Genomic DNA, 72,089 nt, shown 5'->3' with positions numbered 1-72,089 from the left:
ACTTTGTGACTATCACTTATTAAATTCTAATATAGTTTATGGAGTTTAAATCCTTTACATCCAAAATAAAACAAATTTTAATTTATGCTTAATAGTATAAAGAAAAATAAAGTATTCAATATTTAATAATGATGGATAACTAAAATAAATTTATCAAATTCCTATTTCAATGTAAACTAACTTGTCAAGATAATTAAAAATAATAAATATAGATTTATTGTAAACCTAACTAATATATATTTTTATCTAATGAAGAAAGACCTTTTAATACATTAATATTTTTATTTTATAATTATTAAGTTATTAATACAACTCTCTATAAATAAAGATGATTAAAATAGGTTCACATCATTACTTTATTTATATGTGCATCCATCATGGTAGATGGATCATCGGACGTAGATTGTTTATCATCAATTTGGATTAATGTTTTGAGAAATTTATGCAAACCATCACATTGTAAGTTTCACTTTTTACCAATTCAACCATTTTTGTAGTTAGAAAGAAATAAATTATTTTGGCGTCCACGAGGCTAAAGATAGCCTATGGGATAGATTGCTTCTTCATTTTCTTTGATGTATTCGATCCTTATTCTGTGAAGCTTCAAAATAAATGCTCCCAGCTTCTCGACAAACCCATTGTTAAATATCTTATCCAAAGAGCTAGCTACCAGCATATCTACATAGCTTTCCTTGTTGTCTTTGAAGGCCTCACATTCTAAAATGAAATGTTTTTTCTGTTTCCACTTTTCCGGAAGAACAAAAAATGCATACTCTTTCCAGTGTCTTGTTTCACAACGAAGTTGATGAGAATTAGTCCTTAACTGAGCAATAAGAATTTTGACTCTCCAAGAGATATGGGCCCCTATGTATGCTTTTGGTTGATGACTATGAGTGGGATTAAACACTTCAATATAGTAATTTTTCTTTCTTCCTAGCTCCTTATCCCAAGTACACTTGTGGAACTTTTCCATAACAAAAACTTTTATCTCTTTGGTGTTTATGGGACACACATTCAAGCAAATACCCCATTTATTAAACCATATGTTATTTTGTTGCATCCAAGTGTTTTTGCTCTTGCACAATCTATCATTAAAGACAAATTTAGGCCATCTACTCTCTTCCATTTGCTCAATTTTTTTAAAATACCTTATGACTCGCACCATAGCAATTGCTTCAATAGGAGTATTCTCTATTTCACTTAACAAGATATCATAAGGAACTGCACTTTTAATCTTAAATTCGTTTATAATCAAATGCTTCTGAATTTTCTCAATTTGTCTCCACTGCATGTCGAATGTATTGTTGGCCCATAGTTCACAACCATAGAGAATCACCACAATCACTAGAAGCCCAAAAAGAGTTTGAGTGTTTTCCAGTCCCATAACTCTACCTCTCTACACCTGTTTTGAAAAGCATAAAATGCTTTCCAACCCGCCAACGTTATTTTCTTTCTACAATAATTCCAACTTAGATTTTTGTTGAAGTCAATTCCGAGGTATTTGTAATCGCAACTTCTTCCAGAATGTTGCCTTCAAAGTAGAACTTATGTTTGTTATGTTTTCTTTTCTTAGAGAAGACCACTACTTCCGTTTTGCTGATATTGACTTGCATCCCCACACTTCTACAAAAAATGCTGAAGGGATTGTAAGTGCCCATGCAAACTAATATCCAATTTAGCAATCAAAATAAGGTCATATTCGTACAAAAGAAGCCTTATAACAAACTTTCCCAAATAGAGACCATCACCCTCTTGCGAATTTAACCACTTCTCAAGCTTGTCGATATATAAACCAAAAAGGGTAGGAGACAATGGGCAACCTTGCTTGACCCTGATATCGCTTCTAAAACTTTCAAAAATGCCTGCTATAGTTCTAATTTTGACATTCACCTCTTCATACAGCCTATGCATAACTGCTCTCAAATGTTTAGGAAACCCGAGTTCGTCCATTATGTGCCGAAGCTTATCCCTAGGAATCGAGTCAAACACTTTTCTGAAATAAAAAAAATACTTCTTCCTTTTTCTCCCAAACATTTTCAATGATGTGCCTTAAAGTTATACAATGATCAACTGTGCACTGTTTAGGTCTAAAACTTGCTTTCCCTTTAGCACGCTTATATCTTTCTTCTTCCCTCTTGGTAATTTTGTTTTCTAGCATGCTTCCAAATAGCTATGCAAACAAAGGGTTTATCATGATGGTCCTATAATTGGAGGGATTATTGACGTCACTGATCTTGAAAAGAGGTATTTCTAGACTATTTGTCCAATCTCTGGGGAGCCCTTGTTGTATGATGTTGTTGAAGATTTTTGTAATGTGAGGTGCAAGAATCTTTGAGCCCCACTTTAGATATTCTGCTTGGAGTTCGGCTAAGTCTTTTGCTTTTCCAATACCCAACTACTTGATACCCATCTCTACCTCTCGTACCATGAAGAGTTCAGTATCAATGTTGAGCAAGGGGGGAGGGTCAAACTTGGGAACTTGCTCATCGAGTTGTCTTTCATATTCAAACCATTTAGAAGTTGTAATATTATTTCCAATTTTTATATTTTTCAGTTGGAGCTCCTTCCAAAATAATTTGGTATTATTTTTCCCAAAGAAGATTAGTTCTTCCCTTCTTCAAACCATGGAATCTGTGTTTTTCTTTATTAATAAATGCTTGTAAGATTTGAGCTTTATGTTATCCTTGTTTGAATCTTTCCACATTCTCCTTGCCTTTTGCATTCCCCATCAAACCAAGCATTAACCATAAAGAAATTTGTTTCAGACATTTTAATTTTTTCTCTTTTGCACTTTGCAAGTGCGCATTGAATTAAATATTTTAATTAATGACTATGAAGGCTGTGAATTGTAATTTTCTCCTTATCGAAGATCCTCTCTAGCGTCATTTTGAAGGTATTACAACTTTCTGAGGTCAAAAAAAATCTACCCTGTGGGGGATTTTATTGGGCATGCTGAACTTTTTACTCTAATTATCTCTTTCCAATCTAAGAGAAACGTAAATGATTTGTCTTGTGATATGATTTCAAGTCCCACAACTGATCTCCAATCAAAACTTCCTCCATTTTCTCACACAAACCATGCAAGAAAATTACATAATCTACCACACTTGCTCCATTGTAAGTATTGCAAGTGAAATTACCGGACATTGCCCATGTAGTCAAGCCATTACAAATGACTAAATCAAAAGCCCCACATAGAGTAAGAAATTTTTCACCAAAGAGATTATAGCCCTTGTCCTTTGAAATTCTTTCCCACTGATGATTACTTTCTTTTATAAGCCAAATAGGCTCACAATCATCTTTACAACAAAGAATGCTAGCTTGCTCACTTGCAGTCCTAGCATTGAAATCACCCACTATAAGGACTTCACCTATCTACGAATATGTTGCAATATCTGCTTTTAATGTTGCAAATGGATCTTTGTGGTCAATCCCTCTACCTTTGTAGATTTTTGAAACCTGCGGCGCAAAATAGCATGTTGCAATTCCGATGTGGTTTCCATTTTCTAATATTTTAAATCAAATGAATTGCTTATTTGAGTCTTCTTTTTCCCTTACTAAAACCATGATACCCCCATGCCCTTTTCCATCCCCTGCTGCCTTGTTCCACACTTCCATCTTCCAGTATCCTTAAAATAGAGGTGTCTTTCACCCTTCATGCTCATATGTTTCTCTGAGACAAATTATGTCTCTATCTTCTGCAATAGGCCCTAACCTAGGTCCTCGTCTCCATGGGTAACCTCTACAGTTCCAACAAACTAATCTTAAGTAAACCTGGATATGACTTGATTGTTATTTATTTTGACATGCAAGACTCACATTTGAGTCTTTGTCCCTGCTTTCCAATACTGACCTTACTTTTTGATTTCCTGTTGAAGAGTTTTTTGCCTCTTCTTTATTACCATCTTGCTGCTTTGTTTTCGAAGGAGGTCCAAATCACGCTATCAAAACTTTGCCTTTATAAATCCATGCTCTCTTGCCTTCATCTCTTTCTTCCCTAACCTATAAAATTTCCTCTCTTCTTTCCTCCTGTTGTTTTATATATAAATATTCTTGTAAGACGAAAAGAGAACCCCTCAAGAGATGTTTATTGCTTAGAGTTATATATTTATCACGCAAGCTAGGCATAATGACTTTTATGGGCTTGGCCCTCTCCACGTTAAACTTACCCACCCTCTATGCTTGGCATATTTGTCCTTGCCATAGCATCTTGTCTTTCAAGAAGTCTCTTGCAAGGTCAAGAGTACATTCATTTTTCCCATAGTCTTTCACCCATTTAATAATTATGTTTGCTGCCCTATTTTGTCTTTCCTTTCCTTCATTATCTTGCATGTTGTTAACCTTAATATTTGTTTCTCCTTCATTATTAGTAGAATTGCTAATAACTTCGCCCAAATTTTCGAAACTTTGGTATTAGTAATCGTCTACCCATCCCTTCATTCCTTTTTCATCGTGGGTACTCCATTGGTCGCCTTCCAAAATTTAGCCCTCTTTGTCATTATTAGCCATTTAGACATCATTCATGCTTGTCGGGAAAATCTCACAGCCACCATGTTTTACCTTCGATATCTTTATTAGAGTATAAGGCTCGAATATATCGTAGTATAAGGCCTGAATATATCACATCATTTCTCGAGAGGGGCAGGGTAGTGTTTCTTTAGGGTATATGGAGTCGTGCCCCGTATGACAATTCAACCCTCTACCGACCTTCTAGAAATCACTGCACCATTCATGATGATACCTTGTAGGGTTAAAATTTCATGGGTAAATTGTTTGTAACATTATTGTACTTCTGGTTGGTTTTAAATCTCCTATGTCGTTGGTTTTTAATTACCTACTTGGTGCCTTTTCTTTCAATTTTGGTCATTAATGGTTTGTCTGGTTCAAGATTGTACTACAAAACTAAAAAAAAAAAGATTGTACCACAAAACTTTAAAAAAAAATATTGTACTACCTGGTCTGTGAAACTAAACATCCCACCTAAAAATTAGACCATACCATATCTTCTCTACCTAATGGTTAGACCACCTCCTCCACTAAAAACAGCTCTAACTCTAATTCCACTTATAATCTTATAAATACCTCTCACTCTAATTCCATTTATAATATTATAAATAAGTGTTACATTATGCAATCTTAGAAGCTATCCTTCACATGCTGTATTTCTCTTGCCTCAAAGCGTCTAACACCGTTGTGCTATTTCTTTCGGCTTTGGCTGAGTATCAAAAATTTGATCTTTCATGGCATCTCTACACTTCAAAGTCACAAGAAAGTTGATCGTCCTCGTCGTTCCTTTCCAGCCTACTCTAGAAGAGTTTCTGTACCTCTCCAATATCGATGATCAACTGACCCTGAGATTTCATTGCCCCGCTGTTCAACTCTATCGGTTCGAACCATCGAAGAAGGGTGAGGATCCCGCCGGATTTATTAGAAAAGGGTTTGCCAACGTTTTAGTGATATACTACCCTTTTGCTGGAAGAGTCAGAGATGTTTCCTCTGGATGTTAGAAAAATTTTACAAGGGAAAGAAACTCAGAAATTGGTTGCGGTAAAGTAGGCAAGGTCAACTTCAGTTGTAGAAAGGTAAATCTTTGGTTGCGGCGAGGATATCGCAACCACACAGAGACTTTAATTAAAACACAGAGTTCATGACAAAACAGAGTAAAGTAAAAAATGGTTGCGGAAATTTACTTGTGTAAAATTAAAACCATAACGCAACTGACCACACTTTATATTATATGTAAAAACATAAATAAATTACATTCACTGTTCACGAAAAAACAGAGTAAAATAAAAATGGTTGCGGAAATTTACTTGTGTAAAATTAAAACCATAACTTAACTGACCACACTTTATATTATATGTAAAAACATAAATAAATTACATTCGCGTGATAAATGGAGGTTGCAGCTCCAAGTGAAAAACAAAAAAAACTTACTGTGATTTACGCATCACTGGGTTGCGGAGTAAACTTCTATAAAACTTCGTAAAACTGGTTTTCACGTGCCCACCAATATTTCCTCTACTATTTTCTCCTCACTACCTCACAAACTCTCGCTCCCTAACTTGCCCAACATGCCCAACATTACAAATGACATTTTCATCCATATTTATCGCAACATACAAATTTGACATTAATTACATGACAGAAAATATTTAATACGCAACATGGGCGATTTTACATAGTAAATGATGTTGTGGAGTGTGGGCAATAGTCATGGAATGAATGTTTTCCCATATCTAATTAATAAACTTCATTAAATGCCTTAACTCCTCTGCTATGTTGCGGAATGGTCTGCTCTGAACTTTTGTTTTGACTTTTGTCCTTCTGCCTACAAACAAAATCGCAACCATGCAGTGGTTGACTGGGCAAGCATGGTGTTTGTCAGTGTGTTAAGGCGGTGGTTGGGATTATTATTTCCAACACTCCCCCTTAATAACAATTGCCACCATTGACAATTCCCAAACAATCTCTGAGATAAATAAAATTTTCACGTGCCAATGGCTTTGTGAAAATATCAGCAAATTGTTCCTGTGACCTACACTGCTGCAACACAATTTCATCATTGTTAATCAACTCTATGATAAAATGATATTTAGCATCAATATGCTTGGTCCTCTTGTGAAACACAGAATTCTTTGACAATTCAAATGCTGAGGTGTTGTCACAGAAAATAGTTGTCGCTTCCTCTTGGTCACGGCAAAGATCCCTCAACATCCTTCTCATCCAAACTGCCTGATACGCTGCTACTCTTGCGGCGACATATTCAGCTTCTGTTGTTGACAATGAAACTATTGGCTGCTTTTTGGAAGCCCACGAAATGGCTCCGGAACCCAAATGAAAAACATATCCTGATGTGCTCTTTCTGTTATCGACACTTCCTTCCCAATCACTATGGATGTAACCAACCTAAAATCATCTGTTGCGGTGCACAAAACGCCACACTGCTTTGTCCCATTGACATATCTTAGAATCTTTTTCGTTGCTTGCCAATGTGTCTCCTTGGGTGTCTCCATGAACCTTGACACCAAATTAACTGCATACATTATATCTAGCCTAGTGGCGGTCAAATACATCAAGCTTCCTGTCATACTTTTGTAGAACGCCAGATTGACATTGTTGCTGCAATCTTCTTTGCTCAACTTCAACCCCATGAAAGTTGGAGTTGGTGCAGGCTTGCTGTTCAACATTTTAAACCTCTCCAAAATGTCTGCTACATACTTTTCTAAAATGCCATTTTTTGTTTGCTTCACTTCTATGTCCAAAAAATATCTTAACAACCCAAGTCAGTCATTTCAAATTCATTCTTCACGACTTGTTTGAAATCAGTGATGAGGAAATCATCACTGCCCATAAAAATTAAATCTACATATAATACAATAATGAGAATCTTACCATCATTCTCTTTGATGTAGAGAGTAGACTCATCGTCACATTTGTTGAAACCATTGTCCAAAAAGTAGGCATCTATCCTACTGTACCATGCATGCGGTGCTTTCTTCAGCCCATAAAGAGATTTCCTCAACTGATACACTTTGTCTTCTTGGCCTTCTACCTCATAACCAGGTGGTTGCGCAACATACACTTCGCCTTTCAGCACTCCATTCAAGAACACTAACTTTACGTCCATTTGATACACTTTCCATTTATGTTGCGTGACAATCACCACAACTGTACGCACTATCTCCATCCTCGCAACTGGCGCAAACGTTTGTGAATAATCTCTTCCATGTTGCTGCTTGTATCCTTTGACAACTAGCCTTGCTTTGTGCCTTTCAATCTTGCCGCCGACATTGCTCTTGGTCTTATAGACCCACTTCACTCCAATGACCTGTTTTCCTTGCGGAAGGTTCACTAACTCCCATGTGTCATTCCTTTCTATTGCTTCTATTTCTTCATCCATTGTTGCCACCCATTTTTCTTCTTTCACTGCATCTTCAAAATGGATTTGGTCATCTACATGACAAAACAAAGAAAATAATGAATTCAGACCAGCGTTGCTATCAACCTCATCTTGCTCATAAATTTCATTTAGATTTATGAATTTTGGTCTTCTTGTGCTTGTTGAAGATGGGCTTCATATGTCACTTGGTGTTGCGCTTTGGGGCGTGCTTGGAGAAGCACTTGCTTGACTCCGCAACGTTGTCCTATTATTTGTTGATTGTGTTCCTTACTGCCTTCTTTGTTGTGCTTGAATAGGAGTAAAGGGAGTCACTGTTGAGGAATTATTTGCCGCTGTCAATTCCCCTTTGTCCTCATGTGGTATACATGCTTTCACATTGACTGTCTTCTCTAAACTTCCATCTCATTCTTTCTCTTCTATCAACTGCACATCTCTGTTGATTATAACTTTCTTGGTTGATGGATTGTAGAGCTTGTATGCCTTGGATTCGTCACTGTATCCAACAAATATGCATTTCTCCCCTTTACTGTCCAACTTCTTCTTGAACTCGTCCGGGACATGTGCATATGCCACACAACCAAAATCTCTCATGTGAGTGACACTATGCTTTCTTCTACTCCATGCCTCTTCAGCAACTACATTTTGGACGCTTTTGGTTGGACATCTATTGAAGATATATGTTGCACAAGCGACAACATAATCATTTGGCAAATGCCTTTCCTTCAACATACTCCTTTCCATTTCCATAATGGTTCTATTGTTCCTTTCTGCCACACCATTTTGCTGAGGTGTATATCTTGTTGTAAATTTCTTGTGAATTCATACTCCCTACAAAAACGTAGGAATCATTTGAAATGTATTCGCCACCTCTGCCAGTCCTGAGGACTTTGATGTAGTGTCCACTTTGCTTCTCAACAAGAGCCTTGTATTGGCGAAACCGATCAAACACCTCACTTTTCTATTTTAGGAGATAAACCCATGTCTTCTTTGTGTAGTCATCTATGAATGTCAATATATAGTGGCTGCCACCAATTGATGGTGTCTGCATTGGTCCACATAAATTTGAATGGACAATCTCCAAAGGTGTCTTTTCCCTTACTAACTTTCGTGCAGGAAATGTCTCCCTATGTTTCTTTCCCAAGATACATCCTTCACATAGGCTATTCGGTTTTTCTATGAGTGACAAAGCCTTCACCATGCCTTTCCTATGCAGCAAATTCAAACCTCCAAACTTGAGATATCCAAATCTCAAATGCCATAACCAGTTTTTATCTTTGACCTCTATTTGATAGTTCACTTGTGTGACAACTGCCTCTTTTCTTCCATCCTCTTGTGAGTTCATTGATAGTTGTGCTTGTGCACCTTCTTTCAAATCTAATCTTATCTTTAGGGGAAACATTCTATTGTTTGTCATCTGAACCTTTGCAATCAGCTGTCTTCTTGGAGGCCTATCCAAAATTGTGCACTCATCATTTTTGAAAAAGACATTGTAGCCCTTTTGCATGAGTTGTCCAATGATTATGAGGTTATGTTTTAGACCGGGGACAAAGTAAACATCTAAGATGTACTTCTTCTCCCCCTTATTTGTTAGGATATTAGCTCTTCCTTTTCCCATGACAGAGACTTTTCTATCAATCCCTAATGTCACTTCAGATTTCACACTTTCATCTAGATTGGAAAACATTTCTATGTTCCCTGACATATGGTTTCTACACCCTGAATCTAGATACCATATATCACTTTCTTTTTCTTGTGCTACATTACAAGCTAAAAACATGCTATCATGGTTCTGATTTTCTTTTGTGAAATTTACGCTTGGTTTGTTACTAATGTCATATTGCTTCTTTCTACATTCATTTGCATAATGATCATACTTCTTACAGTAATGACATTGGACTTGAGATTTATCATGCCTCTCACCTTGTGCTTGACTTTGGCTTGGGCCTTGACATGGATTTTGATTGTTGCCCCTTCCACTTGAGCTTGAAGGGCTACTTCTTCCACCTCTATATGGGCTTCTTCCTCTTCCTCTAGTATATGATCTTCCTCTGCCTCAACCTTGACCAAATGATACTTTTTTTTTGAAGGCATGCTCCAATGAGGAGCTTGCTGCTCTATTCAGTCTATGTTCATGAGAAATCAGTGATGCATTAAGCTCATCCACTGAGAACTATGAGATATCCTTTGTCTCTTCTATGGCCACAACAATCGCCTCAAACCTTACTGGCAAACTTTTCAAAACTTTCTCAACTATTCTTCTTTTCTCAAGTGTCTTACCATGAGACCTGATTTGAGTAACCAACCCACTTACATGTGTAAAAACCGAGTCTATATTATTAGACTCTTTCATACAAAGTGTTTCAAAATCTCTCCTTAGCATTTGTATCTTTGTTTTCTTGACTTTTTCCATTCCTTGGTAGGTTGTATGGAGGGTGTCCCATGCTTTCTTGGACTTCGTTGTTGCTGCAACCCTTGGGAAAATACTTTCATGAACTGCTTGGAAAATATAGAATAGGTCTTTAGAATCATTTTTCCTATTTTCCCTTAACAAATCTCTTGCTTGTTGAGATAAGGCATTATATGTTGATGCATCTGCTGGTTCTTGAAAACCATTATCCACCAAATCCAAAATGTCTTGAGACGAGAACACGACCTTCATTGTAATAGCCCAATAATCATTATTTTTTCCATTAAATTGAGGTATCTGAGGATTACCCAAGCTTGTGCTTGATGTTTCCATTTCTGAGTATAAATAAAAATTTCTACCCGCTGGTAAATTCGCTCCAAAGGAAAAAAAATCTGTTCTCAAAACAATTTTAAATTGCTAGTAAAAACACTTGTTTTTACACTAACAATATTTAACCCACCATGTTAGAAAAATTTTATGAGGGCAAAAGCACTCAGAAATCGGTTGTGGCAAAGTAGGCAAGGTCAACTTCAGTTGCATAAACGTATATCTTTGGTTGCGGAAAGGATATCACAACAAAGTGAAAAATACAACAAACTTACTATGATTTACACATTACTCGGTTGCAGAGTAAACTTCTGTAAAACTCATTTTCACCTGCCCACCAATATTTTCTCCACGATTTTCTCCTCACTATCTCACAGACTCTCGCTCCCTAACTTGCCCAACATGCCCAACATTACAAATGACATTTTCATCCATATTTATGGCAACATAAAAATTTCACATTAATTACATGACAAAGAAAATATTTAATACACAACATGGACGATTTTACATAGTAAATGATGTTGTGGAGTGTGGGAAACAGTCTTGCAATGAATGTTTGCCCATATCTAATTAATAAACTTTATTAAATGCCTTAACTCCTATGCTGTGTTGCAGAATGGTCCGCTCTGAACATTTGTTCTGACTTTCGTTTTCTGCCTGCAAACAAAATCACAACTGTGCAGTGGTTGACGGTTCACTAGGCAAGCATGGTGTTTGTTAGTGTGTTAAGGCCGTAGTTGAGATTATTATTTCCAACACCGGAAAGCTTGTGCTGGAATGCATGGGAGAAGGTGTGCTATTTGTGGAGAAGGTGTGTTGTTTGTGGAAGCCGATGCAGATGTTTCTTTGGAAGAGTTAGGAGACCTCCTTCCATCCTTTCCCCATTGGCAAGATCTGTTGTACGACGTGCCATCCTTTCAGGTTCGTTTAATCATGTTTTGAGTAGATTTTTTTTTATGTTTTCACTTTGTTATGGCGCACGGTGGCATTGAATGCTCTTTCTTCCAATCGAAGTTGTGACTTGTAAACGTACCATGGCGTCTCAAACTTTCGGGTAACGCGTTTGAAATGTGGAGGGTTCATATTCGCCATGACTTTTAGTCGTGAAATGGTGAAGGGGTCTACAAGGCCTTCGGTTCTCCCTGTTTGGAAAAGAGAAAACCTCCGACCCCAGGTGAATCTCGTTGTCAAACTTCCTCACTACCAATACGATCAAATAGAAGGCAGAGATGGGAAGATGGTGCCACCTAACGAGTTGATCCACAATTCATTTTTCTTCGGACACAAGGTGATCGAGTCGCTCAGGAGGCAAGAAATAGGGAAATGCAAGTACTCAATGTTTGAAATTCTATCGGCCTTTTTTTGGCATCTGAGAACGAAGGCTTTCCAACTACACGTGGAGTAGGAAGTTAGGTTCATATTCGCCACGAATGTTCGTACGAAATCGCACCCGCTGCTTCCTGGAGGGTTCTACGGGAATGCCATAAGTCTTGCATGCGTGAGGACGACCGCAGAAGAGCTGACAAACAAACCGCTGTCTTTGGCTGTGAAATTGATAAACGAAGCAAAAACGGCTGTGAACAACGAGTACTCCGATCGGTGATAGATTTGATGGAACTGAAGGGGTGCCCTCACTGCACAGTGGTGGGCTCCTTTTTTGTTGCAAACGTTACCAAAATCGGCTTCAGAAATGTGGATTTCGGGTGGGGAAGAGCAGCCTATGGAGATCCTGCAAGAGGCGGGGTAGGACCAGTGCCAGGTCTGTTCAACTTCTTAATCTCCCATCGCAATAAAAGTGGCATGGAGGGAATAGTGGTTCCCATTTGCTTGGCCTCTGCTGCCATGGGAAGATTTGAAGCAGAAATCAGTCATGTTATCCATCACACTCCTTTTGCGTGCTCTTATATTTGAAATGTTGTCGGGTGTTAAACAAAATCTCACATCAGGTTGGCTTATATGGGTTTAGAATTGAATTGTTTTCGTATACTTTGTTATCTTGTGTAATTCTGTTGCTATTTAGGAATTGGCATGTTGTATTTGCATTGGTATGTAATGATTATCGACTATGAAATCAATTGCTCGTTTTAACCTCATATATAATGTATATAAGGTGTCCTGATGTTGGGAAAACATGTTTATATGGAAACATCTAAATTAGAAATCGTATAACATTAGTTTTTTACAACAAGAATTTAACATGGGAAAACTTGAGGAAGAGGTCTTGGCACGGTCCCAACAGATGTGTGTTATGCAATGCAGAGGAGGAGACAAACTATCACATGTTCTTCAAATGCGCGACCTCCCAACAAATCTGGTATGAATTGGCTTCTTCCTTTTCTTTTCCTCACCTCAATTTCATTTCTGTCAATGCAGCTTTTGCTTGGTGGGGAAGACAAGAAGCATCTAAGCGTCCAATCCTTCCCATCACATTATGGTGTGTTTGGAAGTGGAGGAATTCAAAAATTTTTGAAGATTCAAACATCTCCTTCAAGTCTGTTCTGTTTAGGTTCTTTGCTTTCTATCAATCCATCTGAAGATAGGTCAAAGGATGGAGTTAAGTCTGCCGCAAAGAGCTTCGTTTTTGTGGGTATCCAGGATCTTTCTCTGTGAGTTCCAAGTGGTTGTTCCAGCCGGAGGCTATGGGTTCCTCTCCTTTTGTTCTTTTTGGTTTCATTTTGTCATCTATCCATATCAGTAGCACATTATGGCAAAATTGTTGATATACGTTTCATCATATGATTCTATATGATGCTCAATGTTCTCATTTTATATGTCTCTCAGCTATATGTCATATCTGTTCTCAGCTGTGGTCACCAATGTTATGAGATCTTCTTTCTGTTATCCACAGAACATGATGTATATATTGCCTCAATATAATATATTGCTTTTCTTTCTGAAAAAAAATAAAATAAATAAATAAATAAATAAAATAAAATACATTTAATATTAAATTACATTTAATATTTATAGGTTAATCATAGAAATTAATGGGAAAGTTGGGTATTATATTAGGTTTAAATGATAAAAAATGTATATGTATAAGTTAAATTGTGATTTAGAATTGTTGAAATAAAGTTTAGAAGTATATGGAAAAATATTTATGTTTGAATTATTTGCAAATCAATTTAAATTTTCTTTTAATCTCATGTTCTTTATCTTTTTTAAACTTAAGGTAATTGAAATTAAGATAAAATTAGATTAATTGATATTAAATTATAAATGGTTCTAACATTTTTGAAGATTAATTTTTTTTTTAATTTTTTTTTTTGAATTATAAATTATAAATATTATTTTTTTTTAGGGTTGGGCACTTTAATCATTTTACTAATTAAAAAAATTAATCTGACGGTTTAAATTTAAAAATCCAAGCATATTCTGGTCGCTGCCACATTATCAATGGATTGAATTCACACCACTAAGTTCCCTGCATATCTAAATCTCATGTTTAAACCTTGTTTAAATTAATTTTTTACAAAGCTTCATTAAAAATTTACCATGCCATTTGTTAATTAACACCTATCAGGATTCACCATAATGGGAAGACTACAAAATGTAACACACACCTTATAGATACACTTGTCATAGTAGTGGAAGGGTGTATTTCCTAATAACATGATCCTCTATTTCAAACCATTGGTAACCTGTATCCAATTCCAAATAACAAGTGTCGGTAGTTTCATTAACATGTCTATCAATTTCACCCTTTCATGCTCTTAATAATAACTCCGCCACTCCATCTAGGATTGTAACGAGAAGGAATAAAGCAACTTGAGCGTTTCAAATTGTGATTAAATATTTATTGTAAGTGTTATTCATCACCATTCCATCTATTATAAGCAAAGCAATGCTCCGTGGATGCATGTATTTCTTAGTGATTGGGTTGTTGGAATTGAAGGATCCCTGGAAGGATTATTAGAACTATTTGAAAGGGCTTCTCTTGGCTTCTATATATTAATATTACTACTCTATATATTAATATTGTTTTCAATGGCTACTGTTACTTTTAAAGTGGAATAGCTTTGTTCATTTTTATTGAAATCTAGTTGAAATTAAATTTAAATTGTAAATGAAAAGAACACTTACATGATGCTAATCTTCATTATATAATCCATGGAATATGTATTGGGATTAGTGGGGCAAAATCAAATTGGAACAAGTGGATTTATGTGTTGAACTAGGCTATGCAACTAGCTACATAAGATTCTGCTACAAGCAAATCAAGGTAGTATGCCTTCTGAAACTTCAAATTTAGATATCTCTGTAACTTCTAACATCAGAGGAAAAGCATTCACCTAATACCCACAAATAGAGACACAACATGAGAGGGGCACTCACCAGGTCTCTGACGTGCATAAATGCCTTGGACTGTGGGTGTCATTCGAATTTGTACAGAGGCGTTGGTTCGGCTCTCAACAGATTCTTCGCACAGTACCTCAGTGGGATTTCCGGAAATACCACATAGGTTTCCGCTATAGAAAATGAATGTACCCACCCGGGAGAGGGCCCGCCTCTGTAATTCACCTGAATCCCATAAAGAATTATTGTGCATTATGGATCTGCGATCCAAAATTTATCATTCTATAATTTCAGAAAATTAGAGAAACTGATCTTACTCGTCCGATGAAAGTTCTCTCGTTCGATCTAGGAAGCATGCGGGCAACAGTATAAACAGGGTTGGTGAGATCAGGGATCAACGTGATGAATTCCATATGAGAGACTGTTGGTTGAGCTGAATGAATTAACGCTTGCGAACCACAAAATCCATTAATCAGTGACCACGATCTACAAAATATCAGTATCATGTAGACACAGAATATTGGTAGCAAGCAGATTTATCTGAAGGGATCACTTTTTTAGAAAAGTGTGAGTTGTATGAGGCAGATCCACTGGAAAGGATCTGTTTCCTGCTTGCTAAACCATTGAACCTACTTAAGAGTGTCCATAAAATTAAACCATGACCTCTGCTAAACCATTGAACCTACTTAAGAGTGTCCATAAAATTAAACCATGACCTCTCCATAACAAAGGTAATTTCATAACTGGGACTAAGGTTTACCTCTCCATAACAAAGGTAATTTCATAACTGGGACTAAACTAATTAGTTAATATTGTTATTTAATTGTAAAATAACCTAAATTTTTCATATTTGTTATAAATACTATAGGAAAAGAAAAAGGAAAAAATTCAATATAAGGGAAACTGTGCATTATTCTCTGATTCTACAATAACACCCATTAATATAAACTATTGCACCTAAATCTATGAATGTGAATCTTAACTAAGATCTATTGAGCGCTAAAATGTTTGTATCTTTAGCTGTAAAAAAATAAAAAATGATAAATGAGAGTTATAACGTTACCCCTATATTATCAGAATAATCAAACTTTCCAATAGATTCGAGAGTGTTGAGATAAATCTGGATAGACCCATTTCTTGTCTCTGTTAGGCATACAACCCATCTATCTCGAAGCCTGCAAAACTCGACATGATTGAAAAAACAAAACTAAGTGAAGTGTAATTATCATTGGAGTTTAGAATTCTGGTATAAATTTGGATATTTTGAATGGCGGCACAAATTTTCCAGGAGGTCAATATGCTAGTAAGCTATAGAAGCAGCAAGAAAAATGAATAAACGAAACTACCTGACGACTCCTGTATTTGCATTGTCAGTCAAGGAAGCACCAGAAAACAAACTTTCGAGTTCTCTAATGTATTTGAAGAAGTTGGACTGCTGTGGAACCTGTGAAAATTCCCTGTAACAAATATTGTTATACTTCTTAGCTGCCTGGTAAGCCTCGGATTCTAGCTGTGCATGCCCCGCAACCAATCTCCCATTCTCGGAATGAAGATGAACTAAAGTAGCGTACCTGGCACGAGGCAATTCAATACAGATATTATCAGAGTTAAGGGCATCATCTTTATCTTGATTAGATTTTGCAATATTCAAGTTCATTTGGCTCATGTCGATAGAATTTCCAAAATATTTTAAAATTTGCAATAGAATTTCACTCAAATATCCTATAGAGTAAAATACAGTATTTAAGACATCATTGCTGTAAAGTTGAACCATGAAATATCTTCAGTGCCAAGAAGGCTCAACCTAGAAAAATAAATTAAATAATATATAGATTCAATACAAATATCTCGTTAATGGCATCCATTCTTAGGGCATACATCTGATTCTATTTTGATATATTTAAGTTTATTGGGTTCACGCTGATTAAATTTATGGAATAATTTAAAATTTGTAATAATATTTTACTCAAAATAAAATACATTATTTAACACATTGTTGCAATAACCTTGAGTGGACTCAATACCTTCAGTACTTAAAAAAACTTTATTTAGCAAAATAATATATATTTTTCTTAAAAGCGTGGTTTTTGTGTTTTGGGAATGAAACTTTTTGGCAAAATTAAATAGTTTTGAGCTTATAAGTGTATTTAGAGCCATGGAAATCCCCTAATATTTGATTTAGTTGAAATTTAAAATTCCGCACAGATATCCTACACATTAAAACACAACACTTAAATCATTATTGTTGTAAATTTGAACCCAAAAAAGATCTTCAATCTAGAAAAACAATATATATTTTTGTTAATAAATATAGTTGTTTTTTAAGAATGGTAAAATTCTTGGAAAAACTATGAATTTAAGTTATTTAAAATGTGTTTTTAAAGTATAAATGAATTCAGAGTCTTGATAATCTCTTGAAATAGTTTATTTCTAGAGATTAATTAACTATTAAATGTTTTAAAATCTGTAATAAAATTTCACTATGATATTCTAAACACTAAACATTAAAATATTGCAGTTAAGTCATATCTCTCAATTTAGAAAAGTAGTGTATATTTTTAGTAAGGAATATGGTTTGAGAGTGGGGATTTCAACAATTATTCATATTGTCTAAAGGTTTGGGATATGAACTATGTAGAATGTTTTCCAAATGTTTCAGGTGGACACTCCCCTCATCCTCAAGAACAAGAATCATTACGGACAAAGCTTTCGGGTCCCTGATGATGGGTAGGGTGTCTACCTGAAATATCCCACTAGAAAAACATTCTAGGCCGTTCATATCCCAAACTTTCAGACAATAAAAATATAATACTAATTTTAATGAAATTAATTAAGCTTTGTAATAATGGCTAAAAAAGTATTTATTAAATGAGAAATTGTTTAAATTATAAATAATTAATAAATATTTACATCAAAATTATTTATTAAAGCAGAAATTGTTTATTCACATACCTAGATTAGTATAAATTACTCATAGACCTGAAAAGTAAAACGTAGAATTAGTCAATTACTCATAATCTAAATAATTCATAGTTAATGATAATTAGTCATAAATCTAAGTTACTTATAATTCATGATTTATTGAAATATAAAATTACTTATGTAGCATTCATTATTCATGATTTAATTTGACAATGATCTTAATGTTTATACTAATGAAATGACATAAGTTTTGCAATAATGATTAAAACGATATTTATTGAATGAGAAATTGTTTAAATCGCAAATAATTAATAAATATTTATATGAGAAACATTTATTAAATCAGAATTGGTTTACTCATATACCTGAATTACTAGAAATTATTGGTTTACTCATATACCTGAATTACTAGAAATTATTGATAAACCTAAAAACTGAAACATAGAATTAGTCAATTTCTCATAAACCTAAATAAAGCATAGTTACTTATAATTAATCATAATTATTCATGAATCTAAATTACTCATAATTAACCTAAATTACTCATAATTGTTGACTATAAATTACTCATAAACCAAAAAACACTATAAATTATTGAAACATAAAATTAACTATGTGGCACTATAAATTAACTTTTGCACCCAAACAAGTGGAATCTCCCTTCTAAAATTTACAAAAAATCAATATATGAAACATTGAATTGTGATTTCTACTACTAGCTATATGTTGTTCTATTCACTGTTCATTGTAAAGAATGTCACATATTTTTCTACTTTTCTCTATTCACTACAAAGCATACCACACATTTTTCTACTTTTCTCTATTCTTTGTTTAATGGAAAACACACTCCACTTCAAATATATTAAAAAAATGGCAAACATCCATTCCACTTCAAATATATATAAAAAGAGAGAGCCTAAAATATCTTATTCTATGCGATCCTAAGAATTTTCATTTAATGATATATATTATAAACCTAAAATTATATTGAGTTGTTTTTGAATTTGTAAAATAATAATATTATAAACTTAGAAAAAAGGATAGAAACCTAACTCCATTTAAAGAGTTAAATGTTTAAAAGCCTTGTAAAATATTTTTTTGAAAAAATTAATCCTAAATCCTTGTAGATCTAAATAACCTTAAGAATTTTCTAATTCTAGATATAGCTCTTAAACACTATTCATTCAATTGGATGGATGTCTTACTCCTGAAATTTTCACATTGCATCTATTAGCAAGCCATCAATATATTTCAATTCTCTTTCTGATTCTATTAGCAAATTCCATTGACATCATCATCAAAGGCATATCCATTTCAATAAGCAAGCTATCAATATATTTCAATTCAATTTTTTGATTTGTTGAAATAGATAACCCTTTTAAAATTTCTCAAAGTATCTATTTCTATTAGCCAATTATCAATGTATTTAAATTCTCTTTTTTATTTGATTTGTTGAGATAGATAGCCCTTTTAAAATTACTCAAAGTATTTAGATCTATATGGAATAGGAATTCAAGGTTGTATTTAAACATTTGATTTTGATCTTACCAAAGAGAATCTAGAGAGAGAAATAGACATTTCCTCCTTGAAGAAGGCCTTGTTAGGTGTGGAGCTTATAGTTGTACCCACTTATTTTACTAAAATCCTTCCCCAAATCACACTAAAATGTATGTGAATCTAGAATGTGCATGTAGTCACTTTTTTTCTTCAAGAAAGAAAATGTTAGATCAATGATGATTGAAGATTCATCAAGCTATTTGGGATAAATATTACTTCATTGTCACAATAATATATAATTTTCCAACTTTCAGATCTGCTATCCATATTTAAATGCACTAAAGTGTGAGGATTATAATGGATTTAAGGAATTTATGTATTCATTTTTGTACTTAAAGTGAATTTGGTTGTTGTGGTCCATTAGCATAAGGTAAATTGGTACATAGATTTATAGATGCATATCCCATGGACATTTTAAACAAATAACTTTTCAACTCTACAATCTAATAGAGAACATTTTACTTTCAAATATTCTTCAATATCCAATTGAAATTCGATAAACTCTACAATAACATTATTTACATATATGATAAAAAATCATTAGATATCAAATTCAATGGTGCATTTACTTTTTTCCTAAAATATCTACTGAAATAAAAAATAATAGACAATTATCTAAAAGATGTTGAAATTTTGGATAACTAGGAAAGTATTTCCGAAGAAATTCATCATGGAAACCCATTTTTTATTATTTAAATTTCCTAATATTTTTTAATTTAGCCTCCATATACCACATAATCATAATCATGTAGATATTAATGTAATCCATTACAATGATTAAGTTGTGAGATTAACACAATGCATTTCAACGATTATCTTATGATATTAAAAATCTATTGTTTTATTAATAGATAAGTAAAATGATTTTCCAGTAATTTTAAATATGAAAAAATTAATATATATGAATGTGTTGTTTTAGAAATTTAATAATATCATTTTAATTTGACATTTCTCGATTAATTATATTAAAAAATTTAATTTAGGTTTACAACCAAAAATCCTGACTTATTACTATAATATTGATATTAAATATCATTAAGTTTTGAAAGATAAATAATTAAAAGTACTAATGTGATTGTTTATTATTTAAATTTCCTAATATTTATAAATTTTACCTCCATATACCACATAATCATAATCATGTAGATATTAATGTAGTCCATTACAATGATTAAGTTGTCATATTAATACACTCCATTACAAGGATTATCTTATGATATTAACAATCTACCGTTTTATCAATAAATAAGTAAAATGATTTTAGAGTAATTTTAAATATGAAAAAAATTAATATATACGAATTTTTTGTTTTAGAAATTTAATAATATCATTTTAATTTGATATTTCTTGATACATCATATTAAAAATTTTAGTTTAGGTTTAACATTTTTTATTGTGTAGTCCAACAAAAAGATAAAGTTTTGTTTTCTAGGCAATTATTTGTTGGCATTCTAAATTAGGTGTTGTCCTTGATGGAAACCTACCTAATGAGTTGTTCTTATTTTATATTATAAATATATTTGTAGAAACATTGTAGCATCAATATTAAACATAGACCTTAATATAAAGATAATTATAGGTTTACTAACATTAATAATCTTGGATTGTACAGATTAGGTTTAAAAAATTGTGGAATTGTGTTTGGTGTTGTAATAATGTTATGATTGCTCACTTGATTTTATACAATGTGTATATGTGGAGTTTTTCTATATGTGTAAATGGAAAATTATGTATGTATGTTACTTATAATTTTATTCAACATTAAATTGTTTTGTTGATATCAAATGTGTTTTTTTTTTTCTATTAGGTGATTTCATTGTTTGATCATGGATCCATCTATTTGGAGTTGTCTTCCATTCGAAATTCTTGAACTTGTCTTCCTATGCATGCCTTTATCGGTTGTGATAAAGTTTAGCACTGTTTGCAAGAAATGGAAGATTTTTTTGCAAAAACCTTCTTACTTGTTACGTTCCAAGCATGTCTCTACGAACGAATTTGGATTTATGGTTCCTTTCCTCAATAGTGAAGACAATTATTTTTCTCCTAAATACCTTAATCAGAATGGGCACATACCTAATTTCATTTTCGATTCATAGATTCAAGATATAGAGTAGAGTCTAATGTTGGACCAATGGTGGTTTTATCCTTACAAACAGAATGCTCCCATACACTCAACTATTTCATAACGAATCCATTTACAAAGGCCTTTAAAAACATAGGCCCAATACGAATTGGAGAGTGGGGATTCTTTTCATTATTGGAAAATGTAAGCAGCAGAAAATATGACCAGGTTGGTCTAAAACATATGTATGATAGAATGCAATCTAAATTTTATGTTTGCAGTAGTCTTGATAGGGTATGGCAAAGGGTTGCTATTCCATTTGGTGGCGTGTCTTATAAAAGTAAATTGTTTTGGTTGTATCTGGACAAAGAGTATGAATATTTTCCTTGGTACGGGTATACAATCTACTAGTTTGATGTAATAAAAAATGAATGGGGTTTTTCATTTGTTCCAATCACTGACATACGGTGTATGTCATTAGCAATATACATGGATCAGTTGATATGCCTTGTCAATGATGGCTCCACTTCTGTATGGTCAATTGAAGAATTAAATCATTTACAATTTGGTCAACCATGCGTTGAACGAAGAATTGACTACTTTGAAGATGATTGGGGTTTCAGATGGAAGTTGTTGGAAGAAAATTATGTAGATATAAATAACAAATGTCCTCATTATCTTCCATTTCGAATAGTTCATGCTCTGGTTCTTATGTGCAACTGTAGTGAAGTTCCTTTCCTATTAAATGAGATGATGGCTGGCATATGTTTTCCAACAGATATTGATAATTCAACTAATGAATAGATTTTTGGGTTTTGGAACCCAACGCTAGAGGATTGCAATGATTTGATTGAGTATGGAAATGTTTTTGCAATTGCTCCCCGTATGGATTCTGTTGATGAGATTCCACCATTGGATATGGATATAGATTCTTAGGATATTAGTATTCTTAGGAGTTCCTATAAATATTTCCATTTTATATAATCTCTATGGTTGTGGAAAATATTTCCATTCTTGTCTTTATACATACTATGGGTCTTTATGGTAATACTCTAAAATTATGTTTGTATCGATCTTTATGATGTAAAATATTTCATATTGTTTCCCCTAAAGTTTTATTAATTACATGTAAATGTGTCTTGATATTATGCATTTTTCTTTATTTGTATAATTATAGTTGCTATGAGTTATGTTATACATGTTATTTGTACTAGTTTTTGTCATTGATTCTCAAACAATGTTATATCTTTATGTACATTTTAAAATTTGCATTTATATTTTGATAGTATATAGTTCCAAATTTTTAGATATACTTCCAAGCCATATCATTCTTAGAGTATTGTGTCCCAATAATATGTGTTTTGTTTTGATTCTAATATGATACATGGAAATTTAGACCTTTTTGTTTAAGCCATTTGGAAGAATTCATTTATGTTTTTAACCATTTTGAAAAATTCATTTTTGTTTTTAGCCATTTGGAAAAAGCCTTATACATTTTGATAAGTTTATATGGTTGGAAAAAATAACATATACACTTTTTATGTTTTTTTACGATTTCCAAAAAAAACTTGTGCCTTTTTCATTCTTTTGTGTTTGTTTATATTAGATATTTTCTATGTTCCATGTTTATGATTCCATAATGAATATTTTATTATTCATTGTAGACATGTCATTTGAAGGCACAAGCAAGCGTACAAGAAAACGAAACTTGTCACCAAAATCATGTGAGAGGTCTAATGAAAGTCGTCGTTTACGGTATCAACAAAATAAGGATGCCATAAATGATCATAGAAGAGCTACATATCGTAGAAGAATGAGTGAAACCACTCTTGAAAATGATTTTATAATTCCTTCTAAGTATCGCACTATGGATTATATAATGGAAAGAACATTTTCTGTTAATAGTTCATTATAAGAATATGTTCCTTGTCAGCATAATCTTGTTGTTCGATGCTCTCTTGAAAATGTTTATAACATTGGGGAAACATATTGCAATTGGGATGAACATCATATCAATAATGTGCATGAAAATGTCCACTCTAACCCTTTCGTGTGTCCAATTGCATGTTTTGACGACCAAAGGTTGCAAAACATCCATGGTGGAAGTAATGATGACATTATGTGTGATGATTTGGATGATAGTTTAATTGGCCATTTGTTTGATAATTTGGAGCAAGTTACTCGAAACATTGGATCTTCCAATCCCGCTTCTCAAAGTAATGTGGTCCCACCAATAGAATCAGTCATCCATGATAGCATTTCTCGTGGAACAATGGAGGTAACACAATGATATTTTGATTTTTATTGCAAAAGTGGTTGTTTTATTACATTCCTATATTTACAAAGTTTTGTTTACTAAACTTATAAGCTATTTTATTCTCTTGGAATAGGATACAACTCGTTTTGATAGAGGTCTAGAAATCAATTGCCAAAGTGTTCCATCTACTAATCTGAGAAGTGAAGATGAAGCATGTCATAACCTTCCTTTGCATTCTCCTAGAGGATCAAACTGCCAGACTAATGTAAATTTCGAATGTTTTTGATTTTCTTTTCATTTTTTAAATCTCAAGTTGGTTGGAAATTGAATTTTATGGCGTATTTTATTTTCTTCAAACAAGACACAACTCATTTCAATAGAGGCATAAAAATTAGCTTCATAGATGTTCCATCTACTGATGTTAGAAGTGAAGAGGAACCATCTCATAGTGTTCATACACATCACCAAACAAATGTAAATGTTGAGTGCATTTGATATTTTTCTGATTTTTTGATTTACAGTTGGTTGGACATTGTATTTTGTATCCTTTTATGGAGAAACCATGATTTCATCTCATTTGGTTGGAGAATTGGAATCCAAAATATCAAATTGTGAAACTAATGTAGATGTTCAGTCTATTTGATTTCTTTTCCATTTTCAAATCTTTCTTTGTTGGATGTTTAGATTTATAACGTATTTTATTTTTTTGAAACAGGAAACAACTCATTTGAATAGAGGCATAGAAACTACATCCCAAAATATTCCATCTAATGATGTTAGAAGCCAAGAGCAACCATCTCATAACCCTCATCCACATTAAGACACAAATGTAAATTTTTAATGCATTCGATTCTTTTTCTTTTTCTTTTCATCTATAATTAGTTGGAAATTAAATTTTAAAATCTTTTATGAGAAAGAGACCTTTACATCCTCTCAGGTTCGCAAAATGCATACCATAAGTTCTGAACGAACTTCTCATAGATGCATTCCACATGCTTCAAATTTTCAAAGGGAATCTCATATTCCTGAAGATGAAGTACATGTTAGAAGAAATTTTACCCCAAATGGCTTTCAACATGGTTCGGTAAATAGAGATCATATGCATTTTGATGAAAACATGATTGAGTGCATAAAAGATTTCAAGCAAAGATAGATAGCTTTTTAGTTGTCCAAATGTGCCATATTTTCCAAGAATCATATCCCAGAATCCACGTTTTGAGAGATTCTGGAGGACCTATTTGCAGACGATGTAAGAGTGAAAGAGGAGCCCATCGTTTTTGTCGATATAATAACATGGATCTTGGTGAGTAACCTCATATTTTAAGAGTTCTTATTGAAGTTGAAGAAATGCTAATAGCACGTGTGAATCCTATTTTGCAAGTGACACATGCTTGAGGTGGGCAATATAAGTATAGTGGTCATACAATTAGCTTTCCTCAATATATTTGTACAATTGTACAAAGTCTTCCTCCACATGTTGAAGATATTGACTTTATAATTGTGAGGAGACATGCCTCTCAGTCTAAATATTATGAATGGTATGTCAAAATATCTCAAGTGATGGTTGCATTGCTTTTCAAAATCCAACATGATTAATATTATTGAGATGTTGTAATTGACTATGATTCAGTGAATGCTCTTCCCGAAAGATCAACAGATGTCTCCTCCATGCTTAAATTTGTTGATTGTGATATTGAAGAATCTCAGATCAATGAAAGTAATAATGAAGGGTTTCTTGCTGAGCATTTTCCCTCTCATCCTTCTTCTTTTGTTGCTCACCTACCAAACAAACGAAAAGAAGTGGAAGAAATTAGAGCATTTCTTGATAATGTTGATTCTTCACATTTTCAAGACATGGATTGGCCCAGTATTGGTACCTCTCTAGTGAATGAATATAATACAGAGGGGTTATTAGATATGGCATTCCCAATATTGTTCCCCACTAGTCATGCTGATTGGTTGCAACCACGTATTTGTAGTGTTGAACTTCATGAGTATGCATTGCGTTTTCTTAGGTACTATGATCATAGATTTGGAAGCCATTCTCTCTTTCGATATTACCTATTGAACGTGATAATACGGTATCAGAGCCAAGAAATTGTTGCAGTTTTTGCAAAGAAACATTCACATGATAACTCACCTACAACAATTGAAGAGTTTCATCACCAACTATCTGATTTACCAGATAATAAGTTGGTTGAGCATCTTATGCAGTTTGGTTCTTCTCTGAGAGGTACAACGGCATACTGGAGTAACTATCGAGCTGAATTGACTGGCGTGATTACTCAGTTAGGATGTCCATCTTTATTTTTTACTTTGAGTGCAGCTGACACAAAGTGGCTAGAGTTGCATAACCTCATGCCCATACATTCACATTCGCATTCTCTAAATGAGCATTGTATGAAAACTGAGAATGTTATCGAGTACCCTCATATTGTTTCCACATTTATGCACCATAGATTTAATATTTTTCAAGAGGAAGTTATCCAAAAATATATTAAATCTAAAGACTTCTAGCACAAGTTTGGGTTGTTGAATTTGTTTTCTATAGTTTGTCAACTTTTATTATGATTCTATTTATATTGCTTGTAGTAACTATATCTTCATTTTTTTTATATATGAGTGGCAACATAGAGGTTCAGCACATATCCATGGTTTCCTATGGTTATAAGGCGCTCCTGACATGGAAATACTTGATTGGTCAAATGGTTTTGATGTACAACTTGCAAAGATATTCTTCGACAAATATGTGACTGCATGAAATCCACGTGACATACACCATTTCAACATAATGGTTCCATGAAGCCTTAATAATGACCCTTTCCTATTGAATACTGGTCAGATTTTCTCTTGTAATCCTCATAATGATTACGAAGAATTGTTAAACCATGTCCAAAGGCACACAAAGTGTACTATAGATTCTTGTTTGTGCAAAAAGGGAAATATTCTGACATGTCCGTACAATGCTCCATGGGGTCTTTGTCATGAATCAAGATTGTTCATAGATGATCAAGGAAGAAAAAAATATGAGCGAGCAAGAAATGATGACAGGCTTAATGTACATAACATTTACCTTCTAACAATGTGGTGTGCAAATGTTGATTTCCATCTAGTGCTTTCTCACTATGCTGTCTTGAAATATATTGCTAAGTATGCATCAAAAGCAGAAAAAAGTTCTGAAAGTCATCATCATATGTTAACTAGAATTTCAAATTCTATTGGCTTTGAGTATCATGCCTTATGTGCATATAGAAGGTTTCATGCTCTAAGGATCATGCTTTATGTGCATTGGAGGACAAGAAACGTCCCATATGTTTCTTAAGCTACCTCTTGTTGTTTGTAGTCGAAAATTTATTTCCTTTAATGTTGGAAGAAAGGTTTTTAGGAATATCTCAAAGAATGGCTTGCAATGTTCATCTGAGAATACTTTCATTCAACATTATTAGAAGATACCTTTTTTCCTTGAACATCTATCTTTGATAGAAAAAACAAGCTCTTGGACATTTGATAACAAGCGTAAACAAGATCCATGGAAGCCTAGATATGTTCATGCTATTTTTCGGGTTTGGCCACGGTTTTATTTTATTCCTGGAAAGACTTCAGAGGAATTTGAAACCTTTTTCTCGCAAAATTGCTCTTGTACAAGGCATTTCATGACATTCCTGCAAAAATTGGCCTTTCAACTGAAATTGTTATTGAAAATTGGAGGAATTTTCGAGATCAAGCATGGCATGTTGATTGAAATCTATCAACTATAGACAATATTGAAGATGAAGAAGTGGTGATTTTTATAACCAGGAAATGAATCTTGAAGATGATTTTCAAGAATGGAAGATTTTGTCTCGCTTGGTTCCAGCAAATGATGTGAATGTTTCTGATCTTCACATCCTTCGTCGAAGGGACTTTGATATATCCTTTGACTTGGAAAGTACAACTATTTCTGATGATGTTGAAGAGGAAGCTATTAATTTTATAAGGAATGCAAAATCAAGGGGTCATATTGTTGACATTTCAAATAGAACATTTGCATCTCCAGATTATTTGTCAGAAAAACAATGATTTTCTTTTGAAATTGTTTTAAGGTACTTTCGTGAATATGAGATTCGTGAACCTCTTCTTATGATTTTTCAGGGCACTAGGAAGTCTTTCCTTATCCATTGTATTTTTACACCGTAAGGTGTTCCCTCTGATAAAGACATCCCTAAAATGTGACGTGTGCGATCCTGAGCCATTGATTCTGTGTTAGATGATTGGGGTGTTTTCTGCCGTTCGTTTAATCTGTTTTTTTCATAGAAAAATGGTTTTTTTCCCATGGTAATGGGCCATGAAAGGCCAAGCCTGGCCTGCTGGCGATGAGACTCTTCTACTGGCGATGAGACTCTTCTGCTGGTGATGAGACTCTTCGCAGAGACTCTTCATGTCTTTCTTCCCTGCATGCGTAGCCTTGTGCTGTTATATCAATAGTTGTACTCGTTTGCTTCACACATGGGATTTCTGCCCAGGAATACTTCAAGGCTGCCCACCTTGCATTTTCAAGTACTTTCCCAGAAATCACTGTAAGTCAATTACTCTTTGTACCTATATTGTTAATGTTGTGGCTGCGTTATGTTTTGTATTTGAAGGCTTTGTGGAAAATCTGATGCATTGTTTTTTCTTATTCCCACCTGCCTCGCGAATCGCACGCTCCTTCGGCCTATCCATGTCCATAGCAACCCTGTGCGCATGGAAAAAAAATGACATGACTTGAGTTTGACAGAAACTTGGCCCGTCGTTCGAATCTTTCAAATCACGTTGTCGATTTTTCACGCTGTAAAGCTCGCGGGCTATTTGTGTATTTTCCTGCGCTGTGCCTGTCAATAAAAGAGGGACGGATCTCCATAGTTACATAAGATCACTATTTGCTAGGTAGTGAGCTTGGATTCCTTGAAAAAACATGGATATCTGGTGAAAAAACACAGAAAATAGGCACGCATTTGTAAGACGAAAGAAAGTTTGGGGTCGGTCGGCCTTCACATTTTTCGGTTCGTTCCTCTGCCTATTCTTAACTCCTCTCTGGTTTCCTTGCTCATTTTTTATTAATGACTGTCTCTTATTGAAGTTCTTAAAGCATTTTACATGGTATGATAGTGACCCAAATTAGGACTTGTAGGCTTCTAATTTAAAGGGTTAATACTAAGTTTTGTGTTGTCTGATTGCTAGATTTTCAGTTCTTCGGTCCCCTTTTCAAATATTTTGGAAAGAAAGAAGTACAGATAGTTCAGATGCTTCATTGATAATATCAGATTCTGTGTGAACACTGTGATTTCCCATTTCACATTTTTCTAACTTACGTTGAATGCAAATGCTCTGGCTTTGTTCCATAGAGCTTTCGGAGTTACCCCTATTTTTGTCTTCAGTTTTTATGTATCATTTGTTTCTTTAGTTTGGAAGAATAACATTAACCACCTTGAGCACAAACCCCTTTCATTTCAGATCTTCTTTTTCCAGGTTTTTTATTAGGCAAAATGTTTGTTTTTTTAAAGTAGAAATATCATTATACTAAGAGGAATTTAGTCTTAGAAGAATTGTTTAGAGTTTAGCTTCAATAACAAAGTTCGAAGTCATTAGAATAGAGCTCACACATCACTTAAAATAATTGAACTTGGATGAGAAGAATACTAATCATTCTTTTTAACTATCAAAATAAACCTAATTATGCCGTAAGGCATTCCCAAATGTGCAGAATGACTTTACCATAATCTGTTCTTAGACATTCCAACATATCAATTGCATGAATTTTGCAATTCTTCATGATGCAACCCTTACCAATGACACTGTGGTAGGTTGGAGTTGTAGCAATAAAGGTAATGTTGGATGCTATGCGTAATTTGGAAAAGGCTTACAAGGTAACATTCCCCCATTTTTTTTTGAAATCATGGTATATATTATGAGATTTGGAGGAGCCATTTACCTTAGGCATTGTGACTGTTTGTGTTCTTAGTGTCACTGCTAATCTAGATAGTATCATAAGGAGAATCCTCACTAGTGCATTGAACAGAGCTATCTTGTTGTCCGTCACATAGAATTATGCTGGCTTCTTGGAGGCTGCCTTCAATAATTAAAGCTGAGAGCACCCTTTGAACTCTCCATATCCTTTGTGTCATTCAAACTTCCAAGCCTCAAGGCCTTGTTATTCACACTTCCATTTGACAATATTTTTTTGCTTGCTTGTAATAATGAGACCAACCTTCCATTCTGATGGTCTCCAGATATATAATTTGTAGATGCATGTATGTCCTCCACCTATTTGATTTGTTCCTTGAGGAGGTCTAGTCCATCCTAAGTGAAGAATGCAAAAAGAGGCTCCATTCATTCCAAAATGGTCATGAACATGCAGTTTCACTTGCATTGATAGCAGTATTTGCAGCTACTAGGAGTTCTTCACGATCATCATTCGACTCCCAAAATTCCTGTGTTTTATAGAACTTATCAAACTTTCTCTAGTGCCCCCTTCATGATCTAATTTTTTCATGTGGCTGCTAAAGTAGATATACCCATAAGGAACTTTGTTGATATTGTTGGTAAATTATTTACTTGCAGTCATGGAAGCCATTTGAGCACTGTACAATAATAACAGTACCCTCTAGCTGGAAATGGGTGAAACAGTTGGGTAGGAGGGACTTAGAGCTATTTTTATAGTGCATTTCTTTCGACATGAACTTGCAATTGGGCTTAATTTGTTCTTTCTTGTTTCTTTCATCCTTGAAATGTGTTGGACGTGGTGTAAATTTTGCACACCTCAGCCACATACACCTCTTGTTCCATTTGACAGCTTTTCCAGTAAGTTTAAACTGGGGATTATGCAAAAGCTAGCAGGAGGTGGTTGCATTTTCCTGTCTATATGCTACAGTGTTCTCGGGATATGGATCCCTATGTATTGGTGGCTGAAGGAGAAGCATGAAGGTTTTGCAAATGTGGGCAAGTATATTTTCTAGGCTCTGACTTGGTATACAATGTCAGCTTATGTTCATCACTCAATCACAAAATAAGGTAAAGACAAGTTCCCACTTTTATTATAGTCGTTGTGGAGCCTATCATTCATTCTTCGTACTTTCTTCATCTTCCTCGACATTCAACAATTGACAGAATAAAGAAGCGTGGATGTTGATATCTTTGTTGAAAGTATGGTTCTTCCCTTTTTGGCTTTCTTTTGTTATAGTAGTTGTTGTGCCAAAAGTGGTGAAGATTCCTCTGCACAGACCATTCAAGAACCTCTCTTGAAAGAATATTTCCCAAAAATGTGGAAACATTAAGGCAATCACTATTTATGCAAGAGCCAACCTTCTTAGTTGGCTATCATTTTCTTGGATGAGTCCTTTGCATGTTGTTGGTTATAAGAGCCCTATGCACATTGATGATGTACCCCAAGTTGCAGATGTGGAGAGGGTAGGTTAGATATACCATAAATTCAGAGATAAGCCAGAGGCGAAATGTCATACTGGTCATTAGCAAAAGGCTTATTCCTATCTCTCTGGAAGGAAGTACTTTTGACTGCATCCTTAGTAGCACTAGAAACTTGTGGATCGTATGTAGGTCCATATTTTATAAGTGCCTTTATTCTGTTTCTTATTGAAGTTCTTAAAGCATTTTACATGGTATGATAGTGACCCAAATTAGGACTTGTAGGCTTCTAATTTAAAGGGTTAATACTAAGTTTTGTGTTGTTTGATTGCTAGATTTCCAATTCTTTGGTCCCCTTTTCAAATATTTTGGAAAGAAAGAAGTACAGATAGTTCATATGCTTCATTGATAATATCAGATTCTGTGTGAGCACTGTGATTTCCCATTTCACATTTTTCTAACTTACATTGAATGCAAAGCAGAAGAGGTGCTGTGGCTTTGGTCCATAGAGCTTTCGGAGTTACCCCTATTTTTGTCTTTAGTTTTTATGTATCATTTGTTTCTTTAGTTTGGAAGAATAACATTAACCACCTTGAGCACAAACCCCTTTCATTTCAGATCTTCTTTTTCCAGGTTTTTTATTAGGCAAAATGTTTGTTTTTTTAAAGTAGAAATATCATTATACTAAGAGGAATTTAGTCTTAGAAGAATTGTTTAGAGTTTAGCTTCAATAACAAAGTTTGAAGTCATTAGAATAGAGCTCATCACATCACTTAAAATAATTGAACTTGGATGAGAAGAATACTAATCATTCTTTTTAACTATCAAAATAAACCTAATTACGCCGAAAGGCGTTCCGAGATGTGCAGAATGACTTTACCAGAATCCGTTCTTAGACATTCCAACATATCAATTGCATGAATTTTGCAATTCTTCATGATGCAACCCTTACCAATGACACTGTGGTAGGTTGGAGTTGTAGCAATAAAGGTAATGTTGGATGCTATGCGTAATTTGGAAAAGGCTTACAAGGTAACATTCCCCCAATTTTTTTTGAAATCATGGTATATATTCAGAAATTTGGAGGAGCCATTTACCTTAGGCATGTGATTCTTTGTGTTCTTAGTGTCACTGCTAATCTAGATAGTATCATAAGGAGAATCCTCACTAGTGCATTGAACAGAGCTGTCTTGTTGTCCGTCACATAGAATTATGCTGGCTTCTTTGAGGCCGTATTCAATAATTAAAGCTGAGAGCACCCTTTCAACTCTCCATATCCTTTGTGTCATTCAAACTTCCAAGCCTCAAGGCCTTGTTATTCACACTTCCATTTGACAATTTTTTTTTTCTTGCTTGTAATAATGAGACTAGCCTTCCATTCTGATGGTCTCCAGATATATAATTTGTAGATGCCTGTATGTCCTCCACCTATTTGATTTGTTCCTTGAGGAGGTCTAGGCCATCCTAAGTGAAGAATGCAAAAATAGGCTCCAATCATTCCAAAATGGTCATGAACATGCAGTTTCACTTGCATTGATAGCAGTATTTGCAGCTGCTAGGAGTTCTTCACGATCATCATTCGACTCCCAAAATTCCTATGTTTTATAGAACTTATAAAACTTTCTCTAGTGCCCCCTTCATGTTCTGATTTTTTCATGTGGCTGCTAAAGTAGATATACTCATAAGGAACTCTGTTGATATTGTTGGTCAATTATTTACTTGCAGTCATGGAAGCCATTTGAGCAATGTACAAGAATAACAGAACCCTCTAGCTGGAAATGGGTGAAACAGTTGGGTAGGAGGGACTTAGAGCAATTTTTATAGGGAATTTCTTTCGAAATGAACTTGCAATTGGGCTTAATTTGTTCTTTCTTGTTTCTGTCATCCTTGAAATGTGTTGGATGTGGTATAAATTTTGCACACCTCGGCCACATACACCTCTTGTTCCATTTGACAACTTTTTCAGTACGTTTAAACTGGGGATTATGCAAAAGCTAGCAGGAGGTGGTTGCATTTTCTTGTCTATATGCTACAGTGTTCTCGGGATATGGATCCCTATGTATTGGTGGTTGAAGGAGAAGCGTGAAGGTTTTGCAAATGTGGGCAAGTATATTTTCTAGGCTCTGACTTGGTCTACAATGTCAGCTTATGTTCATCACTCAATCACAAAAGAAGGTAAAGACAAGTTCCCACTTTTATTATAGTCATTGTGGAGACTATCATTCATTCCTCGTACTTTCTTCATCTTCCTCGACATTCAACAATTGACAGAATAAAGAAGCTTGGATGTTGATATCTTTGTTGAAATTATGGTTCTTCCCCTTTTGGCTTTCTTTTGTTATAGTAGTTGTTGTGCCAAAAGTGGTGAAGATTCCTCCTCACAGACCATTCAAGAACCTCTCTTGAAAGAATATTTCCCAAAAATGTGGAAACATTAAGGCAGTCACTATTTATGCAAGAGCCAACCTTCTCAGTTGGCTATCATTTTCTTGGATGAGTCCTTTTCATGTTGTTGGTTATAAGAGCCCTATGCACATTGATGATGTACCCCAAGTTGCAGATGTGGAGAGGGCAGGTCAGATATACCATAAATTAAGAGATCAGCCAGAGGCCAAATGTCATACTAGTCATTAGCAAAAGGCTTATTCCTATCTCTCTGGAAGGAAGTACTTTTGACTGCATCCTTAGTAGCACTGGAAACTTGTGGATCATATGTAGGTCCATATTTTATAAGTGCCTTTATTCTGCTTCTAGATGGAAAGAAACAATTTGAAAGTCAAGGCTATGTGCTAGTTTGCAAATTTCTTGTGGCATAGGGTCTTCATCAATCTCAAATTTGAATTTTAGAAGTATCAATTTACTAACAAAGTTCCATTCAGTAAACTCAGGGCTAACACTCACACTCAGATATATTGTTTTCTTAGGAGACCAAGAAGATCAACTTCTTTTATTTCTTCACTTCTTATGTTAAATCTATTGTTTACTGCAACTTTGTGATTGATATCAAGCAGGGGACAAATCTTGTGAGGTGTGTTTGCACTGAATGCTGGCTGATGTACTGCTTTCCATCATTTTTTATGTATCTTGGGTTGAACCTCCAGTAACAATTCTTGTTATATTTCTCTCTAGTACAATTTCTAAATTTAATGATATCATATTATACTAAATTTAATGATATCATGTTTGTGACTAAAGAACATCAGCAAGGTTTCTAGTGCTTAGAAACATGCTTTGCTTTTATCTTTAATGAGTCAAAATTTTCTTGCGCAGAATTTGGCGAAAGAAATTGTAAGATCGAGGCAAGCTATCCAGCGCCTTTATGAGAACAGGGCATAGCTGAATTCGATATCTACGCACCTTGGAGAAAGTGTTGATAATTTTTTCTTTACTACTTGTTCTCGGATCATCTTGCATGGAGTTTAATCTCTGTTCTGTTATTGAATTTGCAGTTGTTTCTCCCTACCTTTATTTGACAATAGCCATTTTTTACTATATAGCAAGCAGTTGCAAGCTAAATATGATATTAACTAATTTGTAGTTGTTGTTCAACTTTCAGCGTTGAAGGACATTTCTGGACGTTCTCTGTATTGCTTCATCTCCGGTAACAACCTTAATCTCCTTTCCGAGTTTTTGCTTCATCTCTATTTCATCCATGGGCCATGATAGAAAATCCTCTTCCATCAATTGTTCATTAGCCACTGAGCAGCTACAAAGTCTTATAAATTTGATTCAAAATTATTTCCCGATTGAAATGATTCAGTTATATATATGCTTTCTTGATAATTTAAATTTTATTCCTTTGTGTTAAACTAATGCAAAGTGGTGCCATCGTGACTGTCTTGTTTCTAGTGAACAGACTCTAGAAATGCCTTTCCTGCCCTATCCATGAAATTCAATATGCGTTGCAATCTAATATCTATTAGCAAGTGTTTGTTCATTACTCTCATTCTATGAAGAAATGATGTTGTGTTAAGCTGAGTAGAAATAGATGCTTTCAAGCCTGGCTGTAGCTAACCTTGGCATAGAAAAATTAATAAAACTTGAGATAAATATAATGCCTCAAATAGACCTGCGTCATTCTAGTATCTGATGATTTGGTGTTTTAAACTTGGAAAGATACACCTTCAAAACAAATAGTTGCAAATGCCATCAAATGTATCTGTAACATTGCCTTCACGTGAGAACTTATTGATCTACACTTCCTGCACATGTTTCTAAATGTATTTTTTTCCACATCAATACCACATGAGACTATATGGACTACACCCTGGTTACTCATGGGTTCACCATTCTCTTGATATCGTTTTGCACACCTTTAGATTAGTCATCCGTTGGTGTTTCACCAACATTCATTTTAACTAATTCCAGGAGCTTACTTCTCAGTGAATCAAAATGTACAGTTTGGGCATAGTCTTATACTATAAGCCTTGATCATCGTAAAAGAGGCATCTCTGTTTAGCTGGGAATTTTTTTTGTTTATTTAGTTGTATAATACCAATGATTCTATTTGCAATTCTTAGACAATAGAGGAGGTCTAGGCCATCCTAAGTGAAGAATGCAAAAAGAGGCTCCAGTTATTCCAAAATGGTCATGAACATGCAGTTTCACTTGCATTGATGGCAGTATTTGCAGCTGCTAGGAGTTCTTCATGATAATCATTCGACTCCCAAAATTCCTGTGTTTTATAGAACTTATAAAACTTTCTCTAGTGCCCCCTTCATGTTCTGATTTTTTCATGTGGCTGCTAAAGTAGATATACCCATAAGGAACTTTGTTGATATTGTTGGTAAATTATTTACTTGCAGTCATGGAAGCCATTTGAGCACTGTACAAGAATAACAGTACCCTCTAGCTGTAAATGGGTGAAACAGTTGGGTAGGAGCGACTTAGAGCTATTTTTATAGGGCATTTCTTTAGACATGAACTGGCAATTGGGCTTAATTTGTTCTTTCTTGTTTCTGTCATCCTTGAAATGTGTTGGACGTGGTGTAAATTTTGCACACCTCAGCCACATACAACTCTTGTTCCATTTGACATCTTTTCCAGTAAGTTTAAACTGGGGATTATGCAAAAGCTAGCAGGAGGTGGTTGCGTTTTCCTGTCTATATGCTACAGTATTCTCGGGATATGGATCCCTATGTATTGGTGGCTGAAGGAGAAGCATGAAGGTTTTGCAAATGTGGGCAAGTATATTTTCTAGGCTCTAACTTGGTCTACAATGTCAGCTTATGTTCATCACTCAATCACAAAAGAAGGTAAAGACAAGTTCCCACTTTTATTATAGTCGTTGTGGAGCCTATCATTCATTCTTCGTACTTTCTTCATCTTCCTCGACATTCAACAATTGACAGAATAAAGAAGCGTGGATGTTGATTTCTTTGTCGAAATTATGGTTCTTCACTTTTTGGCTTTCTTTTGTTATAGTAGTTGTTGTGCCAAAAGTGGTGGACATTCCTCCTCACAGACCATTCAAGAACCTCTGTTGAAAGACAATTTCCCAAAAATGTGGAAACATTAAGGCAGTCACTATTTATGCAAGAGCCAACCTTCTCAGTTGGCTATCATTTTCTTGGATGAGTCCTTTGCATGTTGTTGGTTATAAGAGCCCTATGCACATTGATGATGTACCCCAAGTTGCAGATGTGCGAAATGACTTTACCAGAATCCGTTCTTGGACATTCCAACATATCAATTGCATGAATTTTGCAATTCTTCATGATGCAACCCTTACCAATGACACTGTGGTAGGTTGGAGTTGTAGCAATAAAGCCAATGTTGGATGCTATGCGTAATTCGGAAAAGGCTTACAAGGTAACATTCCCCCAATTTTTTTTGAAATCATGGTATATATTCTGAGATTTGGAGGAGCCATTTACCTTAGGCATTGTGACTGTTTGTGTTCTTAGTGTCACTGCTAATATAGATAGTATCATAAGGAGAATCCTCCCTAGTGCATTGAACAGAGCTGTCTTGTTGTCCGTCACATAGAATTATGCTGGCTTCTTGGAGGCCGTCTTCAAGAATTAAAGCTGAGAGAACCCTTTGAACTCTCCATATCCTTTGTGTCATTCAAACTTCCAAGCCTCAAGGCCTTGTTATTCACACTTCCATTTGACAATACTTTTTTGCTTGCTTGTAATAATGAGACCAGCCTTCCATTCTGATGGACTCCAGATATATAATTTGTAGATGCATGTATGTCCTCCACCTATTTGATTTGTTCCTTGAGGAGGTCTAGGCCATCCTAAGTGAAGAATGCAAAAAGAGGCTCTAGTCATTCCAAAATGGTCATGAACATGCAGTTTCACTTGCATTGATAGCAGTATTTGAATCTGCTAGGAGTTCTTCACGATCATCATTCGACTCCCAAAATTCCTGTGTTTTATAGAACTTATCAAACTTTCTCTAGTACCCCCTTCATGCTCTGATTTTTTCATGTGGCTGCTAAAGTAGATATACCCATAAGGAACTTTGTTGATATTGTTGGTAAATTATTTACTTGCAGTCATGGAAGCCATTTGAGCACTGTACAAGAATAACAATACCCTCTAGCTAGAAATGGGTGAAACAGTTGGGTAGGAGGGACTTAGAGCTATTTTTATAGGGCATTTCTTTCGACATGAACTTGCAATTGGGCTTAATTTGTTCTTTCTTGTTTCTGTCATCCTTGAAATGTGTTGGACGTGGTGTAAATTTTGCACACCTTGGCCACATACACCTCTTGTTCCATTTGACAGCTTTTCCAGTAAGTTTAAATTGGGGATTATGCAAAAGCTAGCAGGAGGTGGTTGCATTTTCCTGTCTATATGCTACAGTGTTCTCGGGATATGGATCCCTATGTATCGGTGGCTGAAGGAGAAGCATGAAGGTTTTGCAAATGTGGGCAAGTATATTTTCTAGGCTCTAACTTGGTCTACAATGTCAGCTTATATTCATCACTCAATCACAAAAGAAGGTAAAGACAAGTTCCCACTTTTATTATAGTCGTTGTGGAGACTATCATTCATTCTTTCTTCATCTTCCTCGACATTCAACAATTGACAGAATAAAGAAGCGTGGATGTTGATATCTTTGTTGAAATTATGGTTCTTCCTTTTTGGCTTTCTTTTGTTATAGTAGTTGTTGTGCCAAAAGTGGTGAAGATTCCTCCTCACAGACCATTCAAGAACCTCTCTTGAAAGACAATTTCCCAAAAATGTGGAAACATTAAGGCAGTCACTATTTATGCAAGAGCCAACCTTCTCAGTTGGCTATCATTTTCTTGGATGAGTCCTTTGCATGTTGTTGGTTATAAGAGCCCTATGCACATTGATGATGTACCCCAAGTTGCAGATGTGGAGAGGGCAGGTCAGATATACCATAAATTCAGAGATCAGCCAGAGGCCAAATGTCATACTAGTCATTAGCAAAAGGCTTATTCCTATCTCTCTGGAAGGAAGTACTTTTGATAGCATCCTTAGTAGCACTGGAAACTTGTGGATCATATGTAGGTCCATATTTTATAAGTGCCTTTATTCTGTTTCTAGATGGAAAGGAACAATTTGAAAGTCAAGGCTATGTGCTAGTTTGCAAATTTCTTGTGGCATAGGTTCTTCATCAATCTCAAATTTGAATTTTAGAAGTATCCATTTACTAACAAAGTTCCATTCAGTAAACTCAGGGCTAACACTCACACTCAGATATATTCTTTTCTTAGGAGACCAAGAAGATCAACTTCTTTTATTTCTTCACTTCTTATGTTAAATCTATTGTTTGCTGCAACTTTGTGATTGATATCAAGCAGGGGACAAATCTTGTGAGGTGTGTTTGCACTGAATGCTGGCTGATGTACTGCTTTCCATCATTTCTTATGTATCTTGGGTTGATCCTCCAGTAACGATTCTTGTTATATTTCTCTCTAGTACAATTTCTAAATTTAATGATATCATATTGTACTAAATTTAATGATATCATGTTTGTGACTAAAGAACATCAGCAAGGTTGCTAGTGCTTAGAAACATGCTTTGCTTTTATCTTTAATGAGTCAAATTTTTCTTGGGCAGAATTTGGCAAAAGAAATTGTAAGATCTAGGCAAGCTATTCAGTGCCTTTATGAGAACAGGGCATAGCTGAATTCGATATCTATGCACCTTGGAGAAAGTGTTGGTAATTTTTTCTTTACTACTTGTTCTCGGATCATCTTGCATGCAGTTTAATCTCTGTTCTGTTATTGAATTTGCAGTTGTTTCTCCCTACCTTTATCTGACAATAGCCATTTTTTACTATATATCATGCAGTTGCAAGCTAAATATGATATTAACTAATTTGTAGTTGCTGTTCAACTTTCAGCGTTGAAGGACATTTCTGGACGTTCTCTGTATTGCTTCATCTCCGGTAACAACCTTAATCTCCTTTCCGAGTTTTTGCTTCATTTCTATTTCATCCATGGACCATGATAGAAGATCCTCTTCCATCAATTGTACATTAGCCACTGAGCAGCTACAGAGTCTTATAAATTTGATTCAAAATTATTTCCCGATTGAAATGATTCAGTTATATATATTCTTTCTTGATAACTTAAATTTTATTCCTTTGTGTTAAACTAATGCAAAGTGGTGCCATCGTGACTGTCTTGTTTCTAGTGAACAGAATCTAGAAATGCCTTACCTGCCCTGTCCATGAAATTCAATATGCATTACAATTTAATATCTATTAGCAAGTGTTTGTTCATTACTCTCATTCTATGAAGAAATGATGTTGTGTTAAGCTCAGTAGAAATAGATGCTTTCAAGCCTGGCTATAGCTAACCTTAGCATAGAAAAATTAATAAAACTTGAGATAAATATAATGCCTCAAATAGACCTGTGTCATTCTAGTATCTGATGATTTGGTGTTTTTAACTTGGAAAGATACACCTTCAAAACAAATAGTTGCAAATGCCATCAAATGTATCTGTAACATTGCCTTCACGTGAGAACTTATTGATCTACACTGCCTGCACATGTTTCTAAATGTATTTTTTTCCACATCAATACCACATGAGACTATATGGACTACACCCTAGTTACTCGTGGGTTCACCATTCTCTTGATATCATTTTGCACACCTTTAGATTAGTCATCCATTGGTGTTTCACCAACATTCATTTTAACTAATTCCAGGAGCTTACTTCTCATTGAATCAAAATGTACAGTTTGGGCATAGTCTTGTACTATAAGCCTTGATCATTGTAAAAGAGGCATCTCTGTTTAGCTGGGAATTTTTTTTGTTTATTTAGTTGTCTAATACCAATGATTCTATTTGCAATTCTTAGACAATAGAGGAGAGTTATGTTCGCCTTCCCATTCCAACCCGCTCAAAGTGCTTACTATCACTAAGTTAATTGTGTGCACACATCAAATACCAATGACTTATAATTCTTGCCATGACTGCAGTTAATAGACTATTGTTCTTCAACGTCACAAGCTGGTTGGAATTCACATCAAGTACAGGCTTTGAATTGGACATTTCAACATATTCTTGACAACTCTTTTTTACTTTGACTTCTAATTCTATTTCTCAATCGACTTTTTCAACTTTACTTACAAGTGTTAGAGATGAGCTTGGTTTGTGCTCCTACTCCAGTGTTAGAACAAAGCCTTTAACACCTGATGTACTTGGACAACAGATTTTTGTTACACATCTTTGATCTTTTCCTTAAAAATCAATTTCTGTATGAAATTCTTTCTTATCAATTTGCATGCATATAAATTGTTCAACACTGTCAGCTCACACCGTGTACTTGATCCAACCATGCAGCCAAAGATGAATCCATCAATAAGAACTTTTCTTGCAAGGTGTGCTTCTAGTTAATATAACTTGAATCCCCTGTTGTTAATTAATTTGTTGATTCATTATGGAATCTATCCAACAAATAATTTAAAGGTAAAGGCCTCCAGTAAAATTGCCAAACTTATTGGATTGGTTCAATATCGACCAGTCCTCTGTGTTCCCAAATAAAGCTTAAGCAGAATGACTTTACCAGAATCCGTTCTTAGACATTCCAACATATCAATTGCATGAATTTTGCAATTCTTCATGATGCAACCCTTACCAATGACACTGTGGTAGGTTGGAGTTGTAGCAATAAAGGTAATGTTGGATGCTATGCGTAATTTGGAAAAGGCTTGCAAGGTAACATTCCCCCAATTTTTTTTGAAATCATGGTATATATTCTGAGATTTGGAGGAGCCATTTACCTTAGGCATTGTGACTGTTTGTGTTCTTAGTGTCACTGCTAATCTAGATAGTATCATAAGGAGAATCCTCACTAGTGCATTGAACAGAGCTGTCTTGTTGTCCGTCACATAGAATTATGCTGGCTTCTTGGAGGCCGTCTTCAAGAATTAAAGCTGAGAGCACCCTTTGAACTCTCTATATCCTTTGTGTCATTCAAACTTCCAAGCCTCAAGGCCTTGTTATTCACACTTCCATTTGACAATATTTTTTTTCTTGCTTGTAATAATGAGACCAGCCTTCCATTCTGAAGGTCTCCAGATATATAATTTGTAGATGCATGTATGTCCTCCACCTATTTGATTTGTTCCTTGAGGAGGTCTAGGCCATCCTAAGTGAAGAATGCAAAAAGAGGCTCTAGTTATTCCAAAATGGTCATGAACATGCAGTTTCACTTGCATTGATAGCAGTATTTGTAGCTGCTAGGAGTTCTTCACGATCATCATTCAACTCCCAAAATTCCTGTGTTTTATAGAACTTATCAAACTTTCTCTAGTGCCCCCTTCATGTTATGATATTTGTATTATATCAACATTACCTTTGAGAACTCCATAGAGAATAATTCTAATTCCAGTTTCTGGTACAAGCTTGAAAGAAAACTTTGCCTTTGGATTTACCTTGCTAATAGAAAACATCTCTGTGTTTTTTGCTACTTATTCCCACAATCTGTAGAAGTTGCTATAGATAAGTAGTGATTGATGACAAATGAAGGGTAATCAAGTCGTTGCTTTGGTCTAGAGATTATTGCTGCTACAATCACTCCTTTTACAAATGTAACACAACAAATATCTTCACCATTCCTCTGCAGTAAAATAAGCTACACTAGAAGATGTACCTTGGGTGTTAAACTATTCCTTTATTTGCATCTAGAATGTCCTCATTTGTTCTAAATAAATTTCCCACATCTTATAAGCATAAAATAAGCCAAGTCCTCAAGAGAGTTGGGGAGTGTTAAAAGTTCATCTTTACTGATGCAGACGTTACTGCCACCTGACAACTTTTCAAACAAGCCTGAGAATTTGAGTGATGTTGTTGATTTTAATGTTATAAGGCCACTCATTATATTAGCTTTAAATATCAACATCGGAATGGCGGAAATAAGTCCACATAAGACATTTCAAATCAGGGCAAAATTTCTATAAAATCTCTCAACAATTATTAATTGTTTGATCTTGTAGATCCTACCAACAATATATACCATATCTTCTATGCCTCAAACCATTTGAAAATTTCTTATGAAATCCTTCCAAAGGACCTTTTTCAATGTTACGTTCTCCTTTTGGGATTGTCCTTGCCATTAAAAAACAGTGCCTATCAGCGATTTTAGATCACCTCTTCCCAATTGGTTTAGGGTCCTTTTCTCTGGTGGCAAACATGCTCTTGATTGGTGGAACACCACACAAGATACAAGCAATATGGAAGCAAGTCCCATCACCAACTCCAGCCTCTGGAGTTTTGGTGTTTAGTTCATTGACATGAATATCTATCTGCTTTGCTTGCCTAGAGGCTATAAAAGATGAATGTGCCACTGTTGTAAGACACATTGTGAGTTTCACATTGCCTTGACATTGATCATGAAAACTGATCAATAGCCATTTTTTACTATATAGCAAGCAGTTGCAAGCTAAATATGATATTAACTAATTTGTAGTTGCTGTTTTTATTTCCCTTTTTACAATAGTTGGATGCTAACTTAACACTATTAGGATACATCTATGGGTTGTCCCAGAAACATTAGACAGAATGGAGTTGCATGTTTTCATGTTGATGTTTCTGAAGGAAGGAATCCTGTTGCAATGACGTCTCTTTACTTCATCTTTTTCTTAATAAATATGCCATAGGGTATATGATAATAATAATTTCAGGTCTTAAACAATACATCTCCTACAAAGTGGTTCTTAGCTGATTAACAATTATCCTGCAACGGACATAGTTTTACACCTACAAATAGATCATAATATGTGGAATGGACTAGAAATCCTGTTGACAACATTTGTTTAGTAATTTGAGCTTAAATTGGACGTTAAGGAAGAAGTTATAGCCACCCATTTTTATGAATCTATTCAAATGGAGTGATGGCTTCTTCAGCAAGGATGGAGATAGTTACAGAAAGAAGAAAGAAGTGGCCTCTATTGGAAACCATTTTTCCTACAAGTTTCCTCTTGCTAAACATGGGAGTGAGCTACAAATAAAATAAACATAACAAGTAAATATGAAAGGATAGCAGTTATATATACATAGTTGGGGAATCTATCATCTTTTGAAAGGGTCTTTGCACAATGTCTATTGATTATTCCCCTCCAAAAAGTAAGCATCTTGGTCACATGATTGCATTATAGTTTATAACAAATGATAAATGGTCGAATAGAAACTAAGCAAGTAAAATGCATGCATTAATTCTAAAGTGTACAGCATGGAGCTAAAACAATTAGTTATTCAACACTATACATTCGGTACCAACTTCCAAGTATAAGGTGGTAGGCTAAACATATTAAACACATGAGCCATGGAAATGGTTGATAATATGAAAGGAGAAAAAAGCAACTTACTTGAAAGTAGAAAGTGTTTTTCATATATTTAACATTATGTATATTATAGAAGTAAAAGACGAATCTTTCATCATATTGTTCAAGTTCCTTTGGAGACGATGCTTAATAGTAAGTGGGTATTATGGTATACATTTTTATTTGCTGGGGCATCCGCATTTGCCTAGGATTTTATAACATAAGAAAACCTTTAAATCCCTGCAAAACCTTCCTCGTGAGGATTAGATTGTGTGGATTATGTTGGGTTTTTTTCCCGCAAAGACTATTAATTTTCATAGCACTGTGCAGCTTATGTTGGTTAGTCACACAGCAATGTTAAATACAGATACTTTGCCTTGGCCTACTATGTTTTGTCACTGGGCAATTCAACTTTCAGCATTGAGGGACATTTCTGGGCATTTTCTGTATTGCTTCATCTCCGGTAACAACCTTAATCTCCTTTCTGAGTTTTTTCTTCATTTCTATTTCATCCATGGACCATGGTAGAAAATCCTCTTCCATCAATTGTACATTAGCCACTGAGCAAATATAGAGTCTTATAAATTTGATTCAAAATTATTTCCCGATTGAAATGATTCAGTTATATATATGCTTTCTTGATAATTTAAACTTTATTCCTTTGTGTTAAACTAATGCAAAGTGGTGCCATCGTGACTGTCTTGTTTCTAGTGAACAGACTCTAGAAAATCTTAGATACAAACTTCAATAGCGTTGCTTATGCCTGTCAGAATTCTGGACTAGTCATATCCCTGTATTGATATTATATTCCACTTGGCATTTTTTTTGTCATCCACACATTAAGAAAGCGGAAAACAAATACATGCATGTACATTTACATTTAGAATGCATGCGGAAATTGATTTAGGACTTAGTGTGTGCTCTCTGCTCTATGTTGAAACAATTTCACTTCTCTTTCCTTAGTAGCTAGGATTTTCACTGCAAAAAAGAAAGTAAATGACTGTTTATCATCTTAGATTGCATATTTAGGAATTGTATATGTACATCACGCGATCAACCTTAAAGGAAAACTTCTTAAGAAAGATCAACTGTAAAACACATTTCAATAAACATAAAAACGCTTTGGAACCTAATGCACACCATTTAGAAGTCTAGGCTAGAGACGTGTTCTGGCGTCGTAAAGCCTGGTAACTATCACTTTCATCGTAGGTTGGGTGATTCCTCCTCTTTGAAATGACAAGCGCCAGTATGGACTTGTGCTCCCACGTACCGTCGGGTATATATTGGGAGACCAAAGTAGGCTATATCCTTTATCCTTAGGAAGCCATGTCTGCCGCCCTATCGATCACAATGCACTGAACACAACATTCGGGAAGATTGACTGCCGTACCATAAAAAGTATTCTGCAGTTTTGCAATTGATTTGGTAATCCCCCTGTCTAGATATCTAGAGTAGTCACTTTCGTTCCTTTTCAGACTCCTTAAAAGAAAAGGACCATCTGAGCACTTGTCACTTTAGGCTCGTTAAAAATCGAAGGCGACTAGAGTCATCTTTAGCTTTTTCTCGACTCTTAAAAATTGAAAAAGAAAATTGTGTCAAAGCGTCATAAAATTTATTTAAATCGGAATAACCTCACTGTTCCCTCGTTGGTCTTAGGGTGAGAAAATGGAGTCCACCAATCAAGGATTTCCCCTTGGAGGAATCCTACTCCCTTTTCCTCTAGGGGAGATGTTGGTGCACCTCATATGGCTACATTGTCCCTTCCAGGGCTTGCAATTGGCCTGCCAGTATGCTTTTTCTCGACCTCTGTCGTTCAAAACACCGTGATTCTTGAACAATCAACTCAGCAACCAGATGATACTAGAGTTACCCAAATCGAAGGCGACTAGAATCATCTTTAGCTTTTTCTCGACTCTTAAAAATTGAAAAAGCAAGTTGTGTCAAAGTGTCATAAAATTTATTCAAATCGGAATAACATCACTGCTCCCTCATTGGTCTCAGTTTGACAAAATGGAGTCCACCAATCAAGGATTTCCCCTTGGGGGAATCCTACTCCCTTTTCCTCTAGGGGAGATGTTGGTGTACCTCATATGGCTACATTGTCCCTTCCAGGGCTTGCACTTCGCCTGCCAGTATGGCTTTTCTCGACCTCTGTCATTCAAAACACCATGATTCTTGGGCAATCAAATCAGCAACCAGATGATACTAGAGTTACCCCCAAACCTTCTATTTCGTTTGTTTCTCCCTCTCCTTCTTCCTCTTCGCTTGGTGGAACTATGCTTTAAAAAAAATGATCGTATAAAAGTTGTTGTAATAAATATCTTTCTTCATTATGTTTAAAAGCTTAGATGCCCACTCATTTAGGAAAAAACTGAACATGCTTCTTTCCCTTTGCCCTTTAATTCATATTTTTTCAAGTAATGCTGTAGGAATGTAATGAATTTTAAACATCTTACGCGAAGAAAACAACATTTTTGTGTTTTGTTTTGTACCAGAAAATGACAACAAACTTGACTGAAAATGCAATTTCCTCAATGTTATCTAGATCAACTCATATTCAACCATACCTACAAATTGTTGAACTTGAGCCAATACAATCAATGCAAAATTCAACTCCACGATATCGTACTGCAATTTCAGACGGAACACATAAGAAACACATCATGCTTCCAAAAGATTTCAATGATCTCATAGCAACAGGCTTGCTACAAAAGGGTTCTGTTATAAATGTTAAAAGTTGGACTACCTCAGCTATTGGTCCTTCAACGTAAGTTTGTTATAACTTTCTTATTTCAAATTTAACATTTTTTATTTATAACACAACTGCTTCTAACAGTTATTCCTTTGACTCTCATTTGTCATGTAGGTCTATAAAGCTAATGGACTTTGAAATATCTACTTCATTTGAACCCTTAATTGGCAATCCAAAAACTATGAGTATCCCCATCACATCTGATGAAAACACTCCATTCTCATCGGACCCGCATCCTTTATCAAAAAGACACTGCCCTCTTCCAACTACTCCAACTCCATCCATTCTACCAGTTCAAATTCCCATCAAATCGTTAAACCCTTACCACTCAAACTGGTGCATAAAAGGATACGTCCAAAGGAAAATAGTTCTTCGACAGTTTCAGAATCAATACGGACCCGGTAAAGTGTTTGGTTTTGACCTGTTCGATACAGAGGGTGGAGAAATACATATTACATGTTTCAACAATGTCACATATTATTTTTGCGACAAAATCCAAAATGAAAATGTCTACATTGTCTCTAAAGGGAATGTAAAAATGGCTAATAAGCAATACAACCACTTGAACAATGACTGGGAAATTTTGTTGAATGCAACATCTACCATAGAACATGTTGCCAACGAAAAAAAACATAATCCAACAGTGCGATTCAATATAAAATCAATTGATGATATCAGAACAACAAACGTCAACTCCATTGTTGATATTCTTGGTGTTGTCACAGACATTTCCAGTGTATGCACTATACGTAGAAAAGACGGCTCTGAAGTCAATAAACAAACAGTGCAGCTTTGAGACATGTCAGGGTATAGCATAAATGCAATCTTTTGGGGAGATAATTTTAATGCCGTGTCATAGGAAATCTCCTCCCTATGTGCTACAGGAAATAACCCCATCATTGCAATCAAATCTGCATGTGTTGGAGAATTTAATGGAAAAAATATTGGCACTACAACAAGATCCATTGTTCTTGTAGATCCTGACATTGAAGAGGCCCATGCGCTAAAGTCGTGGTTTAAAAAAGAAGGTTCGACTGCAGCTTCTACATCTTTGACAAAAAGATCTCCTTTTGGCCACCAACAAAAAAAAATAACAATTGTTGACATTTACAGTATGGATTCCTTAGAGAAACCAACATTTTTCCAATTAAAGGGCACAATAACAAAAATTGGGATGGATAGTTTTTACTACATTTCTTGCCCGTCGATTGTTGGTGGGAAAAAATGCATGAAAAAACTTATTCCACAAAATACAGGGATGTGGTTCTGTCCAAAATGCAACGCTGAAGTAAGCGACTGTGATTACAGATACTTATTGAAAATCGACATACAAGATCACACTGGTGAATTGGCTTCAACTGTTGCTTTCGAAGACGCGGGCTCTACAATTCTTGGAAATAATGCCAAAGACTTCTATCTATTATCTTCAGATCCAGAACTGATCAAGGAAATTGTCTCTAGAGCTCTATGGATAGATCATATCTTCACACTATCGGTGAAGACAAAAACTTTTAAAGAAGTCCCACGATTGAAATGTGTTATCATAAAAGAAGAAAAACTGCATTTCATGACAGAATGCAACAACATCCTTCGAGAAATTCAGAACATCTCGACATTGTAGATAAATATTGCAAAATGTATTCCTTGCTTTTTGGCAATTCCTATTGTCCAATTTTATAAATACAACTTTACAAGATATATTGTTGCATGTCTTCTTATGAAATTTTCTTATATACCATTGAAATAAGTATTCGTTCTCCATTGTATCTAGCATTATGTGAGTAGACAAAATCACAATTTTTTTTCCTTTTATCAGCTTTACACATGAAACTACCTACATGTATACAGAAAAAATACTAATACGTTCTTTCAAAAACATTTCTCAAATAAAAAAATTCACATAGTACTATTCAGAACTTAGATTTTTTTCCCTTCTTTCACTTTCGCTTGCATTTTTTACCCTTCTTTCGCTTTCATACAATAACATGGTTGTTGTCTCCAAATAGCATTCTTCTTTTCCCCTCTCTTGCTTATAGGTACCATAAATTTACGAATGGCTTCTTCTTCTAATAATGAGCGTGCTCGAAGATACTATGCAACAAATAAAGAACGTAAAGGCACAGCGCCGTGAGCTTTACCAGGCAAAAAAAAAACATCATAGAATGTCAAAAACACAAAAAACAAAAGGGTAACCAACCTTCCTAATCTGAAATGGCCCACCCTGAAAACAATCCTCCCTTGCAATTATCAGACTCTTTATCTTCTCAGCAAACCTCTCAAACAAATACATCCATGCCTCATTGCCCTAACCCCTCCTTCGCACATGCTTTCAACAACGTTTATACTAATCAAGCACATCGAGATTTCCATTCAAAGATTGATAAACTTCCACCTAAATGCCCATGCTCCATTTGTCTTGAATCATATCCTGGAATACATATCTGCAATTCCAACCACATGTATTGCTGCTCCAGATGCGTCTCTGAAACAAAGGGTCATCGCTTCTCATTATCAAACAACATGGACCCTGGCCCTCAACCAGCTACCCTTACGTCTCTTTCACAAATAGAAGAAATGCTCATTGCTAGGGTTAACCCTATACTGCAGGTAACACATGCACGTGGTGGCCAGTATAAATACAGTGGCGACACAATTTGTTTTCCTCAAGACATTACAAAAATCGCAAACATGTTGCCACACCGTGTTGAACACTTGGACATCCTAATTGTCACACATCATAGTAATGACCATAAGGCTTATGATTTCATTGTCAGTAGACATCGCGTTCTCGCTGCATTGGAATACAAATTGGCAAATGACCCATACTATAAGAATGTTCATATTGATTCCAACGCACTGGCATCCTTACCAGCAATCCCCACCGATGTCTCCTCCTCCCTTCACCATTCCAATACTACAGAAACCATTGTCCGCCTTCCACTTGAACCACCCCATGAGCTCATCGAAGATTTCACAGACCCATCTGCAGACCAAACATCATCGTTCCTACCCATCATACCTAATACAAATACAGAAATCCAAGAAATCCGTGATTATTTGCATGCTTACAATCACCAATCTCATACTACAATTGAGTGGCCAACAATTGGTTTATCACCAGTCAATGAATACAACACAGAAGGTCTACTCTCTATGGCTTTCCCCGCCCTTTTCCCGACAGGCCCTGCAATGCCAAATTAGCCAAGAATGAAAGCAGTGCAGTTACATGAATATGCACTTCATCTCATACATTACTATGATAACAGATTTGGAAGCCACCCTCGCTTTCGTTATTACATATATAATCTCATGATGCGGCATCGCAGTCAAGCAACAACGTCGATTTTTGTGGAAAAAACATCACAGATAACTTTCCAGTATCTATTCAAGATCTGAACATCCGATTAGAACAATTTCCAGATGAGCAATTGGTAGAGCAAGTCATGCGATTCGGTAGCTCTTTACATGGAACAAGGTCATTTTGGCACAAAGCTAAAAATGAACTAACAGACATGATATCTCAACTTGGTTGCCCGACGTTCTTCTTCACATTAAGTGCAGCTGATACAAAATGGCCCGATCTTCATGCAGTCATGCCCGGATGTCTTCCTTCTGATATTGCAAAACAACAAAAGTGGAAAAATGATAAAATTATCTCTAACCCACATTTAACATCACTATATATGCACCATAGATTCACAACATTTCGTGAGATTATCTTAGAGAAACACTTGAATACAAAAGATTACTGGTACAGGTACGCATTCTACCGCCTTCTTTTTTTCTCCAAGAACTCTAAACAACATTCCTCACCTATTGCAAAATTATCTTACAAAAACGCATACTTGATAGGTATGAATGGCAACATAGGGGATCTGCACACATCCATGGTTTCCTTTGGATAGAAAATGCACCTGATATGGAGAATCTCAACTGGGAAGACACAGAAGCAGTCGATATTACAAGGCAGTTCTTCGACAAATATATTTTCGCTTGGAACCCACGTGCTCCTTCGACTTCAAACCAACCAAATGCTTGGACAAATCCCGAAGACCCTTGTCTATTGTCCACACTGCAAATCTTCAGAACCAATCCTTTCAGTGACTATGAACAGCTCGTCAATTGTGTTGAACGTCACACAAAATGCTCAAAAAGCACGTGCCTAAGAAAAAATGGATCGTCACTCCAATGTCGTTATAAAGCATCGTGGGAATTACATCCAAAATCGGCCTTATTCATTGATTCCAATGGCCAAAAAAAATACACCCCTGCTCGCAATGACGATCGACTCAATAGCCATAACCCTACCATCCTATCTATTTGGCGTGTAAATGTTGACTGCCAACCAGTACTCTCCATACACGTTGTACAAAAATATATCGCAAAATATGCATCCAAAGCAGAAAAAAAATGTGAAAGCTTCCACCACATGCTACGTAGAATTGTCCTGGCTTCACCCATTGCTGACCCAGCAACATCCGCATTTCAAAAATTTCTTGTAGAAACCCTTGTTGATCGTGACATTGGAGCATAAGAAACCTACCATATGCTGCAAACATTACCATTAACATTATGTAGTCGGCCATTCATTTCTTTAAATGTAAACCAAAAAATTTTTATGCGCCTTCCACAAACGAACACCACCTCCACTACATCCCCACACTTCATAGATACATATATCTAGCACCCTTCTACCCTAGAGTCCACATCACTAATAGAATTGGCAGGATCCTGGTCATATGATCCTCGTCGCAAAACAAACAAATGGAAACAAAGGCCTACAAAAGCAATTGTTCGGGTCATGCCACGTTACTCCTCCATACCATCCACAACAGAACATTGCTACGCTGACTTTTGTAGGGTTGAACTTATGCTATACAAACCTTTTAGCCATATCGTACAAGATATAGGAGATTGTGCTGTAGAATTCATCGCAAACTGGCAAAAACATTTCGTCCATTCTACAATCCTTGGCATCAACACCACACACTATCTGATACTGAATCTGTCTCAAATGATACCTCAACTATAAATGAAACCAATCCAACAGACACCATGGAAATAAATGAATGGGAATTACTTTCCCAATTACACCCTACAAATGAGCTTCTCATAAATGACCTTGACATGCTTGGTCTTCATGGCTTTGATGAAACCCATAACTGGAATCATACCACTATCCCATTGGATCTACAAAATAATGCAATACAATTCATTGAGAATAGCCGCTCCATCCACCACATTCTTCAAACACATCAACATACCCTGTCGACCCTTACTACATTATCTCCAATGCAAAGAAAAACTCTAAATATTATTTTTAATCATTTTGCTAGGAAGGATTATTTACCCGCTCTCAGAATGATAATACAAGGCACTGCTGGTACAGGAAAATCCCTCCTTATTAATTGCATCAAAGATATGCTCATAGGCCTTGCAAGCCTGGAACCTTCACCGATCATGCTCCTCGCCCCTACAGGGGTTGCTGCCTTCAACATACAAGCATCGACAATCCATTCTGCTTTGCACCTTCGTATAAAGGATCTTATTCCCTTAGAAGGTAATGTTCTTGCAAAATTCCAAGAAGAACTCAGGCATATAAGATACATACTAATCGATGAAATGAGCTTCATTGGGCCAAAGCTTCTCAGCCATATTGATGAACATATTCGCGAGGCATTTCCCCACCAAAGAAACACTCCTTTCGGTGGTTGTTCCATAATATTGGTTGGTGATCTCGGTCAGCTGCCACCCGTCAAAGACATACCTCTATATGCAGGGATGAGCCACAGAAGCACACTGTGGAACACCTTCAACACAGTCATCAGATTAGACACAATATTTCGTCAACAAGGCGACGACATCGCATAGGTTAATTTCAGGAACATTCTCCAGAACATTAGAGATGCAAATCCAACAATCGACGACTACAACGTACTCATGTCGTGCACAGATTCCTTTTTATCAGAAGAAGAAATATGTTCATTCCATAATTCCATGCATCTATTTACAACAAATGCTCAAACAATGGTCCATAATAAGCAAATGATTAAATCTCTAAACACTCCTATCACACGATCCATTGCTAAAGATGACAACACATATTCCAGTGTTTCCTCTGAAGACGAGCAACTTGAGCGAATTGTATTACTATGCAATGGCGAAAAAGTTATGTTGACTTCCAACCTTTGGGTTTCAGCCGGTCTTGTTAATGGTTCCCTTGGAAAAATTGTAACCATCTTTTACAAAGAATCAACTGCACCACCACAAATTCCAACATTTTTTGTCGTAGATTTTCCCAAGTACATTGGGCCTCCTTGGGATGAAAGAAACCCCACACACTTGCCTATTCCAGCAGTAAAAAGAAATGGTCGTGCACAAATTCCACTGAAGATGGCTTGGGCTTTAACCATACATAAATATCCAGGTATGACACTTCCAAAAGCAACAATTGACATTGGAAAAACAGAACGTCAAGGTCTCACATTCACAGCTATTTTAAGAGTGCCTTCTCTACATGATCTCCGGATTAACCCCACATTCAGTTTCGATCGTTACAGTAAAATGAAGGACAACGAAAACATTGCTCGCAGAAAACACACAGAAGAAATTCTCCGTTCAATGCCGCATCTAGATAATCTGCTCCAACCCATACTTTGACATCAACAAAAGGTTTCCTCCATTTATTTACCTCATTCTATTTCATAACATACTTTTCATATCTTTCAACAACAACCAACTTTAATCAATATTAGTAAATAAGCAAATATTAGAATGTCTTTATATTATCTGTACATCTCATTCTAACCTTTTCTTTCTTTTGCAATAGGCCACATGGGCTCAGAAATAACATACCTGCACAACTACATGTAGATTGGCAAGAAAAAAAACTGCATCTCTAGCTGCGCATTAACCTCCAATGGTGTTCAATATGCCGTTATTCACCATGCATCTTCCACTAAAAATATATAAATCCCCATAGCAAAGGTAACTTCATTACCATTCATTCCAGATTCATTTTAACACAACTCACCTGCAAAGTATTACTAATAAATTTCCGCAGTTGATTTACATATTACTAATTCTAACAAAATATACATTTTGCAGGTCCATTACTGCTTCTTCAGGTCTTCGCTACCTCCACCATGTTTTCATACAACTTCAAATATGAAATGACAAGAACAATGTTCTTTAGACTATTATATTCCTTCTCGAACCTCTTTTGTTACAATTCACTGTTTGTGTTTTCCATTTCAAACTTGAAAAAGGATGTTTCAAGATCAAATACCGTTTTCATGGTTTGTTTCCTCACAACTATTTGTGTTTTCCATTTCAAACTTTAAAAAGGATGTTACAACACACTATTTGTATTTTCCATTTCAAACTTTAAAAAGGATGTTACAATACACTATTTGTATTTTCCATTTCACACTTAAAAAAGGATGTTTCAACATCAAATACCATTTTGATAGTTTATGTCCTCACAACTATTTGTGTTTCCCATTTCAAACTTAAAAAGGGATGTTTCAAGATCAATACCATTTTGATAGTTTATGTCCTCACAACCAATTCATTTTCAATGGGTTTTAACATATTTTGTTGAAAAAATCAATTGATTTTAATGATTATAATACATGTTTTCAATATATCTTCATATTAATTTAATTTTCCATTTGAATAATTATTTCTTAAATAGCCCTTTCCAAATCAATATGGTTGCCCGGTTGTTGTTTGCATATTAATTTAATTTCCCATTTGAATAATGATTTCTTAAATAGCCCTTTCCAAATCAATATGGTTTCCCGGTTGTTGTTCGCATGGATTCATTCATTTATCTTCACCTTTAACTCCACAATTTTTACCAACTATAAACAAAGGTCTCTAAACAGGTTCAATGCATATTTATGGCTACTTGCATTCCATTTCAACGGTTTTAGGCATGGCTCCCTCAAATTAAAACTTGAATTCATCGACCCTTGCTTTCAAAAAAGCCCGCAAAAGCCTATTCACATTTCAATATTCTTCCACACACTATGCCTTACAGTGTTTCCTTTGCAACATTAGGTGCAAATGCTAGTTTAAGCTATTTCTAATTCGTCAAGTAATGGAAGAAGCCATTTTCTTCTTCTTGCCCCAACAGGAATAACTGCTTTTAATATACATGCAAAAATAATACACTCAGCTCTAAAAATTCCAATTAAAGATATGAAGCCACTACAGGGGCAGTCACTTGCAGTATTCCAAAAATAAATGTGACATGTTAGATACATATTGATTGATGAAATGAGATTTCTAGGATAAATGTTGTTTACGTAAATAGATGCTTGATTACAAGAAACATTTCTAGAGAAAAAGAATTGTCCTTTTGGTGGCAGAACCATCATCCTTGTGGGTGATCTTAGGCAACTGTCTCCTGTGAGAGATAAGCCTTTGTATGCAGGTAATACAACAGGGAACATGTTGTGGAACAAATTCAACATTGTTGTCACTCTTGACACAATCTTTTGCCAACAACGGGATAATGAGAAACAATATTGTTTTTGTAGAGTCCTTAATAACATAAGAAATGTAGAACCTATTCTTGATGATTGGGAGTTTCTTATGTCACGGGCTGATATGAGGTTGAATCCTAGAGAAAGAGATTTATTTAATGCAGCAGTTCACATGTTTCCAACAAATAATTTGGTCTCCTTCCATAATAGGCATATGTTAAAATCATTAAATTCTCCAATTGCACGATGTGTTGCTAAGCATTCAAGGCATTCAGAAATCATTGGTGTTGGTGATGATCAATTGGATTGTGAAGTTTTGTTTTGCCATGGTCAGCATGTTATGTTGACATGTAATTTATGGGTTGAAGCTAGTGTGGTGAATGGTGCACTTGGTTATGCTAAGGATATATTTTATACGCCTACCTCTAAGCCACCTCAACATCCAATGTTCACAACTATTGTTTTTGATAAGTATGTTGGTGTTCCATTTGATGCAAGCAATCCAAACATTGTCCCCATCACACCAGTGATAAGAGAAAATCGAAAACAAATTCCTTTGAAGATGGCATGGGCTCTTACAATCCACAAGTCACAGGGATTGACTTTAGATCGAGCGTTAGTTGATATCAGGAATAAAGAGCAGCAAGACCTTACCTTCACAACCATATCAAGAGCGAAATCAATAGATGGTTTACGCATTGCACCGTCTTTCTCTTTTCAACATTATGCCAAGATGAAAGATAGTGAATCTGTTACAATTAGGAAGAAATAAGACGAGCGATTGAAGTCTAAACCGCTATGACATACAACTAATAATATTGTGACCTTCTTTATAGTATGTTTTTTGAATTTCTTTTATCATCCTCTTGATTTACTTTTTTTTTTGGCTAAGGCAAGAGCAGATCCTTCTATTCAATTTAAAAAAGAAATAATGTACAAAAGGCTTAAGCCCACAACTAGCCGTTAGATCCTAATCTAAAGATCCAGCGGCTGAGAGATAAATCGAGTGGCTAACAAGCACACCATTTAACAGGTAAAACGGACCCGATGGACTCAGTAGATCTTAATTGATAATTACATCGGGTCCATCTTTCATATAACCATTGTTTAATTTTTCCTCCTAAAATCCGTCATATGCGCGCGATTCCAGATGGAATGATCAAACAACTCGAGCATTAACCTCCATTTCGGACCCACCAACTAGGTCGATGAATCCTGGCCGTAGGTTGATCGCGGTTGATCCAACAGTTGCAAATCATATCGCGCTGCCTTAACCCATCGAAGATTACCGCGCGATGAGGGGCAGTATTTCCTCCCCACTCTGAGCCACATGTTGCGTGGTGAATGGAATCACATCCAAATGAAAAAAACCGCTTCCGGCCTGAAAGCGGTGCGATACATTGGAAACCACTTCAAGGGTGGTAAAGTTACCACAGACACCAAACGAGGTTTTGCGGCTGCCGTGAAACAATGGATTCTGGAGCCCGGGCTAAAGGAATATGAAGCTCCCTTTTTCCAGCCAACTCCCTGAAACTTCTAGTTCGTTGTTGCCAATCAGCTACCTGCATTCCAAAAGTGCTCTTACAAGTGTCATAATACTGCAAAAATGTCAATCAGGACCCGTTTCCGTGGCCCTGTTTCAGAAAACCTTATTGTCCTCTTCTGCCTGAATACAACACTGCTCCCTGAATATGTTATGAGACATCTCTCACCATATCAGCTTGACCCTATTTTTAGTGCAAACTACTCCTTGATTGGCCAGGATGTCTGCCAATTTATTGGTCGTCCTTCACACATGAGTGAAACTCACTGTGCGTAAGTCTAGGAGGTGAATTTGTATCCTTTGAAAGACCTAGATTAGCCTCCAATGACTTGAGACTTTTTCCGGTTCTGTTCCACAACATATTCGTTTAACCGAGTTAATGATCAACTCAAAATCGGCTTCAATAATAACATTCTGGAGATTATCCTACTTCAGGAAATCTAAATTATGTTTAAGAGCCATTAATTCAGCCATATTATTTGTAGCTCTTCCCAGATGGCAATGGAAGATAAAGAGAATACATCCATTATCATCTCGTAGCACTCCTCCAAAACCAGCAAGACCCGGGTTGCCTTTTGAGGCTCCAACAATGTTGAATTTCAGAAAACCCTTAGGAGGAGGATGTCAATAATTTGTCTTATTAGCAAGATTCATAACCTTCCTAACCATCCCCTGTGAAATAAGTCCCTGCATACCTAGCTGACACAGAGTCTGCATCTCTATTTCAGAAGGAAGGTTTTTTGGGGAGTTTTGCACAATAGTGCCCACCGTCTCTTTGAGCTATCTTAAGATCCGCTCAAAAATGTGATGGGTGGTGCTGTGAAATTTTTTGAAAATTCTATTGTTCCTTTCTTTCCAGACATTCCAAATTATGAAGCCTTGAAGTAAAACCCAAGCCAGGTGAAGAAACTCATACTCAGATAAGTTTCGTCTCCAGTTATTTAGGGTATTGATAATGCTTGTTCTGTCCCTCTCCATCTGTTGAAAATTTGTGGCAAAGGTGTCCCACAACCTAGAGGTAAAGATGCAATCATTGAGAAGGTGCTCCATTGTCTCCTCTTGAGCTTCACAGAGCTGGCACCAAGAAGGTCCCAGAATACCCCTCTTTCTAATATTATCCCAAGTCATAATTTTTTTATGATACACCAACCACATGAAGAGTTTGATTTTCATCCAACCTTGATGCCTCCACAGGTTTTGCCACATTCTGTCCAGTGCATTGGAATCCCGCTGAAGCAAAATCTTTTTGGCTTCCTTAATATTGAAGGTACCTTCTTTATTGTTGCCCCATCAGAGTTGGCCATGCCCTTCTGAAACAAGAATCTTCCTTTGTTCCAAAATATTCAGTAATGCATCTGCTTTTGCTTTCAAGCGGTTATTATCCCCAAATTCTATATTCTTCCAGGTTCTCCATTTGTCTTCTATACTTGTTTGTTCCAAAAACTCTCTAACCCTGAAAATCCCTTTGGTGTCAGTTTCTTTCTTAAGGTCCAGAAAGTCCTCTCTTAACAGTGTAGGTTCTTGTTGCCATTTATCCTCCCAAAACAAAGCCAGGTCTCCTTCTCTGATCTCCCAGAAACTGTTTTTCTGCACTAGGCCTCTGTTCTCCCATGCCTTATTCCAAATGTGGGATCCTTTTATGATACTCGTCATCCTTATGTGATCATTATCTTGCCAAGTGATGGCATATTTTTCCTTCCAAACACTAGCCCACTGAGCCTTTGGTTCTTTCACCCAACGCCACCATAATTTTGCTCCTAGAACCTTGCTGAGTACATCTAGATCATCCAGTCCAAGACCCCCATGGGTTTTCAGTTTGCAGATCTTATCCCAGGCTACTAAGGCCCATTTCTTTCTCTCCTCCCCCTTACCCCAAAGAAAGTCTCTTTGAATGGTTCTGAATTGATGTAAAACTCCCTTTGGAGCTGGAAGAGCTGAAAGCATGAAGATGGGGATTGATTGCAAAACTACTTTTGTAAGCACCAACCGACCCACCAAGTTTAAAGATCTGATAGTCCATTTTTTTATTTTGTCCTGCATCTCATTAATTACTGGCTCCCAGAAGCTTTTGTGCAAAGGTTTATCAGTTAGAGGGATTCCTAGGTACTTGGAAGGAAGGACCTCCCTTTGAAAACCCAGAATTCTGGAGATATTTCTCTCAATAGCGACATTAGTATTAAAGAAAAAAATCTTAGATTTGGACAGATTTACCTCCATCCCTGTGGCCATGGAAAAGGCATGCAGGATTTGTTTATAAGCTAGAGCTTCTTGTACTGGGGGGACTCCCTGCAGCATAGTGTCATCAACAAATTGTTGATGAGAAAAAGCTTTTCCAGTTTCATAAAGTTGGATACCCTTGATGTTACCCCCTTCTTTTGCATGCTCGATGGATTGCCAAAGTCCTTCCATCATGAGGATAAAGAGAAAGGGAGAGAGCAGATTTCCCTGTCTAATACCTCTTGAAGGAGTAAAGGTCTTGGAAGGAGAACCATTGACCAAAATTGAAAAGCTAGAGGAAGTGACCAATGCCATAACCCATCTCACCCAGTTATGATCGAAGCCAAAGCTAGAAGGACCTTCCTAATATAGGTCCAATTCAATTTATCATAAGCTTTGGCAAAGTCCAATTGCATGATCATTCCCGCCTTCCTATTGTTTAACAATGAATGTACCACTTCATGCACTTGAATGATGTTGTTAAGAATTTGTCTACCCTCCACATAACCTGATTGCTCCACAGAAACTAGAGTAGGAAGAAGGTGTTTTAGTCTATTGGCAACCACTTTCGATATTATTTTATACACCACATTACACAAAGCTATGGGTCTGAATCTGTCCAGAGTCAGAGCATTATCCTGTTTGGGGATCAAGGAGATGAAAGAAGTATTGAGCGCCTTTAGAATGGTTTTATCCAATCTAGAATCCTCCACTACATTCACAATATCTTGTTTAAAAATGCTCCAACAGGCTTTAAAGAAATCCACATTAAAACCATCAGGGCCTGGTGCTTTTCCATTCTGTATCTCATTAACTACCTCACTTACCTCCTCTTTAGTCACTTTCCTGTTAAGATTGAAATTATCCTCTCCTGAAACTAGTCTAGGTATATGCCTTGTTAAGTCTCTGATAAAAATATCTTTGTCTGCATTGGTCTCCTTCGCTATACGTTGAAAGTGCTAGACTAACACAGTTTCAATCTCTTCATGGGAATTGTGAACATGACCTCCCTCATCCTTTATTGAAGAGATCCTATTGTGGGTTCTGTTCGCCATGGTGGATCTATGGAAAAAACTGGTCTTTCGTTCCCCTTCTTTTAGCCATTGCACTCTAGATTTTTGTCTCCAATATATTTCCTCTTTTTTACATAAGTTGTCCTAGTCTTGATGAAGTTTGGTGACTCGTTCATCTCCGCCTCTATCAAAACCCTCTGTAATAAGAGTATTATTGAGTGTCTACATTTTATCTTCAACCTCTTTTTTCACTGCAAAAATATTGCCAAATTCATTCTTGTTCCAGTCTTTGAGTCTGAGCTTGATGTATTTTAGTCTTTTGTAGAGTACAAACATTCTTGTTCCCTAAATATGCAGATCTTCTTTCCACCATCTTGCTATGTTGCTGATAAAATTTGGGTGGGTAAGCCATATATTCTCAAATCTGAAAGGTCTATTCTTGGGTGTTCCAATACCCTGTACCTCCATTTGAATAGGCCAATGGTCCGAGCCTCCAAAGGGGAGAATTATCACTACCATTTCCTTGTCTGTGAGCATAAGGTCCTCTGAAATAATGAATTTGTCTAACTTTGAGGCTACTTGAGACTCCCCTCCTCTCTTATTGTTCCAAGTAAAGAGGCCATTATTCATTTTAGTGTCAACTAGCTTCATATTATCTATGAAAGTTTGAAATGCTGTAGAATCTTTGCTCAAAGTTCTTGTTCCCCCTTTTTTTCCGACAGTGATTTGATCATGTTGAAGTATCCACCCATGATCCATGGAACTCCTACATGTCTATCTCTTAGTTCTACAAGAGAATCTAAAAATCTGAGTTTTTCATCCATTCTTTGTGGGCCATTAACATTCATGACCAAATAAGTCTCTCTGTCTCCTACAGGCTGAATAATCACTGATAAATAATTCCTAGTTGCCTCAGCATCTATTATGCCAATCTTTTGGGGGTTCCAAAGAGTGAGTATGCCTCCTGTTGTGTTATCTATTTTAACATCTAGAAATTCAAATCTGTTGAGCCATTTACTATGAATTTCTTTGATTTTTTGAATGGAACATTTAGTTTCCTGGATAAACATCATATCCGGAGCTTCTTGTTTCATTCTATTGCTAAGAATTCTTTGTTTTCTTTTACTACCTAAACATATGATATTCCAAGTTGTGAACTTCATTATTAAAGTCCTGTAAAAGGGTAACTGGATAGATCTTTCATCTTACCTGAATCTATGATTAGCTTTCCACATTCCATCAATAGCTCATTCTGCTTTTTCCTGCCTTGTTTCTTTCTTGGGTTTCTAGGAGCTAATCCTGGTGTGGTTTTCATAGTTTTCACTCCTTCATTGCCCTGCCTTTCATTAGTACTTTGTGTTTCTTGCACTTTGGCCTAAGTTTTCCATAGAAACAGCTGTTGTACTCAGTTGAACTCTTCTTGAGGTACTGAGTCTACCCCTCCCATGGTGCCCTGTTTCAAGAATCCTTCTAGATCTAGGTTTTCTCTTTCTAGAATCTCCTGCAGTACATTATCCTCTGTTTCCATCTCACTCTGAGTCATTTCTTGATCCATCTCAAGTTTCCCGTCACTCAGCATTGTTTCCTTCTGTTTAGTAACATCCTGTGCTTGTTCCCTATCTTCTTCTTTCTCATTCTCCCCTGAGCTTCCTTCCATTACCTGATCTACTTTTGGTATTTCTTCCTCTTCTTCGAGAACTTGCAACCTGTTTAGACTGGCCTATTGCCCTTCTATTTACTATTGCTTTGGCCCTCTTTTACCCCCTTTTCCTCTATGACCCACTTTGTGAAAGATTTCAGTGTCTTTCATTGTGGTTTTTTTACTTCTATTCTCTGTTTTGTTGAGAGGGGAGTCTCTAAATAGGTGCCCATGCTCATTGCATCTGCGACATCTGAAAGAAATATGTTCATAATCTACTTTTTGCACCCATTCTTCATAAAAAACTTCCAAGATAACCTCATCAGGTAGGGCTCCTGATAGGTCCATCTTTACACATATTCTTGCAAAGGAAGTATATTTTCCCCTTCTAGTGACCTTAGAGGCTTTAACAAAACACCCTAGTTTATTACCTATGGCAGATAACGTTTCTGTTTGCCAGTAATCAAGAGGTAAGGAGTAGTGTCTTACCCAGACTAGGATTGAAGTAAAAGTTTCTCTCTCCGGGACAAAATTCATCATCCACGACTACATGTAGAGGCCTGCTGCCGCATAGAAATAGGGTCCTCCTTCAAACACCCTATCTTTGTCTTCAATATTTGTAAAGACCATAGTGAAGAATCCCTTTGACCCAAGGTGTAGATCTATACTTCCTTTCGGTTTCCAATGGTATTTAATCCACGTTTGTAATTCCTTTTCAGTGGGCCATAGTCCCATGAATTTACAAATGATAACATAGTTCCTCATGTGGTCCCTATGTGCCTGCAGAGAAGGATCATTTAAAGCTACTCTGGGAGTGACCTCAGTCTTGGGTTTACATGGCCCCTTCTGCGTCTTGTTTTCTGCTCCCTGTTTCTTGTCTTCTTCCTCATTGTCTTTCATGCTAATGACCTCCCTTGGTTTGGTAAAATCCTGATCCTCTTCCAGATTTTTTTTCCCTTTCCCCTGCATACCCTCTGACAGATTCTAAAGGTTTCTTACCACGACTGGCCAATGCCTACCTATAGGAGGGAGTGGAGCTCCCCCCTTTGCACACCTCCATGGAGCTTAGAAACCTGAAACCCTAGTTATTCATTTCGTTGTTTTGTTGTTTCGTTCGTCCCAGTTTGGTAATATTTTCTTAACATAATCTCCTCTTGATTTAATTTTAATATAATAATCATTTTCATATAGTTATGAGATTAATAAATTCATCAAATTCATAGTAATATTTGAGAAAGTTGTTTACATCGTTTTTCATGTTGTTCAATTTACTTATTTTTTTTTAAGTGCCTATTGTTCTTTTCTTTGCAACAAACCATTCAGACATAAACAAAGAGTTATATAAACCAATCATTCAAAATCATTTTTATAGCTCGTTCATATTGATATTGGTATTAATATTGTGGATTCATATTACATCATGAAATGAAAAAATGGAGGTTTTGAATATTGGCCATGACTTCCATGGTTTGTTCTATTACATTGGAAAATGAGGCTTATATTTGTAGAATTTTTTATATCATTTGGTTCATGTAACACTAGATTGTTTTTTTTCATTTAACATTATAACATTAAGTTTTTCAACATACATCCAAATGGGGTGTTATGTTTTATGTATGTATATATGTGTGTGTGTGTGTTTGTATTCTTATTTATGTGCGCATGTCTTTATTTATTTTTCTTTTTTTTTGTGTGTCTTTCAAATGCAGATATGGACAATAATGATGTCATCTATTATTCAAGAATAATGCACAATATTTATAGAGCTATAAGTGTTCTTTGCAATATTGGGAACAAGTTTGATAGAAAACATGGGTTCCATCTTGCTTTTATTGATGAACATATTCGTGAGCTAGATGAAATGAAAACACATGTAAAATACTTGTTACATGTGCACCAGAGGGAGTCTGGGAGGAGAACAAGAAGGAATTGGTTGGAAAGCATTAAGTATCTTGATCATTATCTTGTTGATTTGAATTGGTGCTATTTTCGTCATTGATCTGGTTGTGTTTTGGAAGAGGCCACTCCATAGATGACTTTTGATGGAGCGTTTCAAGTTCAATTTTGTAGTGGAATTATTTGATGTAGAGAAAACAAAATATATATGTTAAGACTCAATGTTCATTTTGTGGTTGCAATGTTGGTGAAATTGGATTTTTTTTCTCGTTGTTTTTATGTAGAAAATTGTATATCTCTAGTCTTAAAATGTCCTATTATGTTGTTCTTGTTTAATCCAATGTGTGCAATTTAGATGTGTTTTTTGCATTTATGTTCCTTTGCTCCAATGGCAGTGTTACTATTTTATTTCATTCTCTTGCATTTCTGATTGTTGTGGTCTTTTGTGTGGATCCCTTCACTTTGTTCATATCTTCCATAAATGAAAATATTGTTTACATTTATAATATTGTTGTTGGGCTTCCATTTTCAAGGTGTTTATATTTTTTTTTCGAAGCTCCTCTGCCGCGCGCGTGAGCCCTCTGCTGCGTTCCCCTTGCGATCACTGCACTTGCGTGGGCGTTGGCCTCCGACCATGGCCCCCTCGGATCCGCCTCTGGAGGGGATCGACTCTCAGCGAGCTTTCTCTGAATTGGTGAAATCCCTACCTCCGCAACGCCCCAGGCCTGCTCTAACAATATTTGTCAAGAAGCTAGATGTGCTCCAGGAAGTTCAGCTGCCTCCGGCCTTGCCACACATGGTAGCTTTGTCTCTCGCTAAAAAAGGTCTCATAGGACAATTCACAGGCCTCTGGCCTTCTCTTAGAACTGTAGAAAGATGGGTCGAAAGAAACTGGGCCGACAATATCCAAGGGAAAATCTCCATCAGGTTCTGTGGGAAAGGGTACTTCACTTTTCACTTTGAATCCAAAGAGGATAAGGATTTAATCTTTAGAAATGGGCCCTATTTTATGGACTCCAGGGGCCTCTAGCTCAACAAATGGACTCCAGACTTTGATCCTGAACTGGACGTCCCCAGTGCTATCCCGGTATGGGTCCGTCTCCCTCACCTCCCCCTCCATTGCTGGGGAGATGAGTCTGTCCGTGCCATCGGGAATGCAGTGGGAAAATACATCGATCGCAGTGAGCCAAAAGATAACATGCAGGCCTGCGCAAGGATCTGTGTCGAAGTGGATCTTGGCAAAGGTCTACCAAAAGCAATAAAACTGAAAGTGGACGAATGGAGCCATATCCAGCAGCTGGATTACGAGCAGATACCTTTTAAATGCAAGGTATGCCACGAATATGGACACTTCGCCAATAGATGCCCTAAACTTGTTGATGCAGAAAGCGGTGATCAAGAGGGCCAATGGGAATCGGTCAAAAAGAAGAAGTCTGCCCCTCCTCCGAAACCCTCCCAGGAATCAGTTCCTCCAGCTCCCTCTGCTTCTCGACCATCTTCATCCTCCCCTCCTTCATCTGTCCACCCCTCTCCTGATCCTCCGATCCCCTCTTCCTCTAACCCCTTCCTAGTCTTATCCTCCCTTGATCCAACCTCTATGGATCCTCCTTAGCCCCCCTGAATCTTTTCGAGCCCTCTGATCCCCCTCCCTTTCTGATCACCTCATCACAAGCTTCTCTAGAACCCTCTTTTCCTAGACATACCAGAAGCAACACTAAAGAACATGGAACTGCCAGCGATACCCATAAGAAACCTGGACCTAGCAGAAAATCAGCTAAGCAACATAGGGATGAGAACGCTCAGAAAGATATAGCCATGGGAACTCAAACCCCAATAATGCAATCTTCAATTGGATTGTTGAGCAAGGCCAGGAATCGTGATTCACAAGAAGCATTGTTTTTAGAGGATGAATTAATGTTGTTAGAGCAAAATGCTGAGGTAGGGAAAGGGACAGGAGGGCCTTCTGTTGGCACTCATTCCTAAGTTGTTATATTTAATATGCAATATAATATTTTGTCATATGATTTCAGACTTGACTCTTGACATTAAACATATTGAACCTTGTCCATTCAATTCATAACTTACTTCCATGCTCCATGGAAATTTTGATCTATGTTGATAATAGATATATACAATATACTTTGATATTTTATCTTTGCGTTATATTCAGCGTTATGATGTTATCTTTCATCTAGGATAAATTCAATGCCAAAATTTCTATTTTTCATGAGTACATTTTTTGTATTTTTCTATATGCCGAGTCACTGCCAAGTTGACTAACAGGTCGTTGCCAAATACTGAATCAACTTTGAATGGTGCGCCAAAATGGGCCTCGAGTCAATTCAATTCTAGTAAATTTGGTTCAAACAAAATGATGATCATAAAATATATGAAGATCATAAAAAAGTCAGATGACAACTTTCTGGTGGGCCTTTGCCGAGTTCTGAGTCAAGCTTGACTAGTGGTTCAAAAGAAGCCTGGAGTCAATTCAAGTCTGGTAAACTTGGTTCAAAGAAATGAGGAGCACAAAATTTCTGAACATCAGTGGACTAAGAGAAAAATAGAAACCATTAACATCAACTGATTCAGACAGAAAAATAAATAGATGATAGCCCCCTCTCTCTATATATATTGTGTGTGTAAGACATAGAAATATATATCTCTGATCCAATCTTTTCTCTTCCCTTCTTCAGTTCCCTGCATGTGACCAACCGGAAAGATGCATACATACTTGGCTAGGATTGCAGATTTGTTTCCCTCAAGAAATTTGAGGTCAAGCATTGAACATGAGCCAAATTATATTTTGTTCAAAATTCCCTTGTCCGTGGATATGTTGTCCAAGTGGTTGACAACAGTATAGGACCAGAAAGTATGTGTTTATTTAGTTGAGGCAGGGAAGAACAGGAAATAGAAAAACAACTTTTTCTCATTTCCAACATTATTTGCTGCTATGGTAGGAACTCTGGAAAATAGTAAATTGCATTGAAATTGATGGATTTTATCGTGGTTCTACTTTCCCTCTAAATATTGTCATCTGTCTTTGTAGATCTTCTGTTGTTAAAAGTAATTATTCAAATTTTCTCAATAACAAAAAGTGTTAAATCATGAAAACTTTGTTATAAATGAAGACTATTGATTTTTTCTATTGACACAAAAGAAATACATAATTTGTGTCAATGGGAACTTGTTATAGGTGATTTTTCTACAAAGCTCTATCCAACAAGGGTTTCCATTGCCTCCCTATTTGTATGTTATTTCATTGGATACTTGTGGATATATCATTGAAGCTACTTGATTGCAAGGACAAATTTGATGAATTCTCTTTCCTGATGGAGAGCAGTTTCTTAATCTACATTTTTCAAATTATTCTGCTCTCACCCCATAGCTCACTGAAATTGTGTAGAGGTGACGATGAAGTGTCTAGACATCTTCACTAAAACATTATAAGCAACAATTAGAGAGGATCATGATGAAGGTTCTTATTATTGGGCATGATGACTTTCCTCACTAGATTGTTATAAAATCGAAAGTCATTCAACCATGGCAGTTATAAGGCACCTGGGTATTCTGGTTGGAATTGATGTATATTCAGCAGACCTCTAGAACTAGATATTGACCATGATTGAGAACAAGCTTAAGAAATGATTCACTTAGATATACCACTTGTAGGAAGAATCACCATAGCAGATAGAATTTTGGAAGAAAATCATATTTACTGTCTTCCAACCAGCCTCTTTCTCTCTAGAACAAGATAAAGGATATTAGAGATATTCCTTAGGAAGTTCCTTCAAGGGAGCATGGAGGAAAGAGAAATATCCTACTAGTATCATGTCGAATCTATACAATGCCTAGGTAGGCTGAAGGGCTTGGTTTGATTGATATGCAAGCTCAAAGACCAAAATTTGCATCTAGGTGGATCATAAGGGCTGCCATGAATGGGAAGGGTCCAAGGCAAGTTCCTTTCCACCATTGCCTATAGCATGTTATCCATACAGATGGCATAAATGGTTCTTTCATATCTATGATGTAGTTAATGGACCCACACTTTTTGAAGCATTTAAAATATGTATAATGCAGTCACTCATCTAGTTTGAAACATAGTACATAGATGAGACCTCTTTTAGGAGTTTTTCAGACTCTTACTAGAAACAAAGGGGCTTCTAGTTCTACATGTGCCTCAAAAATACCCCAAGCAATAAAACAAGATGAAGATTTGAATAGAAATTTGGTGCTAACGCGTTGGTTAGGGTGATGGTAGATGAAGAAAGGGTCATCGCAAGGAATTTGTTCATTTCATCGAGGAATGCTTAAAGCAAAGGCATCTAAGGATCACATCCTGGCATGGTTGGTAAAGGCTAAAAGAAAATTTTGTCACAACCCTTGCCAGAAAGTCAGATCCACTTTATGGGGATGCACCTACCCTATCCCCTTTCAAAGCTCAGGTTCATAAATGGGCATAACATTAGGTTTTATGATTCTCCAAAGGTTTCATGATTCTGCAAATTCAAAGGTTTTATTGTTGTATATCCTTTTTCTTGCATAGTCGAAAATCCCACATGCTATCATATCAAAACCTAAGTTCAATCAAATTTATTCATGGTCATGAATCAAGGGTTCTCAAAAGAGATAGAAGAGTTTGGAATCAAGTCTGTAAGAAAATAAAAACTCTTTGATATTTTGAGAAAATCATGTTTTAAGCTACTATACAACATATGTTTTAAGCTACTATACAGTAGGGAAAATATTTAATCCACACAATAGACAATAAGATTAGTTAGCAGCAATTTCCAGCAGCCCACCATCCCATATGCAGTCAAACTAAAAGAAGACAATAATATTTTAGAAAGATTATATTTTTCAGAGGAAACCAATTCTCTCGAATTTGATGTTCTAAAAGCATAAAAGGGGAAAAATGTACGTATAATTTACTTTTAGAAGCTAATATTTTTCTTAGTTCCAGAAAGTGAATTTACTCTATCTTCAAAGGTTTCATACTAGTTCTAAAAATGAAAACCCCCATACTGTGAAACAAGAACGAAGAATTGTAATACTGTCATGGGGCATGGATCCAAACAATGATTCTAATGAGAATGATACTGAATTGAGTGATGACTACTTATCTTAATTCTTGTTCAGTAACTTACCAATTTAAACTCCACATACAAGATGTCTTAGAACTGAGCAGTGTTTCCTTGTTGAAGTTTGAACAAGGATGTATTTTAGATTTTGTGATTATCCTTAATTATATGGGAAATGGTGATTGATATTGTATTAAAGGGGGTATTTAAAAAATATAATGTAGCATAACTACCTAAAGTAACGATATACAATGAGACCAACCCCATTGTATCATGTGACTCAGTGATTACACAAGTTTGTTTGAAATTCTCTCTCATCTGTCTTGTATACTCAAAAATACAACAAGAACCACCATGCTAACTCTAGCCAAGTAAAAAGGCCATAATTGTAAGCTTGAGGCATACAACACAACAACATGTGGATTTATTCTCAACAATAGTCAATCTTTACCATATATTGCATATAAATACACAAATCGCTTAATAGAATAATTGTATCATACGTTCTAGCTTCCTGTGTGCAATCATTTTCTAGTCTTAATTTCAGAATCAATATCTGCCAAATCAACTCAATAGACATTATACTAACAACATAAAAAGAAGAAAATACATATGCAGTACCTAACATTGGCTAATAAGAAACCAATAGAACACAATAAAGGTAATACCAGAATGCTTTGCAAGGTCCGAGGAAGATGTATCACAAGATTATTATAACCTTCATTTATCCTTGTAAAAAGTATTTATTGCAAATTCAAGGTAGTTGAAAAATAGAAACAAACACAAAGCACCCATCTAATGGAATCACATAAAAAAGAGCACAAAGACTAAGGTCAAGTAAAGGAAGAAACGACATATTGATCTGAAGCATTAGAAGAGTCATCGAGATTATCATATTTAGAAGAACCATCAAAGGTAATGTCTGGAGATGCTCGAGCAACTGTATTCAAGAAGGAAGTGAAATTGTGAAATCACTTTGACTTTGCCCCCCCTTACCCACCGAAAACATCTTCCATTACTAAAAAATTGAAAGCCAAACAAACCGTATGCCAAATTCAATCCAACAGGGTTTCTCTTCTCTTGCCTATCTTTGTCTCTCTTGTAATGGCCATTCTGTTGAATACTGCCATTTTCTTTGCCCTTTTATTCTAGAGAATCAACATTGTAGAATTGTAGCGATAAGCAAGCACAAATACTTGGTGAATGGGAACGTGAATTCAGGAATGTGATACCATGTAGATCCAGAAGCCCGCAAGTCTGAAATGGATTGAAGTCTGGAAAGGATTGAAGATGCGCCAGTGAAGATATTGTGAGAATTTAAAAAATGGAAATGGTGGAGTGAATATATTGTGAGAATTTAGAAAATGAAAATGGTGGAAGAGAAAGAGAACAAAATTTAAATTCCCAGATCTGGGAGAGGTGAGAATGTGTGCGTGTTGGTGTTTAATAGTACTTAGGAGTTATTGCTGATTCACAAAATTTTATCATGTAATTCCCTTTGATAATTATAGTGTGACTAAATTTTCCAGGGATTTCTGCTATAGGTAGATTTTTTACCATTAGCATGGATACTTGTTAAAATGTTTCGGAGTGAAGTACCCAATTTTATAAATGATTTGACAAAATATTAATATCTTAATTTAAGAATAAACAATAAAAAATATATTAATGAATAGGTTGTTACATCTTGTAGATTTAATTAATATATTTTTAAATTAATTGGTTTGACACTATTAATGTCTTTTTACCAATTTTTATAAATAAAGAGGGGTTGATGATTTATTTTTCTAAATTTATTGAATCATATTAACTTTCTTCTCTTTATTTTTTTACAACATAGATGGGACACTTATCTAGCATTAGAAGGGTGTGTTTTTTAATGGAAGAAATTGGATTGGTAAAAGGACCACATAAAAAGGCGCATAGATTACCTCAACATCTTCTCTTGCACTATTTTATCATTAAACAAAGTAGATTTTATTTAAGTTGGAGGGACAAAAAAATAATGGTTTTTATTACTATATTTTCATTCTCCACCTCTTAATCCAATGTAATCACAATTAAATTTGGTAGAACAATCACACCTTGAACAAAAGTAATTGTAGTATTGGAAGCTAAACCTAATAACATGTTTGAGTCAAATGAATCATTTAAATTACCCATGGAGCTACAACTAAATTATGCCAATTTATCTAATATTGGATCTTGAATGACTAAGAAAACTCAAGATTGTGGATATGTCATATTTATGTTGTTTGTTTTTTTGGGAGATGACTCTATAATGGGATGAATGGAATGCAAACATGCAAGATAAATTCAAAAACAAAGTGGTGAGCCCACTTAAGAAATTGGTTCCACTAGTTCAAGTGGAATTTAAACATTAGTAAGAAGTCAAAACTTTTAAAGGGGTAGCAAAAGTAATTTGGCATCTCCATCCCATGCATTTTCAGCCATAGATCGATAGCCACTTATAGGCCATTAAAATTTCGGCCCTTGAGGGACCATTTCACCATTATAACACAAATATGGTTTTCTTAAGGAGGTATGTAATTCATTTAAATGAAAACATAAGGTGTAGTAACAAAAAAGAAATGGGATTAAACAAGAATTCATTAGAATTTCATAGCAACAAAGAATATATGTTTAAATTAAACCTGACCACACATAACATGCATAATCCATGTAAATTTATTATAGTAAACAATATTTAATCACATTTCATAGACACTTGTTTTTTAACTAAGAATGGTCCAAGGAAATTAGTTTCATATGAACAATTTTCCTCCTAGTCATAGGCATCCACTTAAGATGCCATCCTCAAGTTGGGTTATTAGGTCACTGGTGAAAATCAATATAAGATATAGGCTCGCACTCAATCAACCCAACCCATTTCTATCATGGAATGGTTACTTCACTCATTACAAAACATTACACATATAATATAACCCACACATATCAATGGCACTCTCTTTCACTTCCCTACACGACATAAGGAAGATATTCCCCTACTATACTTGACAATGCCTTAGGGATTTTCTTCCCTTTAATGCTCTTTAGTGTAGGAAGAAAGAGTCCAATTTGTTGAATCCTTTCTAGGAATAACTTGGAAGATTAAAATGTGCCTCTCAAATAACTAATGATCAATTTAGCTAATGGGTGAAATATTCCTTGGTTACCCAACCTCTATGCTCATCTACAACCTCTCTATCTCTTCACCAAGGAGAATTGATTCCCATTTCACGGTGTTTATTTTGATCATCTTCATATTTATGGTTAATTAGTAGTATAAGAGAATTAGAAAGCACTACAACCATAAGCCTTTTTTTATGCCTCATATGCACCTTGAAATTACTTACGAAAATGTTTTTTCAAACTATTGTGTGACTTTGTGATCCATCCATATTTTAAATAGGGGTTGCAAATTAGGTTGATAATAAAGTTGAAAAGTATTTAGACCAAAAAACAAATATAATATATGTCAAAAATCTAGGTAAAAAATATTTATAAAAGGCATAATTTTAGATTCAAAAAAATATATTTAAAATGGATATTACAAATGTGATTGAAAAAATATTTGGTAGCTTCCA

The sequence above is a fragment of the Pinus tabuliformis genome, chromosome 7, assembly GCF_031772625.1.
Source record: "Pinus tabuliformis cultivar Carrire ecotype Pingquan chromosome 7, CPIR1, whole genome shotgun sequence".
In the NCBI taxonomy this organism is placed as follows: Eukaryota; Viridiplantae; Streptophyta; class Pinopsida; order Pinales; family Pinaceae; genus Pinus; species Pinus tabuliformis.
The sequence above is the reverse complement of the archived record's forward strand: the minus strand, read 5'-3'. Positions refer to the sequence as shown.